This window comes from Brassica rapa, chromosome A02, assembly GCF_000309985.2.
Source record: "Brassica rapa cultivar Chiifu-401-42 chromosome A02, CAAS_Brap_v3.01, whole genome shotgun sequence".
NCBI lineage: Eukaryota > Viridiplantae > Streptophyta > Magnoliopsida > Brassicales > Brassicaceae > Brassica > Brassica rapa.
This window is the reverse complement of record NC_024796.2, coordinates 10,280,746-10,336,894: the sequence shown is the minus strand read 5'-3', so window position 1 is coordinate 10,336,894 and position 56,149 is coordinate 10,280,746. Positions and strand designations below refer to the sequence as shown.

General features: G+C 30.3%; 2 protein-coding genes, 1 non-coding gene and 1 pseudogene across 3 annotated transcripts; 1 reads left to right on the top strand and 3 right to left on the bottom strand.

Moving 5' to 3' along the window:
- Positions 1 to 6,481: 6,481 nt before the first annotated feature.
- On the bottom strand, positions 6,482 to 11,398 carry LOC103852488. The gene has a single exon (XM_033283725.1). It carries the CDS (start codon positions 7,054 to 7,056, stop codon positions 6,679 to 6,681), a length of 378 nt encoding a protein of 125 aa, XP_033139616.1. The 5' UTR covers positions 7,057 to 11,398; the 3' UTR covers positions 6,482 to 6,678.
- A 7,927-nt stretch (positions 11,399 to 19,325) lies between these two features.
- On the bottom strand, positions 19,326 to 19,432 carry LOC117132223. The gene has a single exon (XR_004455783.1). It is a non-coding gene; the product is annotated as a small nucleolar RNA R71 (small nucleolar RNA).
- An 8,867-nt stretch (positions 19,433 to 28,299) lies between these two features.
- On the bottom strand, positions 28,300 to 30,193 carry LOC103852487. Its single transcript, XM_009129388.3, has 3 exons — positions 29,940 to 30,193; positions 29,504 to 29,729; positions 28,300 to 29,061 (listed from the first exon to the last, which is right to left on the bottom strand). The coding sequence occupies exons 2-3, from the start codon at positions 29,690 to 29,692 to the stop codon at positions 28,765 to 28,767; spliced, it is 486 nt and encodes a 161-aa protein (XP_009127636.1). The 5' UTR covers positions 29,693 to 29,729; positions 29,940 to 30,193; the 3' UTR covers positions 28,300 to 28,764.
- An 8,660-nt stretch (positions 30,194 to 38,853) lies between these two features.
- Positions 38,854 to 51,792, top strand: LOC103852486 (annotated as a pseudogene).
- The last annotated feature ends 4,357 nt before the right edge of the window (positions 51,793 to 56,149 follow it).

Below are 56,149 nucleotides of genomic sequence, written 5' to 3'. Positions count from 1 at the left end.
ATTTTCTGTGTTTAGCTATTTCTTATGATTTTTAACCAATCAAAATTCAGTAAACACAATTAATGTTTTTGAAATTTACAATTTTCCATTATTACATACATTGAGAATGTAAAATATGGATCTTTTAAAAACAAAATATTTTTCTAAAACATGCATCATTTAGGAACGGAGGGAGTATTTGTTAAACGATTAAACCCGCATATGCGGGCAAGACACCTAGTTTTTATTGTAAACTACATGATTTCAAGTACTTAGTCTCGTGTTTCATTTAAAAAGTTGTGCAATATTTCTCATTATCATCCGATAATTTGACTTGATCTTTTACTTAGAAATTTTCACTTATTTTTTTCATACATCCTCGTTGTATCAATATCCAAAAATTGCTCCCCCAATTTTTCCAAAAGAAACTTAAACAACTTTCTTTTTTCTCTTAAGGAATAATTTCCTTCTTTTTTTCCTTTTCAAGTAATATCATTTATACTTAATAAAAAATTCCAAATAAATAATATAGCTATTCTCCAAGCTTAACAAATCCATGCACATCACAAAACACTAACTCTAACCCACCTCATCTTCATGACACACGCATGTACTATCTCATGTATTAATTCACGAACTGATACAAAACATCTCAGCAAACTGCATCTTCAATCTCCTCCTTTTTGAATATTCATGTGAACTCATAACCTCTAGATATAAAACCACATCATAAATCTCTCACTATGAGTCACATCATGGTCAAAAACTAATATGAAGATCCATATCTTCCAAAGTGAGAATGAAATCTCATTCCACCATCTCCGTAGTGATAAAATCTTTTACACCACGTATTCCTTAGTCCAAATCCTCCATGATTAGCTCCTTGAACATACCTCAAATAATCACATCAAATATGCGCTAAAATAACATATTGGACCATGACAGCTCATACCATAAGTTTGCTCCATCTGATTCTTCTCTGTCAACAACTTGAAACACCTTTGTCTAATGTGCCCAACAACATCATAGTGATGATAATTTGTCGAAAGTTTCGTTGAGATGTAGTCTTGAAATCAAAAACTTTACCCAAAACAGTCGCTGTAGCATTATTCGTAGCAGTCGCATTCTTCACATTAATTGCAGTCTTCACTACAATCTTTCCATTTGTGGCATACCTTTCATACACCTTCACCTTTGTCTTTGTAGCAAACATACCTATAACCTCATTTTTTTCCTGCTTATACAAAAACACCTTCAACTTTAGAAGACTTTCCTTGAAATCTAAGACCATATCTATCACTTTTCCCAATATTGAGAAGATAATATAGCTGATTCGTCCCATTATTCTGCATCTTCAAACCTTTATGGGCTTCTCTGAGTTGAGAACTAGTTTCTCATGTTTCTTCTTCTTTCTCTAAAGCATACTTAAGCGCTTCATCAACTTGAGCTTCTAGCCTTTTTTTCCTTAGCCAAATCTGAATTCGCATCAAATCATAAAGATAAAAACGAATTTTGTTTCTTTTTGTAGAAAGTACTACATTTTAATTAATAAATAAATAATATTTCATAAAGATAAAATTCTCATACAAATTTTTATACATAATATATCATTTTAAAAAATAATGTAAAATAATTTATATGTATATGTGTAAAATAAATTTATATGTGTTTCTTTTTATAGAAAGCATTGCCTTTTAATAAATTAATAAATAATATTTTCATAGAGATAAAATTCTCATACAAGTTTTTTGCATAAGATATCATTTTAAACAATAATTTATCTGTGTTTTATATCTGTAAAATAAATTTAGATATTTATATATAATATTAATTAATTGTATACAATTAGTTAATTTTTATAAATAAAAATATATTATATAAATCCTGAAAAATATAAATAAAACCATTCACGTTTAAGAAAACAAAAATAATTTATATAAGAAAACTTATAATTAGGGGGCTATAGGGTTGTTTATTAAAGATTTCAACTAATTTTTTTTTTTACAAATTTGGGAAGATATACTTATAAGTTATAACCTTGTATTCAAGAATCTTGCAGAGGTGACAGTGCCATTTGCGTTAGCATATTCGAACATTGGTTGGATGTAACATATGTTGTATATTAACCTCATAAATCTTTGGGATGAGTTTTTTTTTTAACATAACAGCTTTGGGATGATTTCTTTTGACAGATTTTAAAAATATCTCTAAATTATATACTTGAATGAAATAAAATTTGACACTAAGAAACCCTTTTACCTTTTTCAAAAAAAAAGAAAACCTTTTTACCACGCATGTGGCAGTCCAGTTGGTTTAAGCACAAACGTTGGTGCTGTTGTGCTCTTGGGTTCGATGCACCATGCGAGGGATGCTTTACGCCAAAATGGTATCAGCACCGGTCGGATCCCGGACCTGGAGGATTAAAGATCTTGACCCATAACCTCCGGATAGTAAAAAAAAAACCCTTTCTAGAACCTGATGCCCAAACATACTTCCAAATTCCAATGGCACCTAGCCATGGGTATGTCGTATGTGTATCTGCTTGAAAGGGTTAATTCAACCTAATCTTGAGAAACAGGGTTAATTAACGGGTGTGTTTGTACTTCTTAATAGGTCAAAAAAATATTATTTGTAGGTTTGTTTTACCTGTAGTTAGTTGCTTCTACTTTAGAAAAGGTTAACCTCTATTTACTGTTTTATTTTGATAAAGTAGTTGGAAAAATCAAATTTGAACATTAAGGGTCTAAATAATGACAAAAGGAATGAGTGAAAATAGTAGATTACTTATTATTATTTACAATTTATACCATTTACAAGGAATATTTGTTTTTTTATGATTCCTTAACATTCCTTAAAATTTAAGAAATAATAGATTACAATTATTCCTTATCAAATTAGGAGAAGAATAGATTTTTCTCTTGTTTTATTCCTCTTTATTCGGTTTGTTTTAGGAGAGCCTAAGGTTTTTTTTTTTTTAACGTCAAACGGCAATTCTATTACTCAAACTTGAGGTGGTCTGGATAACCAGACCGGAATAAAACAACCAATAAAAAATAAATTTCTATAGGCTAAGGAGAGCCTAAGGTTACTGTCATGGATCTTATAGGCTTTTATATAATATGAACAAGTGGCCCTTGCACTTTGAATCTTTGATTTGCTGGAGCTGTTGTGAAATTGCAACTTGTTTTCCGTTGCAATTGGGAACAAGTAGCCAATTAAATATAAAAAAATCCTTTCTCAAAAAAATAAAATAAAATAGAGACAACAATGAACTTTGGAATGGTCGGCATCATATTCCGAAGCGTTAGACAGGTCCACATTAATTACTCCATGTATTTTAGTATATCATATTAAAACGGAAAAGTTCGAAATTCTCTTGAATGAAGAAAATTCGAAGTATGACAATCCAATGAGACTAAATATGAAGATAGAAGTGACCGATTATGATATAGGTTAAAGTATCAGTTTAACTTTTTCTCAAGTTGATGAGATAAGATAACGGGTTTGTGCGACGTGGCAAAATCTATGGTCCAACAGTTTACGATAAGACTCGATGTCGACCAATAAATTCTTCTCAATGATCTTCATTTCTGTATAAAAATGTCCGGTCATGATTCATGACTCATATGGCCAGATTCCCTATTGTGAACTTATAGTCCCACTAGTATGTCGGTACTACAAACATTTATACATTAATTTGTAACCATATAGTTTAAGAGGTAACCAATCAAATTAAACAATGCGGTCACGTGATGATCAGATGTTCATAATTCAAATCCCCAAACTGATTTATAGATCTGGTTTCTCAACCGAGAAAGTTATACTTTGGCTCGAAAAGAAAAAAAAGCGGATTAGTCGATGCGGATCTAGCGGATCAGTCGATGTGGATCTAGCATATCAATCAATGCGGATCTAGTGAATCAAACATATCGAACAGAACAAATTTGAATCTAGCGTATCTGGTGGAACAAATGTGGATCTAGCGTATCTGGCGGAACATATGCGGATCAAACGATCCAAACTATAGAGTTAAATGGTAAAACAGATAAAATGTTCTAAAACATTGTACACATTAATAATTATTTTAAATAAATTGCTATATATTTTTATAATTAAAATTATTTATTTTTACAAAATTAATAAAGATGAAAACTATACTTAGTACATATTTAATCTTCAACATATAATACATATAAATTTAAATGCAATTCTGATAATAAAATAATTTAATTTTTAGAGTAATAGTCTTTAATTAATTATATTACATTTAGGTTTTGTATTTTGTCATTTTAGACATTATTCTGATTCTTTAAAATTATTATGGAATACACAAACTAAAAATGATTAAACATGCACACACTATATATATATATATGTGTGTGTGTGTGTGTGTGTGTTTTTCAAATATTTTATCATGTCAAACTGGAACTATAGTAATACATTGATTATATAAATGTTTATATACTACAAAACTAAAATTTATAATTTTAATATAATTTTGTCAAAATACATTGTTTTAAATATTAATTATAAGAAATATTTAAAATATCATAAAGTTCATCGACTTTTACTGTTGCGTTCCGGATTAGTTTTAATTTTTTTTCTTCTAGAAAACTCTTTATGTTTCATAATAAATGTGAATGGCAAATTTGTAGTGGTCCCTCCATTTAAAAGTAGAGTCTTTAGTTCATCTTCCATTCAAAACCTTTATATTGGTGAAGACTATATTCAATGATATTTTATTTTTCAAATTTTGTTTTATTTTGAAAGATATTTTGCTTCAATAATATATTGTTTCTTTTTCTTTTAATTTTGAATAACTGAACAGTATTTTCAAATTTAAAAAATACTATACATTTTACATTTTTGAAGATGACCTTTTTATTTACCAATTGGTTTTCTGAACTGCAAAGTTCTAAATTTAAATAATCCATTATATATTAGTTTAGAATCATTAGAGAAATATGTTGGTTCATCTAATTATATAATAAACTTTTAATTAAACTCACCATAAATTGATTATTAATGTTCTTTACTATTTCCTTAAATAAAAATTAAGGAATTGCCTATTTTAGTTAAAGTATATATCACAATTAATGGTTTTGAATAATAAAGATTTGATGAAAATTAGTGTATCTTCTTTCATATTTGTTTAATTTAATTTTTTCTGTATATGTTGTGTTTTAATTTTTTTAAACGACTATAAATTACTAAAATTGTTAAAAGTCTCACATTCGAATTTTGTGATCCATGGTTTAAAAATTTTGTTATGACAAAATACAAATGATTATAAAATTATATAAGTAAAAATCTAATTTAATTAATTATGAAGATTAAAAAGATATACATATATATATCATTTTAAATTGAATTATATACCATATAAATAAAAAAATATTTTCATTTCAAAATTTACTTTGAATAATTTTTTTTATAAAAGCTTTGAACAATTTTTTTTATAAAAGCTTTGAACAAACATTGAAAACTTAATTTTTTTAAAATTATAAATTACTAAAACTGTTAATCTCACAATGAAAATTTTGTTATCCGTAATTTAAACATTTTGCTATCAATGATACAAATGATTAAAAAATCATATGAATTGAAAACATCATTTAATAGACATTAATATTAAAAATATACTATGTATGTTAATATCATTTAAATTTAATTATATATCCTATCAATTAGAAAAAAATATTGTTTGTATTAATAAAGTTGATTTATATGTTTGCACAAATTTAATTATATATGCAGTAGTTGCTGATTTTTAACTATTTAATATATATTTACAATTTTATAATATGTAAAAAATATATAATACATAAAATTAGTTATATATATAATGTCGCACGGCGCAGATTTTAATCTAATCTTTTGTTATTTTTGAATGATATGCATTTCACGAAATCAAGATTCGGATGGTAATAGTGACGGGCTGTGACTTTGTACTTTTATTTTAGATAATATAATTTTATTTAGGAAACCATTTTAGACTAAATTAATTAGTACATAATTCCTAATATAGGTGAGCCGGCGATGTGTAGGTGTGGCCACCAGGTGAAGACTTTCTCGTACCTCCCTTACATGAGCGAGGTGTCTGTGGCTAAGGAGGTTAATGACCTTTTCCGCAATAAATGAATTCATTGCGTTGAGTTCGAGTTAATTAGAGGTAAATTTTTATTCATAGAATTTCTCTACTCAAATCTAAAGTTTTTTTTCAACCAAAATCATACGAACCTAAGTGAAAACTTGGTTTTCGTAGGGTGTGACTTCTGTCTAATAAGTAATAACCCAAACCAAATGGAAGCCAAATTTTAGTTGATCAAATGGGAGTTGCTCAAAAATAAAAATTTGATCAACTGGGAATTAGATTATATCATTATAGGTACGCCGTACGCAATTAGATTACAAAGTTGACTTTGACCGGGATATATCGATCCACTTTAATGAGGGTATCTTGCAATTATCGGAGGCATAATGTTTTTGAATTTGGCAAGAATCACTCTTGAAAGGCGTATATATATAAACGCGATAAACAACTTGACAATACACTATTATTATTAAGGTATAAACATAGTTTTTAAACAGACTAATTCTTAAATATATAGATAATTACTTTCATATTAACCTCATATAAGGAAAACTTATTTAGAAGGAATTATAAATAAGATTATTTATTTTCTTAAAGAAAAAGGACTATGAGAAATGAGTTAGATTCTTGAGGTTCCAAATATCATCATCCCAAGCAACATCGCTGAACAATAAACTGTAGTTTCTTCCAACAAACTCAACGTCCCAAAAGGGTAACCACACGTTGCTCCACGTCATCTCCTCCACCACTCCACTGCACCACAATTTCTCCTCCTCAGCCACCGCGGCTGCGGTTGCAACCGCCATGGCTGCGGTAGCCAATGATAAGTCAGTCTCCTCTTCCTTCATCTCCTCTCTCGGTCTCTTCATATTAAAAAGTGTTAGCGGTGATGATGTGATTGGCGTGATCTTGTTAAAGAGTGAACTCATGAGGATATTTATAAGGAGATGGAGGCAGAGGAAGTGGTTAGTGCAAGAAGACATATGGGAGTTGGAGATAGAGAGAGACGTGAGGATTTGTTGTTTAAAAAAAATGTTTTACCGACATTGTTTTTTCGTGTAACTCAGTTGCCTAATGTCACACTCATACATCTGTGCGCTTCCTTTTGCCTTACGTGTCCTACTTTTTTTTCTTCTCTTTCTCCCCGCTCAAGTATCTCTGCAGACTGCAGCGTTTAAAGTTAACAGTTTTAGACCAAAGTATCTAAAAACATATATTTTTTTTATAATTTGAAAATGTAAAAATATTAAAAAATGCAAAATTACATTGATTCATTCAAATCGGTGAAGATTTTATTAAGTTACATGATCAGGTGAAAATTGTTAGTAGAACTGTAGAAGTAATCTGAGTTTTGGAAAAAGTATAAATGTTAAAATTTCTAAATATTATTTGAAAAGTGATTTTTTATTTATTTTGATTATGTGTCATCACTATATCTCTTTTCATTATAAAAATTACATGACTTAGTGAAAATAAAAATATGTTTTAATTTCTATATGACTTGTAAAATATCATTTATGAAATTTTATATTTTTGATAAGATACTTAAAATATAAAAATAATTTATACGTATCATCATCAATAAAAAAATTAAACTAATAACACTATTATAAATATAAATTTTCACATTATCTTATAACTGAAAAACAAAAATATATAATATTTATACTTTCAAAAACAATTGTGAGTATATTTGTTAATTAAGTGTTCGAGGTATACTTTAATTCATTAATTTCTATGATAAAAAAAACTAAATACCAAATAAGTAAATTTATTTGTATGTGATCACTATCTTTGTTGAACGATTTTTAGTCAACTAATTGAATTAATTAATTAATTACTTTATATCACTTCAATATAAATATAGTCTATATTTTATTAAGTTAATTAATAAATTAGTTTAATACTTCAATATTTTTTAACTAAAATCAAAAAACTAAATTTTATATATTTAAATATATATATATATACATACTAAAATAAACATAATCACAAATACAATTTAAAAGAAAGAAAATTTATTTTTATAGCTTCAATTTTAACGAAATCCAAAAATATTATAAAAGTTAATCAGTCAAAAGAAATATAACTTATGAAAAATTATTTATATCTATATTAAAAAAGCTAAAGAAGTCTTTTAGAAATATTAAAATATGAATTTTTTACTTTTAAAAATAATGCTCTTTTAAATTTATTATCACTCTGTGTGGCACATAAAATCTCCTAATAAAACATCTGTGATGAGTTTATAAAAATAAAAATTTACGAATATATGACATAAATTTGATCGGAAAACATAGTTACAGGATTATTAGTTTGTATGGAGAATAAATGGGTTAGATATTTTAGATTTGAAAGTTTTATTAACTAAAATTTCGTAACATTTAATTAAATTTTAAATAAAATAAAATGAAGAGATAATAAACAAGGAAAAAAGTCATTGTTGTCTAAATTATTCTTACTGCTTACAAAACAATATGTTAAATGAACTAATAACTTCCTACTTAAATATGGTAGAATTAAGCGCTTAGAAAAGAAAATTAAAATTAATCAGTTCAGCATAATTTATAGTCATACTTAAATATTTAGGCGACGTTTTTATTTATAAAATGTGATGACCAATTGAAAACAAAAGTGGCGACTACAAAAAAGTCAGCGCAATGATTCAAGCTTGTTTAGTTATTTGTTTACATATTGTTTTTCATTTTTTTTATCAATATTTAATTTGACGGCATAATCTAAGCTGTTTAAACTAAAATACAAATTTAAATTAACTATTTAATTACACCTAATGCCATTGACATGCTAATTAATCATATTTTTAGCATTTATTACATAATTTAAATCGTGCTTAACTAAATTGATTTCATAAATAATTCATTTTAAATAATAAACTTCATATCTTTTTCTACAACTATATTTATTTTTAATTTCACTATTCGCTGGTTATTATTTTTTTGGTCAAAACTACTTCTTATAATCTAGCTTACCACTAAATGATATTATTAACTCACAAAAGACTGATTTATTTAAACATATGCAATATTTACTAAAAGGATCTTCCATTTACGTTCCTACATAAACGAAAATATAAAAAATATCTTTTTATACTTAAGTAATCGATTATAGAAAAATATATTTGTTTTGTCTTCATTTTCAGTAACTAAAATATTAAATATATACAAGATATAATAACAAAATCATAAAGCATCCAAATATTCATTTGGTATTAACTACACTAGATTATAATTCCACATGAAAATATATAATTAAAATAAATTAATTTGTAAATATATTAATATTATCATAAAAACAATAGTCCAATACAAATCAAATGCAATAAATTTATATGATAAGAAATATGTGTGATATAAATGAAGGTTCGAATAAAGTAAATAATTAAGGTAATAAATAAAAAATTTATTTTTAGAAATGTCATATTAAATAATCTTTCAGTAGTGTAAATTATAAATATATATATTTCCATTTACATAAAAACAATTACTTATAAATAGTGAAATAAATCTCGTGCGGACACACAAGTCAAGTTCTAGTTGTGTTTATTTCTAAAAAAATATAATGTTGCTTGCTGCATGCTTCGCTAGATTTATTTGTCTTCATTTACTTAAAAAAAAAAGAACTTGGAAATTGGAAAAACATTGAGTTTGCAAATAGAAGATAGAATCACACCAGATTTTTATTTGCAAATAAAATTTGCTTTTTTACCAAGTTGAAATGTTCCTTTTGATCCTTTACCAAGTTGAAATGTCCCTTTAGATCCTAGGAGACAAATTTATTCATGTATTTGCTATTTATATTAAAATAAAAATAAATCAAATAATAATAAAAATGACTCACAAACTATGGCGCATTTGACATTACACTCGAATTCTCTGCATCAAAAAAGTTCATTTCCGTAAAATCATTTGAATTCTGTTACATTTGGTTCAATATCTCAGGCGACGCAAAGAAATAAGAAAACAAAAACTTTTTCAAAAAAAATATGGGGCGCATTTTGACATTACACTAAACTCCACCTGAGAGAAAAAAATATTGATTCGGTGTAATCCGAGTATAGACAAATCTTATTTCTTTCTTTGATTTGTTTCAAATGGCAAATGCATCCGAGTTCTTTACTCACCCTCCAGTTGCTGCTTGCTGGATCTTGGTTTTGCGTTTTCTCTAAAAGGATTATCAGCTTGATCAAAGATGATTGAAAAGCATACTTGGTCGACGATGGTGATGATTTTACAAAAGCTTTTCACCTTCTTTCGTCAAGATGTCACATGGAAAATATGATTTTCTATAGGGAAATTGTACGCCATCCACTAGACTTTTACCCTAATTAACCAAATATCCTAAATCCCACAATGTGATACATTTCTCCATAGACACAAACTAGTCACATCATAGGTATTTTCATTTTAAAGGGTTTTAAACCAATTCACCCTTTTCTATATTGTATCACTTAGGTTTTGGTCCGATCAACTAATTACAAATGCATAATGAAATATGTAATAGTAATGCGGGATCGAATCGACAAAGATCAGTGATTACACATACAGCATTTATACAAGTTACTAGCTAATGCTGTTAAGAAAATTGTTTGTTGTTTTGAATACTTTTAAAGACATTATAAATAACCAAGAACACAGGGTTGTAAATGATTTAATAAAGCGTTGGGTACATGGATTGTCATTGTTGACAACAAGATAAATTAATAAGGAATAATGAAAACGCAACATCGTAAACTCAATGCACAATGATAGAGTTATCCACATACAACACATTTGTCTTATAGAATTATATAATTACTAACTTCCTTAAAAAATTAGCTTTTAAACATACATTCAAATAGATTTTGATAAGTTCCTAAATTGCAATAACAACAAGTCTGTTCGTTAAAGACATTACAGTTCTTTCAAATATATAATTCTTTCAAAATTTTAGAACATTTTTTTTAAAAGGCATTCAAACATTTTAAGATCATAAAGTAAATACGTCATGTGTCTAATTTTAATACTAAAACAATTATAAATAAAGAACCATAAGATAATTTATAATCTAACAAGCATTCAATAGCAGCACATTATATAGTTTACAAAAAAAAAAATAGCAGCACATTATATGCCTATTTCTGACGCCATCTCCTTTTGTGGTTGTCCATTTATGGCCTGACTGGTTCAAACGCAGCGGTTGCGGTTGTGAGAGTTTATGGATGCGGGCGGTTGCGGTTTCTAGGTTTTAAGAGATTTGTACGACTGGTACTGCGGTTAAAAATTAGTGTGTTTACAGGATGTCTTATGACTGGTTAACTATCAAATACAGTAACAGTCAAATAATAAATTAACAATATTTACATTTAATATAATTATAAAAATATCAAAAATTATAAAATTATAATAAATATAAAATTTATATTTAGAAAGTTATAATTTTAATTTTTGAAAATTTATTGAAATTGTTTTTATTGTAAAAATTTATAATATTAATTAAAATATAATAGATATATTTTAATATTTTATAATTTCAATTTTCAAAATTTTATTAAATATTTTTATTTTTGTATATATATTGTTTTAAAAAAAAAGAAAAAATTTTACCCTCCCACAACCGTCCGCAACCGCAAACGCTAGCTGGAGCCAGCTTTTAAATTTATGAGATTCAAAGCGGTTTGAAATGGTTTAGAGCGATTTGAGTGATTGTTGCAAACCGCCGACAACCGCTACTAACCGCAAAAGCTGCGTTTACGGATGGTAGCGAAAAAACCAGTCGCTCCCTTAATTGTTTTAAGCGAACAATTTAGTCGGTAAATAGTTTTTGCACAAGTTGACGAAAATAGATATAGCATATTATTATGTGACATGTTAGAGCAAACAAGATTAGTTGGTCCACGTATGTTTTCTCTTACTTTTAGAACGTATTTTACGTTTGTGACAAAAAAAAAAACATATTTCTACATCACGTGGCAACCTATATTTCATTTCGTGACCAATTTCTTTTCACCGTATATCGACATGCTGCTAGCATTTTTAGAGCATCTCCAACCCACTCTATTTTTAATATTAAAATAAAGTTTAAAGTAAAAATATTTTAATAATATTCTGTTTCTCACTCTATAATAAAGTGAAAAGTAGGTTTACTCCAAATATAAAATTATTTACTTTTTTAATTTATCACTTTATTTTTTAATATAAAATAGAGTATTAATAAAACAAACTCTATTATAAAGATACTCATTTTAGAGTAAAAAATAGTGTAAACTATTGAAAATAGTCTTAGTTTTGGATATTGGCCAATCACTCATTGGAAACCAGCTTTAATCTCATATCCTCGAGAATATAGAAGTATACAACTAATATAAAATAAATTTGATCATTTTTTAGTTTAAAATTCAGCATCAAGCTGAATTTTGAACCACGGTTTAAAAACATGTAAATATTATTTTAATAATTTTTAGTTTTTATGTTTAATTATTTTAGATAATAAATATTCACAGATATAAAAGTTTAATATGTATTGATCATTTTATTTTTATAAATGTATTGTACAATAAATATTTTTAATCTGTTTATGAAAATGGATGATCTTTAATATATTTTTAGTTTAGGAAGACTATATACGATACTAAAAAATATATTTCGTTTTTAGAATTAAAAATGATTTAATATTTGTAATATTTAATAATAATTACAATTAATTATTTAAAAAATAAGACCTGAAATAATCTTATAAGATTTTGTTATAATAAAAAAGAAGATATCCAAAACTCAAAAAATGTAATTTAATAGTAAAATATTTTATGTGACGTTATGTTTAAATAGTTTAATAGTAATTAATGATCAATTTACTTTCAATGAGCATCATATAAATATTTAAAATTAATTAATATTTTCCATAAATTACAGGGAAAATAAAATTAGTTTCAAGCAATATTTATATCTTAATAAGAAAAATTCCAGTTGATTACTTTTAGAAAATTCTCGCTACCCAAAATTAGACGTGGGGGTTGAATAATCAAAATATATGTTAGAAAACAAACATTTTCTTCACAAATATCAGTTCAAAGACTTCTAAACGTTGGACAAATATATAAATTTACTGGTTTGTGTCGATGGGTGTGTGTCGACATCTGAGTGTGTCAACATTGTTGCCAAAAAAAAAGAGTGTGTCAACATAAAAACAAAAGATATTGTACATGCCGACTTAAAAATTGTGTGTTCTGTAATGATTTGAAAAAGGAAGTTGTGGCTTTCTAGTAGGGTAATATTTAGTACTTATGTTTTTCTAGTGGAGTGTAACTACCCAAAATGGATACAGAAGAAAGAAAATTTCTAAAAGTAAATTGATATGTGAAACAAAACGACAAAAATGTGTAAGTGTATTTAAGAATTAGCCAATTAGGAAAAGGCCAAAGTGGCAAGTGGACCTTCTCTGCGTCTACCTTCATTTCCTTTCATTATCAGCGTTGCCACGTTCTTGTTTTTTTTTTTGAACTTACCACGTTCTTGTTTTGTAGAAATGTTAGTTCAACAATCATTTAATTACAAAAATATTAGGCATGGCTGGTAAAGTTTTAGGTTGGACTGTTTTGAGTTTTCTTTCAGTTTAGATTAGTTTACCTAATAAATTCTCGTAGAAATATTAGATAACCCCACAAATGGTGGCGACAAGTTCATAATTAAGAGCATAAAAGATGTAAGTTCGCAACAACAAATTTATTTAATTTTATTACTGAGTTATTAAAAAATCGGAAGGCATTCATTCATTCATCACAGTAGTGGGATTAGATTCGGGTCAATGATGTAAAACTATTGTATAAGTTATTAAAAATTTTCCATCATATGCAATGTAATAAAACCCCGTAACTTTAAAGAGTTGAATAGTAAAAAAGTGGCTTCTTCAAGTTACAAAAAAAATTGATCAACAAAATTTGTGGAAATTTTGTTATACTAACTAGTCTTGCTAAATATAAAATATAAAATTTATTTGATTTTGATACTTAGAAAACCCACGAAAAAAGCAATATATATACTCATTCATTTGTCTTTAACAACTCACACAAATGCACGTTAGCAGATTTGAATTCTGATGATAATCTATACTATTATTTGCGAAGTAAATTTTCTTAATCGAGCTCTCACGTTAAAAGTTAAAGTGGTCAAAGTCGATGATATCCTTAATGAATTCTATTATATAATTAAAAAAAATTATTAATGATATATTTTAAATAAGATAATTCTTATATATTGTGTTGTTATCTTAAAACATATTTTCAATTATAAAACTTAAAAATAAGATACTATTATTTACGAAGTAAATTTTCTTAATCGAGCTCTCACGTTAAAAGTTAAAGTGGTCAAAGTCGATGATACCCTTAATGAATTCTATTATATAATTAAAAAAAAATTTATTAATGATATATTTTTAAATAAGATAATTCTTATATATTGTGTTGTTATCTTAAAACATATTTTCAATTATAAAACTTAAAAATAAGATATAAAACAATTTATAATAAGTGGTTAAAGTCAATATTACCCTTAATAAATTTTATTTATAATTAAAAACGAATTTTTATTAATAATATTAAAAACATTTAAAATAAAATAATTCTTCTATATTGTGTTGTTATCTTAAAATTTATTTTTTCAATTGTAAAAGTTAGGAAATAACATATAAACAATATATAATTATTAAATATTAATCTATACTATTATTTGGGAAGTAAATTTTCTTAATCGAGCTCTCACGTTAAAAGTTAAAGTGGTCAAAGTCGATGATACCCTTAATGAATTCTATTATATAATTAAAAAAAAATTTATTAATGATATATTTTTAAATAAGATAATTCTTATATATTTTGTTGTTATCTTAAAACATATTTTCAATTATAAAACTTAAAGATAAGATATAAAACAATTTATAATAAGTGGTTAAAGTCAATATTACCCTTAATAAATTTTATTTATAATTAAAAACGAATTTTTATTAATAATATTTAAAAAATTTAAAATAAAATAATTCTTCTATATTGTGTTGTTATCTTAAAATTTATTTTTTCAATTGTAAAAGTTAGGAAATAACATATAAACAATATATAATTATTAAATATTAATCATCTAAAAACATTTTGTATGAAGATATTTTCTAAAATGTTTCTAATATGTTAATGTTTTCTTTTAAAATTTCAACACAATAATAAACATATATATTTTAATGAATTTTATTTATAATTAAAAACAAATTTATTTTAATAATATTAAAAAAATTCTAAATAAGATAATTCTTATATATTGTGTTGTTATCATAATTTTTTCAGTTATAAAAGTTAGAAAATAACATATAAAAAATTTATAATTAAGTATTAATCATCTAAAAACATTTTGTATAAATATATTTTCGAAAATATTTCTAATATGTGAATGTTTTCTTTTAAAGTTTCAACACAATAATAAACATATATATTTTAATGAATTTTTAGTCATATATATATATATATATATATATAATTTCATGTTTGATTTTTTTTTCTAAAAACATAAATAATAAGTTATCATATTGATTTTAATTAATAAAATATAAGCTAATAATATTTTTAAACGATTAAGTCTGCACGTGCGAGCAAAACACCTAGTACAGCAATAATATTTGTGCTAGTCAATGTTAATTGATTCAAAATTAATCTAGAATTTTTGAATAATGGGGTTCGTGGGTTAACTTAACGTGGGATTTTTCTAATTATTAGAAGTTTGTTATTTATTTATTTATTATCATGAGTAATAGAGAGTTATCTATTTCTTTATATATTTAATATTTTGTTATTGTGTTTTTTAAACTTTTTCAATCAACATAACCTTTTGTTTTCTTCCTCTACAATCTCTCAACAATTGTGATATCAAAACAAAGTAAAAAATTAGGTTTCAATCCCGTTAGAAAGAAGAAACGATGGTGAGCAACAGTTCAACATGCTTTTGTTCTGACTTTCAAAGGTGAAAAATACCATTCTATAGAGTCTGAAGATGAAGAATATATTCAGATTGTAGGAACTATATGATCTGGTGGAAACTAGTTTTCATAATGGGAATCCAGTAGAATCTGATCAACCTTCCATAAGAGAAACGAAATAAAGATGAAAAATCATTATTTTTCTTCCAATCATCAGTGGATAATGATATAATCTAAAAGATCTCTGGAGTGAACAAAGCTCATGAAGCGTAGAAGATTCTGAAGCATGAGTATATGGGAGCACAAAAGGTGATCCGGGTGAAGTTGCAAACTTTACTCAAAAGCTTAAAACTCTTTTTATGAAACAAAATGAAACTGTTCAAGAGTACTTGAATAGAGTGTCTACCATTGTGAATCAGATGAAGGCTTATGGTGAGTTTCCCACCAATGAAAGCATCGTGAGCAAGGTTCCATCATTGCGGTTTGAGTATGTTGTTCCAGTAATCACTGAGTCTAATGATCCAAACACATACACGTTTGATGAGATGATGAGTTCTTTGATGGCTCATGAAGATCGGCTTAGCAAAGCCAATGAGAAAACTGAAGAAAGAGCTTTTTAAGTGAATGAAGATTCTTTAGAAAATAGAATATCTGGATATTATAGAAGTCAAGGCAGAGAAAAAGGTGGATATCATGGTCGAGCCTGCCGTTTGGAAGAGAAAGAGGTGGATTCAATGAACTGAATCAACACCAAAATTCATACGAAGATCAAAGTTATCACCTCAATGGATACAAGGATCAAAGTCAGTTCAAGAAGAGTATTCGATGTAGGCATTGCAAGAAGTTTGGGCAAAAGGAGGATGAATGCTGGTCCAAACAAAGGAATGAGCTGAAATTAAATTTTGCTCAAGATGTTGAAGAAGTGAGCAAGCTGTTCATGACACATTCTATTTGCAAGTGCGTCTGATGTGGTCTGATTTTTGGATAGTGGTTGTTCCAATCATATAGAAGGAACAAAGTCGTTGTTCAAGGATATTGATGAGTCAAAGAAGAGTGAGTTAGGCTTGAAGATAACAAAACATTGAAAGTTAAAGGAAACTGAACTATTGCCATCAAAACAAAACAAGGTGATGTTAAACTTCTATATGATGTGCAGTGATATCTTGCATATTTGCATTGTTTTATCCATTCATCCATGAGCATTTTCATCATATAGATTAGGATTCAGACATGTTTAGGTTGCATTTTGCATACATGAGTCTCTATTAGGTACTGGAGTACCACATGAGGTTATTTGGAGCTCAAAAGAGGTGAAAAGAGTGATCTTTGGACGAGCACAGCCGGAGCGACCTCTCGGAGCGACGGCATGAGGTCGCTGTGCACCACATCCCGGAGCGACTCATCCAGAGCGACTGCACAAGGTCGCTCGCGTTTTCACGTCTGGAGACACACATTTACACCTCGGAGCGACCTTCCAGAGCGACGTGCTGAAGTCGCTCCCGAAGCTCAGAGCGACCATACCAGAGCGACAGGGAGAAGTCGCTCGCGTTTTCATCACCCGGAGACGCGAGAACGAGCCCGGAGCGACCTCTCGCAGCGACACAGCGAGGTCGCTTCCGAAGCCTGGAGCGACTTGTCGGAGCGACGGGCTGAGGTCGCTCCGTGTTTTGTTTCTGCTCGAACTTGTGATTTCTCAAGGGCATTTTGGTCATTTCATTATGCACGTTTTTATTTTCTAAACCTATGTTTTATTACTCTGTAAGCCACCAGGAGGCACATCATCTTTGTTCTTAGAAAAACCACCAAAAACCTTTGGAAAGGGATCTTTTTGAATGAATTGATCAGTTTATTATTGAGAATTCTGTGTTCTTATCTATTTCCTGTGTTTCTCTACATGATTAATCTGAAATCCAATATGGGTTTAAGAGGAATCATGGAGATTAGTGAGTAATCACCTTTGGAATTCATGGGTTAGGGAGATTAAGGGTGATTAAGTTAGAGTTAGGATGTTTTAGTGTAGATCATTCATATTTCCTTGCTAGTAGAGTAATCATAATGCATCTTCTGAGTTGGCCACTCAGTTGTTGATTCTTAGGCATTTCTCACCCGAAAGGTGTTCGATGAAATGCCCGAGACAACTCTCCTAGGCTTTTAGTATACTTTGCCAAAGACATTTGTTGTTAAAGGTACTAAGATAGCTAATAGACTTGTTAGTAATGATTGCTTTCATATTATTCAACCAAAGACATTTGATGTTTGAGATATGTTAGCAAATGAGCATTCATCTAGACATAGAGCTTGCTTAAAATTGTGTCTAGGCTTAAGGTTGATAGTTTGATTGATCATTTGCCATCCTTAGTTCGATACTTGATCACCCAAGGTCTAATCCCTATACCCATGAGTTCTCTTTTCCTTTAGTCAAGAAAGTATCATTCTGTTATTGCTTTCTAGTTTTAGTCATAGTTTAAAACCCATCTAAATCATTGGTTGCACTTAGATTAAGTGAGTACTTGCATTCTCAGTGCTTTGATATCCCTCAGAACTGGTTCGACAATCTTCTATACTACAACATTTGTCTTAGGAGCCTTGAAAACTCCTAACATCAAATTGGCGCCGTTGCCAAATTCTGAGTAGATTTGAACATTGAGATTTAGTCACTTGCTTGAGACTAAGTCATTTTTATTTTCTTTTGTTACTGACTCTTCTTCACCTCCCTTTAATCTACAGGTGTATGAACTTGAGGAGCAGGGGTCCATCAAACCTAGTTCCAAGAGCAGCAGACATCAGGGCTTTAGAGAGAGAGTGTACTAGAAAGAGAAGAGAAGAAGAACATCAGGCTCAATTGCAGAGACTGAACACTGACATGGGAGACGTCCATCAAGAAGATGCAGGCGTCAATGGCGCTAACAACAATGGCCCACCTAACCAACAGCGAGCAGCTCGCCCCATTGGCACTTACGACCGTCCCAACATTCATGGTCATAGATTGGGAATCCGAGCACCCGCCGTGGCAGCCAACAACTTTGAGATCAAGTCAGGACTCCTCAACGTGATTGAGAACAACAAGTATCATGGCTTGGCTCTAGAGGATCCATTTGATCACTTGGACAGGTTCGACAGCTACTGTGGGTTGTCAAAAACCAATGGTGTGTCCGAAGATGCCTTAAAGCTCAAGCTATTCCCTTTCTCTTTGGGGGATAAGGCACGTCAGTGGGAGAAGTCTCTACCCAGCGACTCCATTACCACTTGGGATGACTGCAAGAAAGCATTCTTGGAGAAGTTCTTCTCTACTTCAAGAACTGCTAAGCTGAGAAACGAGATCTCGAGCTTTCAACAGAAGGGCTTGGAAGGTTTCAGTGAAGCCTGGGAGAGATTCAAGGGCTATCAAGCTCAATGCCCACACCATGGTTTCTCTAAGGAGAGCTTGCTGAGCACATTCTACCGTGGTGCTCTCCCTAAGTACAGAGCCAGACTGGATACAGCTAGTAATGGGTTCTTCTTGGGGAGAACTGAGGAGGATGCAGAGGAGCTGGTTGACAACATGGTTAAGAGTGATGCAGTCTACAGTGGAGACCACGACAGAAGCAGTAGAACTGAGGATAAGCAAACGAGGAAGGAGTTGAAAGCTCTACAGGATAAGATAGACATCCTCCTTGCTGATAAAGCTACCCAAGAGCAGCTGCACTTTGTCGGCAACCCAAGCCAAGAGACACCAGCTGTTGTCCATGAAGTTGAGGGGTTGGAAGGTCAAGAGGAGTTGTGTTTCATCAACAACAATGGTAGCTGGTACAAAAAGGAGCCCAACTTTCAGTACAACAACTACCAACAGAAATCCTACCCAACAACCAACAGAGTGGCTATCCGCCAAGAAACAACCAGCAAGGCAGCTATCAGCCTCAGCAAAACCCCTCGTCTGGTTCCTCTGCTCCTCAAGAGAGCAGCACTGATACCTTACTGAAACAAATCTTGGAGTCTCAGACTAGAAGTGAGAAGCATATTGGTTATGAGTTGAAGAACCTTCATACCAAGATTGATGGGAGCTACAATGAGCTCAACAACAAATTCTCACACCTTGCTTCTACAGTCAGGAATTTAGAGAATCAATTTGCTTCCATGAACACTCACCAGAATCGCCAGCAAGGATCTCTACCTGGAAAGTCTGACCAAAATCCCAAGGAGGCCAAAGCTATCACCCTTAGGAGTGGTAAGCAGTTACCTCCTAGAACCCTCACCAAGGATGCTGAGAAATTAGGTGAGGGGGTTGCCATCAACATAGATGATGAAGTGGTGATTGTTGATGAGAAGATCAATGACGAGATCTTGGAGAAGATAGTGGAAGCCAAAGGTAAAGGAAAGGTTGGAGAGGAGAAGAAGACAGTAAAGGATGGTGAAGTTGTTACTCCAGCAAGTGAAAGTTCTTTTGTTCCTCCTCCCTATGAACCCAAACTTCCATTCCCTGGTAGATTCAAGAAGCAGCTGCTAGAGAAATACAAAGCTCTGTTTGAGAAGCAAATGAGTGAAGCTCAGGTTGCAATGCCCATCATCGATGCTTTCATGTTGATTCCTCAATACAACAATTTCCTGAAAGATGTTGTAGCTGCAAAGAAGAAGGAGATGGAAAGCATGATGACTCTTACCCATGAGTGCAATGCCATCATCCAGAGGCTTGATGTTCCAGAGAAATTAGAGGATCCAGGAAGCTTCACACTACCTTGTGCTCTTGGACCTATGGTATTTGAGAAAAGTCTCTGCGATTTGGGAGCTAGTGTCAGCTTGATGCCTTTGTCTGTTGCAAAGAAGCTTGGATTCACTCAGTACAAGAAGTGTAGACTCTCTCTGGTGTTAGCTGATCGTTCAGTGAAGTATCCTGTGGGCATCTTAGAGGACCTCCCTGTGAAGATTGGAAGGTATGAGATCCCTACAGATTTTGTGGTGCTTGAGATGGGTGAGGAGGCTCAAGACCCATTGATTCTAGGAAGGCCATTCTTAGCTACAGCAGGAGCTATTGTTAATGTGAAGGAAGGCACGATTGATCTCCATTTGGGTAAAGAGAACATCCTCCACTTTGACATCAAGAGGAAAATGAGGAAACCAACTGTGTTCGGGCAAGCCTTCTACATTGAAGAGATGGACACCCCTGCTGATGAGCACCTTGAAGAGTTACCACCTGAGGACGACGAGGAGGGAGCATCTCCCTCTACTCATTCCTTATAGAAGGTAACCCACCACACTCCCTTGTATATACCATTTCATTTTTGCATATTAGTCTTCTTTTCGGTATCTCTCTCTCTACTTGACGACACAGAGACTGTGTCACTCAAGTTTGGGGGAGGTACCAAGTATTTGATCATGTTTGCTTTGATGTTGTTTCATTGAGTCATGCATGGCATACCTATTTGCATAGACAAAAAAAAAAAAAAAAAATCAATCATTTAGTTTGCATCATTTGCATTTTTAGGAGAGTCTAGAGCATATAGGTTGCATTCACTTGCATTGGGAGCAATGATTTGAATGCCTTGTAAAGAACACTACGTTGCACTTGACTAGCTTTTGCACCTCTCAAAAAGACTTGTATGTTTCGAGCCTTGAAAACTCTTCCTGAAACTTGTTGATTGCTGAAACTCAGTCTTTGAAGCCAACTACAACCTTATTAGAAATGAATGAACTTAATGCTTCTTGCTTAGGGTCCCTTGTGTACTGAGTCATGGCTATACACACTGGAGTTGTCACATCTTTTATGCCAATCTTTTTGACAAACTCTAGTGGTAGACCACTCCCAAAACCTTTCCTTCCTTTTAAGCTTTCATTGTTTGATGAGTGAGGCCTTCTTCGGAAAGTCTTACATGCGCATAATGTTGAGAGTATCGGGAACGACAATGCTTGATCTTCATTTTTGCTAGATTGGACACTCTTTTGTCTAGCTATAGGTGGGAGGGTGAGTGTTGTGATCATGATTTGGGAGAAATGAAAAATAAAAAGGATAGACTCTTTGTGCTTAAGTGAATTGATTTTCTGGGATAAGTAGAGAACCTCTAGCTCTAGTTTTGAAAAGTCTTGGCCCCCAACCTAAAAAAAAAAAAATATATAAAAAAAAAAGAAATCGAAAAAAAAAAAAAAAAAGAAAGAAAAGGGGGCTAGCAAAGTTGTTAGGAGCTAAGAAATGTTTTGAGGTTGTAGAAAAATCCCTTGTAGATTTCAAAAAGAAAGAGTTAAAGTTCTTAAGATCTTTTGGTGAGAGATGTGAGTTGGGTTTGACATTTGGGAATGATTGTGTAATGATATGTTTGGGAAAAGGGTAGAACAATGGAGATTGAGCATTGTATGCATGAGTTGGTCCCTTTCTTAGATATATTATGTGCAATGTCAAGGCTACTTGTTTTGAGAGTAAACCACCTTAAAGATCATATGTTTTGAACCTCTTGAATCACTTGAATAAAAGCCTTCCCTTACCCAACCAAATGACTTGGACCAACTGACCATTTGCAAGAATTCACCTGATGTTTTGTGCTTAATGAATGTGAGAGTTGGTTGATTTGAATGTGTGGATGCTTGATGATGAGTGTAAGAACAAAAAGAGTTAAGATAGGCCTAGAGAAGCTAGAGTGTAATAAGAGAGTGTGCTAGTTGTGTTTCTTTTGGCTATGTGCTCCCACCTTCAACCTCTCTTCCTATGAGTTCTAGAAAGTTCACTTGTGGACAAGTAAAAGAACAAGTTTGGGGGAGTTGATATCTTGCATATTTGCATTGTTTTATCCATTCATCCATGAGCATTTTCATCATATAGATTAGGATTCAGACATGTTTAGGTTGCATTTTGCATACATGAGTCTCTATTAGGTACTGGAGTACCACATGAGGTTATTTGGAGCTCAAAAGAGGTGAAAAGAGTGATCTTTGGACGAGCACAGCCGGAGCGACCTCTCGGAGCGACGGCATGAGGTCGCTGTGCACCACATCCCGGAGCGACTCATCCAGAGCGACTGCACAAGGTCGCTCGCGTTTTCACGTCTGGAGACACACATTTACACCTCGGAGCGACCTTCCAGAGCGACGTGCTGAAGTCGCTCCCGAAGCTCAGAGCGACCATACCAGAGCGACAGGGAGAAGTCGCTCGCGTTTTCATCACCCGGAGACGCGAGAACGAGCCCGGAGCGACCTCTCGCAGCGACACAGCGAGGTCGCTTCCGAAGCCTGGAGCGACTTGTCGGAGCGACGGGCTGAGGTCGCTCCGTGTTTTGTTTCTGCTCGAACTTGTGATTTCTCAAGGGCATTTTGGTCATTTCATTATGCACGTTTTTATTTTCTAAACCTATGTTTTATTACTCTGTAAGCCACCAGGAGGCACATCATCTTTGTTCTTAGAAAAACCACCAAAAACCTTTGGAAAGGGATCTTTTTGAATGAATTGATCAGTTTATTATTGAGAATTCTGTGTTCTTATCTATTTCCTGTGTTTCTCTACATGATTAATCTGAAATCCAATATGGATTTAAGAGGAATCATGGAGATTAGTGAGTAATCACCTTTGGAATTCATGGGTTAGGGAGATTAAGGGTGATTAAGTTAGAGTTAGGATGTTTTAGTGTAGATCATTCATATTTCCTTGCTAGTAGAGTAATCATAATGCATCTTCTGAGTTGGCCACTCAGTTGTTGATTCTTAGGCATTTCTCACCCGAAAGGTGTTCGATGAAATGCCCGAGACAACTCTCCTAGGCTTTTAGTATACTTTGCCAAAGACATTTGTTGTTAAAGGTACTAAGATAGCTAATAGACTTGTTAGTAATGATTGCTTTCATATTATTCAACCAAAGACATTTGATGTTTGAGATATGTTAGCAAATGAGCATTCATCTAGACATAGAGCTTGCTTAAAATTGTGTCTAGGCTTAAGGTTGATTGTTTGATTGATCATTTGCCATCCTTAGTTCGATACTTGATCACCCAAGGTCTAATCCCTATACCCATGAGTTCTCTTTTCCTTTAGTCAAGAAAGTATCATTCTGTTATTGCTTTCTAGTTTTAGTCATAGTTTAAAACCCATCTAAATCATTGGTTGCACTTAGATTAAGTGAGTACTTGCATTCTCAGTGCTTTGATATCCCTCAGAACTGGTTCGACAATCTTCTATACTACAACATTTGTCTTAGGAGCCTTGAAAACTCCTAACATCATGCAGTATGCTCCTAGTCTTGTTCATAAATTTTCTAAGTGTTGGACAACTTCACACAAGTGGTTACAAGGTTGTGTTTGATAATGATATGTGTGCAATAATTGATAAAACGACATGACAAGTTTTAGTACTTATTCACATGACAAGTAACAAGATGTTTCCTCTTGACGTATTAACTGTGCAAGGAAAATATTTGGTTGCACATGTTAAAAGCGATGCAGAAAAAAACATGTGGCATTTGCACCAAGGTAGCGTGAATGGGTTGAAGTTGCTGAAGAATGAAGAAAAGGTGTATGCTTTTGACCCTCTGTATTTTGAAGAAGCAAAGAATTTGATTGAATGGCAAATTGCGATAAAAAAGGAGATGCAATCGATAGAAAAGAATCCTACATGGTAGTTTCTTGATGCAGCAGAAGGAAAGAATGTAACTGGTTTGAAGTGGGTGTATTAACCGAAATACAACTCTAATGGAAGTACAATTAGTTATGGTAGATTTTATTCGAACTTGTTCAATTTCAAGTTTGTTGATTGGACAAGTATCGACTTGCCAGGAAGTTTGGATGATAGGAAAAATGCTTCAGGGATTTGCTTTAGTTTTGAGTCTGGAACTATTACTTGGATCTCAGAGAATCAAGATTTTGTGGCATTATCATCATTAGAAGCAGAGTATGTTCCAAGAGGTGAAACAACAAGGAAAGTTTTATGGTTAAGGAAGATGTTAGCTAATTTCTTTTTTGAACAGGTTGAAGCTACAAAAATTTAATGTGACAACAGATCTGTAATTGCAATGGCCATGAATCCATCAATTCATGGCAGGACCAAGCACATTGATGTTCAACATCATTTCATTCGCCATCTTGTAGCAGAAAGAAGAGTTACAATGAAGTGTTGTGGAACAAATGTGTAAGTAGCTGACATCCTGACTAAGTCACTTCCTCAAACAAAGCATGAGTTTTTCGGAGCTAAGTTGGGAGTGTGCAACTTTGAATAAGGAGGACTGTTTGTTGATTCAAAGTCATTTTAGAATTTATGAATAATTAGGTTTTTTGTTTGACTTAATGTGGGTTATTTCGTATTTATTAAAAGTTTATTATTTATCTTTTATTATTATGGGTAATGGTAGTTATCTATTTCTTTATATATTCAGTATTTTGTAATTGTGTTTTTTAAACCATTTCAGTCAAAATAAATTTTTGCTTACTTTCTTTGAAATCTCCAGCAATCACTCGTTACATTCTTTTGATCCTTCTCATTCATTCAAAACTAAATTATACTTTCTTAAATAGTATAAATCTGCTGAGTTGTTAAAATAACATATATTAAAATTTAAAGCAAAATTTTTTTTTGATAACCAAGTGTCATGGCCCCACCGAGATGGTCCAGGCTAGAGACCGAAATGGTCAAAGACCTAGTATGCGCTGGTCACTATGTGTGTCACCGTGAACGATCTTCGGTTTCAGGCGATGGGGTTCCTCATGTGAATTCTCCAATGGCTGGAATTCAAACCCGAATGACGAAATTCACAGCCGTAAACCCTTTACCACCAGATCTAGAATTTAAAGTAATTTTAAAAATGATATCATGGCTGTGTATAACATTTTAATTGTAGTGACACTGTTCCTTGACAATAACAAAAATTACTAGTATGCTTTGTTTTTCGTGGTTTACAAACTTCACATAAATCAAGTCTATAAAATTTGTCAAATATGTTATGTTAGATTTTATTCAGTAAAGTTAAAATATTTACTGCATAGTTCTAGAAGTTTACATTAAAATATACTTAAAGGCAACACATATCCGAATTCTAGTCAAATATATATATATATATTTGGTAAAATATGATTCTAGTCATATATAAATGTCGACGGACACATTCAACACTCCAATTAACATGGTTGTATTGCATGCATTGTAGATATTAAAGTCAACATAATTCTATATGCAGTTATAGAGGAAATTCAGAATACTAGATGATGCCAACTTAGCATTTTATCCCCCATTTCGCCTACAAGATTATCATCTCTAACGTTATCCATGTTTTTTTTTGTGCAACGTTATCCAACCCTTTAAGCAAAGAAATATCATTTCGTCCACGGTATACGTGAAATAATATCACAAAAGTTAAAATTAGAACTTGTGTATGGCTGACATAGAGAATGGTATCATTGTGAGTACCTTTTACTTTTCCTCTTGATTTCATATGAAAGCCATTAATTTTGTTTCATATTTTTACTCCTACCTCACATTTTATGCATATCTTTTGCTGAGTTTATGCAAATCTATAATATCAATTAACATTTGCATGCATGAAGCCAAAAATGTGCTGAATTTCACATACATGTTAAAAGAAAAATGATTTTCGTTTTCCAAACCATCATCTCAAATCTCAATCGATTTGTAAATTGGCTATAACAGTACTAATAAACATCAACGGGGCGTTGGATAAATCTACTGAAGTGGCTGAATGATTTGGAATCTCATTGGATAGCCCATAAAACTGTAGAGCCCATATACAAGAAGTTGAGACTCGAACTCTTCATCTAGAAACCTATAGAAATGAACAATGGCTACAACACTTTCTACTGGAATAAGATATGTAGGAAATTATGGCCATCAAAATTAAATGTAGTCTCACACGAATAGAACATAGACTCTTCTCGAAAACCCACACCAACTTATAGAATTTTCACAAAAGTTACATGAACCTATTAAGTTTTTTTTCCTTAAAAAAATAGGATAACAAATATTTATCAAAAATACAATTTTGATGTACCATATAATTTGTTGTAAGTAAATCGCCATTTTGTAATCTTATAAGAGACCATTCAGAAGAAAACAACAAAAACTGAAAGTTTAACACATTTTTTTCTTTTGAAAAAACATTTGACACAATTATGTTAAAGGTGTAACTATTTTTCAAATATATAAATTAGTAGTAGGAACAAGCTATTGTCCACAAACAAAAAATGATGTACTGGCGAACAATTGTAAATTATGCACGAGAATGTGTTTGATTATCTGAATCTAGAATTATAGGACAATTGAGAGGCACGAGAATGCAATTGATGAATGGAACCCGAACCATGAATGGATCAGATACCTAGGCGCATACGAACATTGGTCTAGGATTTATTTGAACATTATCGATTGAGCGTTAATGCTTGTCTAAAGAAGTATCGATCGACATCCTTCCTGAATTCGCATACATAGTTGGAATCACATGATAGGCATCCGCTTAGTAATTACATGTGAAAGCTGGTTACTTGCTTATTAAATTTGAGTTCTAGAATTGAACATGTAAACCCCTTAGCATCCCTAATCGTAGTTTTGAATCTTTTGACTGATACATCTCGAGATCTAACGTTTTTTTCTTATAACTTACAAACTGTTCTATCTACTTACTGCTTTGTTTACTGATTTTATATTGTTTGCCTAACTTGATTTGAAACTCAAGTCTATTGTGTGAAAGATATAATCCATGTGGATTCGATTCTCAATCACTACATCGAACTTCATATTTGAGAAAGTAGGTTGAAGGTTAATTTGAACATATCATATAGCTTTGTGGTGTTTATGAGTGAAGCAAAGTTTAAAAGATATATGGGTGAAAGATGTGACAATTGCTTCAGAGTACCTTGAGATAGTAGAAGCTATAGCGAAGCCAGACCTCTGAGCTTTGTTGGAACAAATTTCTGCGTTTAAAAGTAGCTTCACAAGCATATTCTTTTGATGTGGAGAAACTAACAGCAAACTGAATTGCAAGACATTGTCAAAATGTGTTACGAAATGGGCGTCTCAATTCCAACTTGTCCCTTAGAGGTGCTGCTTGGTTGCCTGATCGGATTCAAAGAGGAACAACCAAAAACGACGTTTGATACTTATTTAGAATGCCGTCCGTTTTGCTCTCTCGTATCCTTAGTTTTCTAAGGTTCTTGGTTTGTAGTTGAGGTTTATGTCTTCCCCATGATTTGAATCAATTCAGACGTTAAAAAAAAACCCCCAGATATTTTGAATTAGTCTTCAACGTTACTGTAACATATGGCACTTTATAGTTCACAGCTTTTTCACTTATTTCATCAAAACACCATATATTCTGAGAAATAAAATTCGGAATTCAAAAGTAAAATTTATATCATTTAAATTTCTTTCCTTTTGTACAAATTCTTCTTTCTTTCTCATTTTCATAACCAACACATAAAAGAAACAAAAACAAAAGTAGAAAATACCCAAAATGCACTTTTCTATCTCGCTTTTCTCTTTACACAAGAAAACCTGACCTTCAAATATTATTCTTCCTTCTCCTCAACGATTCATCCTTAGCCTTGATACTTATACTTACAAAATGACCACGAATACTAAAAACTTAACCCAGAAAACTGGTTTTACTCCGTCACCTATTTACACTCTTTAAAAACAAAACAGCCAAACTCCAAAAGATTGATCTCACTTCCCTCAAAGATTATATCCCACACATCTCCATATCCTTAAACTCATATATGTACGGACGCACTAAATTGGTTTTCATGAGATAATTCAACAGAGTAGATGCGTTTTCGAGGTTGGTTTGGTTTCTAAGCCAAGGCAGGGATGCTGCAGTTTCTACTGTCCCTGTCAAGGCAATCAAACCCTTCGATCCTAACCGCTGGGCTGTTACCAAAATTGCCTCTAACACATCCTCCTTTCCTCCCAGAGGAAGAAGGGGACGACGGAGGATGGCCCAGCGGAGTCGTGATCGGGGAAGAAGAGACCAGCTTGATTTCATCTCTGAAACGAGCATCCTGTGTTAATGGGTTAGCGACTCTACTCGGCGGCGACCCACATAAAAACGGGGACGGCGAGTCTAATACCTGCGAATGATTAACTTGTTCCTGTAACCACCACACAACAAAGACATCATCAGTTTAAACAGCTTTGATGACGCGTGAGAGAGAGAGTGATTGATTAACTAAAACTAAAAGCATCATCATGTGGCTAAATGGTTTCAAGAAAAGACGCATATTATATATATTTATAAAAAAGGTCAGAAACAGGCCCACGTATGTGCTGTAAGGATTTAACACGAGACGTCTTATTTTATTATGAAAAGAAAAGAAACTTTCGACAAGGCTCAACGCGCAACATGTGTGTTCTTTAAATCAAGATCCGTACACGATTACTCTCTATATATATTTTTCCGTTTCTGAAATATTATAATAATAATTAATATAGAGAAAGAGAGAAACCGACTTTCAACTGATTTGTTGGTTAAGATGAACCAAGACGTAACCGGTTTGATAATCAAATTTGAACTACCAAAAAAATAGATTATACCGTGGTGAGTATGATATCTAAGATATCATCAGTCTCTGCCTTGGATTCAACTTGCTGGCTGAAGTAACATCGCAGAGAGCGGGAGGAGGGATGGTTACGGAGACCAATACGACGTGGTTTTGGGCAAACTACAACACTCTGTTCTCCTCCCGCAGCGAAAGCCTTTGGCTGAATCGCCCACTGATTCATCGTTTCTTCCCAACAATTAAATGATAATTTTGAATACCTGTTCAACAAAATTTGAATAGATCAGATCTAACTAAATCTTCCAATAGCAATCACCTAGAATCAAAATGATTACAGAGATTCGATTCGATTCAGTTCCACGAACACGAGACCAAATCCGAAACGAAACTCACAGATCTATAGATCAAACCGAAACAGATTCGCTGATCTAAGAGAATCTATGGCAGAGAACAGAGAGAGAGAAGGTTACCTTAAGGTTAACTGTACAGCAGCGCTAGAACATGGATTTGATAATTGTAGAGAGGAGAGGAGAGGAGAGGAAGAAATTAATAAAGGGTAGAGAGAAATGAAGATGAGAGTGTGTGAGTGGGGTAAGTGTTAGGCGAGCGAGACAATGTGAATCAGTCCCCCCTTGTTTTTTTTATAGGGCCATTGCTACCTTATTATTATTAAAAAAAAAACATTTCTCCAATCATTTTTTTTTTATGGGCAACAAGTGTGTGTGTGGTTAAATATCAACCCAAAAAAGTGCGATTAGGTCTTCGGCCGCATGAGCCATCTCCTAGGTCTTGGATATGCATTGGAAAAAAGCATTTTTATTAATATGGTTGTGCTTTAGTTTTAACTTGGAAAGAATATATTATTTTATATATCTCCAGGGATTTTAGTTCTGAGAATGGCTAGATTAGTGTGGTACGGATTTCCTTTTTCGGGGTCTTTTTGTTTCTCCATCTGGAGTTCTGGACAAGTCATCTGAATAAAAATGAAAGTTTTATTTATTTAAGCACTAAAAGTACAACTCATTCAGATGGATCATCTGGATGACTTTTGAAAATTTAGGTTTAATTTTAAAGTTCATTCAGCTGAACCAATTTGGATCATTTGAATGAAAATGGTTCATTCAAAATAGTATAATGTCCATTATATCTCTAATATAATTCACAAATTACAAAAATAATCGTAATATCATTTTGTCACACACGAGAAATGACAAAACTACAAAAACAGCGAAAACCTAAAAACTATTTCTTTTCCGCCAAAACTTCAAAAACGCATTCCCCCCCCCCTCAATTGCAAAAATGTGTGTTTTCCGTCAAAATTGCAAAAACGTGTTTTTCCGTGAAAACCGAAAAACGTGTTTTCCCGCGAAAACCAAAAAACGTGTTTTCATGCCAAAATCACAAAAAAAAAACATGTCTTCACGCCAACACCCTAAAACACATTTTTCCGCCAAAACCAAAAAAACATGTTTTTCCGCTAAAACCAAAAATCTCGTTTTCCCGCCAAAACCGAAAAATAAATTTTATCGCCAAAACTGAAAATCCCATTTTTCCGCCAAAACCGAAAATCCCGTTTTTTCCGCCAAAACCAAAAAATTTCGATTTTCCGCGAAAACCTCAAAAATGTGTTCCCGCCAAAAACGAAAAAAAAAACGTGTTTTCCCGCCAATAACAAAAGATCTCATTTTCTCGCTAAAACCAAAAAAATTGTTTTCCTACGAAAATCGCAAAAACGTGTTTCCCTCCAAAACTTTAAAAAACGTGTTTTCCCGCCAAAACTGCTAAAACGTGTTTTCTCGCCAAAACCGAAAATTTGTATTTTTCCGCCAAAACAGAAAACTCTCGTTTTCTCGCCAGAACCGGAAAATCTTGTTTTCCGCCAAAACCGAAAAATGTGTTTTCTCGCTAAACTGAAAATCTTGTTTTCCGCCCAAACCGCAAAAAGAAAACTCGTTAATTTTGAAATAATTCTAATGTAAATATATTAAACTAAATAATTAAATGTAATATAGTTAAAATTAATATCAAACATATGATTAAATCAACACAAGGGTAATTTGGTAATTTGTTTACTAAACTCATTTGAATGGAAATGAAAATAAAGAAACAAACATAAGATCCATTTAGATGATTCATCTAGATGAACTATACGGATGAATAAAAAAACAATCACAAAAATCTGAATAGATCATCTGAATAGATCATCTGAATAGATCATACAAATGAATAATTTGGATGGAGATGACAATTGGTGAAACAAACAGCCCCTTCATCTGTTGAAAGTGGGTTTCTACACCCTCATTGTAAGTGGCCTAAAACATCAAGTCATCATTTTGATCACGGCCTTGTGTCAATCATGCCTCCATGCTGATTTCCTCAACATGTTGACCGCATCACCACAGTGATCACGTCAATACTGAACTTGTCATACATGTTGACTCGTGATGGTTTGTTTATGATGGTTCGTCCATGAAAGTATGTCTATGGCAACTTGTCCTTAATATTAGTCAATGGAAGTTTCATCCATGGCGGCTTATCCAGACAGCTCATTCAGACTATAGGAAGGAAAAATATACCCACATAGACTGTTTGAGCAGCCATTTATAGAGTAAGAAGTTTGATAGAAAAAGAAGCACGTCCACGACAGCTCGTCCGCAACAATCTGCGCGCGACATCTCTTTGACATCCCATTCATGACTTGTCTATACATGAATAAGATAGAATACCTCGCAATAAAAGATCATCTACTCCAACATTGCGGCGAGTCACGCATAAAATTGGCCGATCAATTCATGCTGAACTAGTTTCTTGCAAGTTCATTGATCTCGCAAAATGCTCGATCAACGAACTGAGGGGGAACTTGTTGTTTGATACGGATTTGGCACCACTATCAACATGCTTCCTAATTTCAAACCTGCCAAATTAATAAATTGAAGTCGAAAAGAATAAGAAGTAAACAAAGAAAAGAAATTCACGAGAAAAAGAAAGACCTAGAAAGAAAAAAAAAAGACAATGAGATTACATAGAAGGAAAAAGAGAAATTCTGTATGATAGTCTTTTTCAAGTTTTTGTCACAAAAATAGCTTTCAAAAGAGAACCTGACCAAAATAAATTTTATTAAAGGGTCAAAATGTATTTTTACCATAGGATTAACTAATCCAGACTTAAGGTTTAGAATTAAGGGGTGGGGTTTTGGGGAAAATATTCAAATTTTAAAAAATAAAAAATAAATATTAAAATTTTCAAAATAAAAAAAAAAAGATTATTTTAATCATTTTATTTTTTGAATGCTATTTTGTGATAAAAACTTTAAAATTGCTATTTAAAAAAATTGCCAAAGGAAATATAAACAAAGAAAAACCTAGAAGGAGGCTCCTCGAAGTCTAAAGGATAATCTCAAATCATTTACAAACATCCCGGTACTTTTCTTCGATAAGTCGTGAACTCATTAAAACGGTTTTGATGACTTAAACACCTTTTTAATGAACTATGATTTGGTTTGATCCCCTATTCAAACAGTTTCTATGCAGTGTTTAACCGGGTTCTTGTATAACATAATAAAATATCTTTTATGTTCATTCATCGAATTATGGTCTCAATATGAAAACTTCTCCTAAACTTTAAATCAAAAGTCGTGCTTTTATGAAGTATGCCGATTTAATATTTAACTTTACTTAAGTGTATTTATGTGTTTCCTATTTTATAGAAAAAAGTTGATGTGCAGCATTATATACATTACTTAAAAACATTAAACAAAATATGATTAAAATTTTATAAATAGGCACGTTTCTTTAGCTTTCTTGCAAAAAAAAAAAAAAAAACCTTTTGGAAAACTGGACCCTTTGCCTATGTTTTATGTTTTATTTGCGTCGATCACGATTAGTCTATGAAGTCACCTTTTCTCTTTGTGATACACAAAAATCGTTGACATAATATTAACCATAGACACACACAGCTTTGGATGGATCTTATACGGTGTTTTATGTATATTAAAAAATTGTGAATCCGCGGGAACATATAATTTTTGGATAAATGAATATATGCGTACAAGAAATGATGCAAAACAAAAATTAACTCTTTGTAAATACTTTTAGACTAGGTGATTATCCACCAATTTTCGGTTATAAATATTGTATGAAAATATATATTATGTACATAATACAATCAATTTTGAATAATAATTAAAAATGTTTTTAATCTTTTCTACTCTAATTAGTTTGAAAATCAAAAGTCTCAGTAATATATTTCAGAAACGTGAGATTTAGTGATAATAATTATATTAATCTAAATCACTAAAATTTATACATGATGTTAATTAAATAATTAATAAACTAATGATCATTGAGCCAAAAGTCTATTTTAAAACATTTTAGAATCATCTCATTGTTTTATTTATCACCTAATTTAACTTTGATGCAAAATGATTCTCAGTTGCAATTTGCAAAGTTTTCATAAATTTGATGTAAAATAAATGATGAATATTTAATAATAATAACTACCGATGAAATTACAAATCCAATTATCACATTAACTTCTCCAACACAACACATATTATGCATCATCTCGTATTTGTCTTCTTCTGTCTCTTCTTTCTCTCATTATCTTTTTTTTTCTTTTTATCACATTTCACATGCATTGTTAATATCTTTATAATTTGCTTACATCGTTTTCTTTTGCCAAATATCTCTATTTTTCTAAATAGTAACACAAACCATATAAACAGTGAATCAAAAAATCCATCTTAAATTTTCTTTCAATCATCGCATTACATTGCATATTATATTATGGTTTTTTAACTTAGATGCAAAACATTTTATAATTGCAAAATTCTTACATGTTTTGTTGAATATAATCCGTCAAATCTAAGCTTTATATTGAACAACTAACATATATATTGTTGTGTGTAAATTGAAATAATCAAACATTTATATGGATATGTAATTACACATTACTTTTAATTCTTTTTGAATCAAATATATTAACATATTTCTATTGCAAATTTTTCATTACTCTCCAAATTTTCTAGTTTTCTATTATAAATGATTTATATACTCTTAAAAATAATTCTAAAATACTAATAAATTATTTTGTAAGCCATGATAAAAATTTATAAAACATGTATGAACTTAGAAGAAATTAACTGTTATACTTTTTTTTTGAAACACTTTTTAAAAGGGGTGTAACACGAGGAGCTTTAACTGTTATACTTATACACGAATATATTTTAATGTAAAATATAAATCATTATACTTATTTTTATATAAAAATTGTGTTCATTATATTATATATGTTACAAATATAAAAAAGAATTGATCAAAGTAAGTAAGTAAGTAAGATTTTTATGTATATATAGTGTGGTAGTGGATAACATTATGAGAATAATGAATATGATAATCGAACCTTTGATCTTCCTTCTTTCAGGCAATGGGTCCTCGCCGATTGTCTTTTTTTTTCCTCTTATTGATAGAACAGCAACTGAAATAGATTGTAATAAGGCTTGGAGATCGTACCCAACACCTTTCAAAATATTCAGACCATGTAATGAAATAGATCGAAGGGACATCAGAACCTCACAAAGATATTCAGGTTCGAGATCCGATTATAGAAAAAAAAAGGGTAAACGACTTATTTCCCCACCAGAAGTATCATATAGTAATAGTTCCACACGATATTTCACCCTCGTCCTAATTCCCCATGTATTGAATTTAAAGACGTATATCCCCACCCTTCGAAAGTTAGAAACATATTTACACATGATATTTAAGTTTTAAACTCAATCCCACATAAACCGTAATTTAATTTGGTTTAGTGTTTACCAAATTACTTATAACCAATTATAAATGAAGTTAACCAAATTATGATTCATTTAAAATGGGTAAATCAAAATTACATAAAACCAAAATCTAAACCAAAATTAAAAATTAAAAATCCCAAATCTTTATCTTCATCTTCCCTGATTACTCTATTCTTCAACTAACAGTCATCATCATCACATCAATTTCTCAACTCTCTCACTTCAATTTCTTTTGAAGATGACCCCAATGACCCTGACGAAGAGGATTCTTTGTGAAGACGGCACCGGTAATGCCAACACAGTGGGATTCTTGTCTGGTATCTCCATTAACGCCACGGCGAGAGGCGGAAGAAGAGAGAGAGAGAGAGAGAGAGAGAGAGAGAGAGAGAGAGAGAGAGAAACCTTTGAACTTGAAGCTATAAGGGATGATGAAGGATATTCATAATTAAGTTTGTTATGTGTGTTTCTCCATCAGATTCTTCTAAAGACCAGAGATTACAGTTTTTAGTAAATACTTATTAGTTTTGCTTCATCAGATTCTTCTAAATATTTGTCCGACTGGTGACCATTCTGGAAACAAAAGGAACGAATATGAAAGTAATGTAGAGGAATAGAATTGCAGGAACGAAAAGGAATGGTTGTTCCATCCCATATTTAACAAGGAATTAATTTGTTCTTTATTTCTCTACAAAAAAAAGGAATGGTAGGGAATGAGAAGGAAAAATTATTTCTTATGAATGGTGATTTTTTTAAGGAATGTTAGGGAATGCATTTGTCCACCGTCGTTCCTCGGTCACCATTCATACCCTTATTAGTTTTGCTTTTCTCTCTGAAGTAAAAAAAAAAGTTATTAACACCTTTAACAGTTATTGATATATGTCAAAATGCAGTCAGCCTTATATTTCTACAAATTGGATTTATGCTTGGGGTCAGATCAACAAATGAAGATTATTTTCAGCCCAACCAGTTGTTCACAATCCATAAATTGGGCATCAAACTTCTTGCACTTTACATAAGGTTAGTATCGTGAGATTGAAGAAATTGTGTTAATCTTTGTACTGTTAGCAGTTTAGATCGTTTTGGTGGTTAATAAACTTAAGAATAGAAAATAATTATAAATATATGAAAGCAACAAAATATTAGAACTAGCTCATCCTATAAAAAAATAACAAAATAAGTGAGCATAAATGTAAAGTCAAGTTAGTTCTCTATCCAGTAATCAAATTGTATTACCCTCATTCTGAAAGACTGAATCTCTTAAACATCAATAGGCTCAAAGAATTTATTTTGAAAAATAACGTGCTTGATTCCACCTTATCATGATACAGAAAACATATGTTAAAATCACCTAATACTGTTTTTAAGAATTAAAACTTTAGTTACTAACACCCCAATCAATTTGCCAAAACTGTAAACACACATAGAACAACAGTTGCATCAGTTGAGTTCCAGAAATTATGTAAAAAAACTTGAGCAGATAAGTTTGTAGTCTTGTCTATTATATTATGGTTTTCTTTATGTCTCATTTGTGAGTTTACAGTTAAGGAGTGGAGTTTTGGGGATAAGAATTCATCAGATAAGACACTTACCAATAGTAGACCTTGATAATGTCTCCTTTGTGAGTCTGAACATCACATTTCCGAGGCTTGAATTGTAAAAATGAATATTTCATTACTGAGTCACCTTCCAATCACGCAGATTGAGAGATCAAGTTAACCATGGAAGTTGATACCAGTTGCCTCCAAAATTTAACGACACAAAAGAGCTTTTTTAGCATACCGTGTCACCAATCTTCAATTCTATCATATCAGCTGACTTCTTGCATAAACTCTGAAGATGAGAAACAACAACATAAAGAAAAGGAGATCAGATCGATTGATGGCAAAGGTATGGGTTTCTGGAAAACAGAGAAGACCAATGAGATTAAATCAGAATGCCTATACCTGAGGTTAGAACAGCAAGCAGAACTAAAAACTCCACAGATTTCATGGCGGCTGCAAGGGCTAATCATCTCTTCGTTCTTTCATTGATTATACGGTACATTTGCGGTAAGTTTTGGTTCAACAACTGTGAAAAGAAAGGATTCAACAAACAAGTTTAAAATATCTCATTCAAAAGATCTTTTAATGAAAGTCTATACGTGACACTCATGTAAATATAATACCCTTTGAAGGGTTACTCTGATATTTTGTTTCTCTTTTAACTAGATTTTTCAACCGCGCTACGCGCGGATAAGATATTATATGTATTTCTCAATTCTAAAAAATAAAATATAATATTGTATTACATTATTTAAAGAATATAAAATAAGACTACATAACATAAATATATTTTTAAAATTTGTTTTGTGGAAATCATTATGTTGTTTGATTGTTGTACTTGATTCACATATTTGCATAGTTATTTGTGATAGATGAATAACTATATTTTTATTATCAGTAAATAATATATATTTATTATATAATATAAGAAAAATAATATTATTAACTTTTAAAACAAACTTGTCTTATGTGGGGACTCAGTTATAGACATATCATATTCGAATGAGACATTTTTACAGTTATCAATCTTCTTAACAGTCAAGAAACAAATTTGAATATCAAAACAATATCTCATACGATCTCTTTGTGGAATAACTGCTCTGAAGAAATTGAATTTAGGCATCAAAAAGGACTGGAAATGGATGTGCAGATGTGTTATCTAAGTCAGCTTTACAAAGTCCTATTCATAGTTCATATATTATTTATGTCCATCCTATTTTTTTGTCCATCCTTTCTAAACATCTTAAAATAACTGATGCTAATTAATAATAAATTTTTGGCTGGCAAAAAAAAAATTAAATTTGTCTAATTATCGCTTAATTTGTCTAACTAATATATATGTATTTCTAAATTCTAAAAAATAATGTATAATATTGTATTATATTATTTAAAGAATATAAAATAAGATTACATAACATAAATATATTTTTTAAATTTTCTTTGTGGAAATCATTATGTTGTTTGATTGTTGTACTTGATTCACATATTTGCATATATATTTGTGATAGATTAATAACTATATTTTTATATCAGTAAATAATATATATTTATTATATAATATAAGAAAAATTAAATTATTTACTTTTTAAACAAAGTTGTCTCATGTCGGGGATTCGGTTATAGACATATAATATTCGAAGGAGACATTTTTACAGTTATCAATCTTCTTAACAGTCAAGAAAAAAATCTGAATATCAAAACAATATCTTATACGATCTCTTTGTGGAATAACTGTTCTGAAGAAATTTAATTTAGGCATAAAAATGATTGGAAATGATGTGCAGATGTGTTATCTAAGTCAACTTTACAAAGTACTACTATTCGTAGTTCATATATCATTTAATTCCATTCTTTTTTAAACATCTTGAAATAACTGATGTTAATTAATAATAAACTTTTGGCTGGCAAAAAAAATAAAATTTGTCTAATTATCGGTTACTATTTTATTAATATTATCTAAGAAGCTTTCAATTGATATATCATAGTTTAATTTTTATTAGTTTTTTTGTTAATTTTACGAAAAAATAAATGAGATGACGTGGCAACAAAGTTTGTGATTATATATTTAGTGATTCTTGTATATGTGTTCAAGAAAGTTTCAATGGCTTAGTGGTTTCTGCACTATATTTATGTCATACTAACCCGGGTTCGATCCTTGCCTTTGCATTGTTTTTTCATTTTTTACGAAAAAATAAATGAGATGACGTGGCAACTTCGGACTCTCTGATTGGACAATTTTTTGTGCCTACGTGGACACTCTAAGAGGAGCTTATATTCTCCTTTTAGTATAATATAGATAATAAGAAGATAACCTGGCTTGATTTTATATTTGCTTCCCTATGAAAAGTTCACTTGAGAGTGTATCATGCATGTAGCATCAATATGAGTAATTAGTTAGGTTTTATCTCATTTCTTTATTTTTATTTATTTTTAAATCATCAAATCTTATCAATTATGATGTAGCTTTAGTTTCAAAAGTAAAGAATACATCAAAATACTACTAATTTTATCAGTCATTATTTAACTTTATTTCTAAAGAATTTGAAAAAATAACGAAAACAATTTTATACATAAGAATAAAATTCTATATTTTTACTATTTATGGCATAGAATCTGTAAAATGAAAAATATTTATAATATCAAATAAACTAGATAATTATAGGTACAATTTATTACTATTTAGGTATTAATTTTTACAATAATTAAAAAAATTATACATAAATTTTATTCATTTTTGATTTTTATAAACTATTAAATTTTTAAAATAACACAATGTCATTTATATATTATATTAAATACTATTAAAGTTTTGATAATTTATATTTTCTTATGATTATAGAGTATTTTAATTGACATAATCATCAACATACCACAATTATTTGCAACCCCTATTTACGGGTTGATTCATGGTGAATGTGGAGGAGATAGTTATACTCTCCTAGTCTGAGAATGAAAATTTTATTCTTGAGTTCTTCCAAAATCCTAGTTACTACAGCCTGAATTTGACCATGCATGTTATTATTGCTATTATATTTATTGATTCACAAATTCGTTGATTATGCTCATATTATTTGGAGTTGTACTAAGCAAATTTGTGTAATTAACCATCTAAAATACAGAAGGAAACTGTAAAAAAGAACAAAAATGAAAAAAGGAAGGGGAGGACCACGTAAGAAAAAGGAGTGAAAAAGTATGATTGTCCGAAAGAGAGTTGCAGGTGTTACATGAAGAGGGTGAGACTGCAAGTCCTAGCTTACTAGCTGTGACAGTCTTGGAGTAGTAGTGTGGTCCTTCTCTCACCTGATCCCTTCTCTCTCTCCTCATCACTCACTCACTTACTCTACTTTTTTGGGTGTTCTGTTCTCACTCATAAGTAGTATGCAAATCCTAAATATGAAAAAAAATCCTCGATATCTTTGGTGCCCCATCATAAAAACTTAAATTAATCAGTCCCCGATTCAAATTTGTACTCTATACTTTCATGTATTTTATGCGGATGAAACATTTTTCGTTTGAAACGAAAGGGAAATCCTCCTCCACAGGAATCTTTAACAATTTTCGAATTACTTATCATGATTTAGAACCCTGATTTCAAACAAGGTCACGTTTATTTATTGTACAATTGTTTTTGATGTGAATAAATTTTGACATTCATGATTCATAAAAAGAAATCCTCAGCGTTGGTGCAAAACTCGGATATTCTTGGCTTCTTGCTTATTTAATACGGTTACGATGGCCAATCGTAAGTACAATATAGTGGAAAGATTCAAATTCCTGTCTCTTAATTCCGGTATGAATCATCCATCCACAAGATTATTATGGACTGCAGTATTGTTATATGGTTGCATATCTCATGATTAAATTTAAGTGGGATCATAATCCACAGTAGTTGTGCCAACCGGTCCAAAATCACGACAAAACAAATATGTTGGTGGCTAGTGTCGACTATGATTAGTTTTGATTCGGAATGACCAATTCTCCGTTTCATGATGTATTAGATAAACATAGGTGATAGTCAGCACTCTGTGCGGAGTTAAATACTTAAAATAAAGAAATGTTTGCAATTTAAAACAACTATGTATTTTCAATTTCTTTTTTTTCTTCTACGTGTGAAAACATGTTTCAAATTTAATAAAGTATAGACATGACACAAAAAGTTAAATATTTTTTTTTTTTTTTTTTTTTTTAGTAATTTGATGGTGGTAATCGTTTAAAATTTGAGTTTACATTTTCGTTAACCTCATCATAATTGATTTTACGTATATAAAAACATAATATAATTTTACATTCAATTTTATATAGAAAATTTTATATATTCTTAAAACTATGCTAAGCCAAAAATGAATTCAAATGGGCTGAACTAAACATATAACCTTCTCTTTCGGATCTTCAATGGAGATAATCAAAATAATTCTCTCGCGGCAAAACGAAGAAAAAAGGAGAAATAGAATTATGCAGCCAAATTTAGCTCAAACTATTCTGTAAAATTATATATACATATATGTATATAATTTGTTGAAATCCCTCTGGCTTCATATTTCTTTTCCAATCTTCATTTCAATAAATATAATTATGTATTAAGATCTCATTAATTAAGATCTTAATAATATTTCAATGCAAATTTTGAAACTAACATATTTTATATTTTTGTATGGTATATAATTTAATTAAATGATATTAAAAATATATAATATAAATATCTATTAAATGAAATTTTATATTCATACGATTTATGATTATTTGTATTTTGTTTAAACAAAAAAGTTAAATCACTGATCACAAAATTTTTAATGTGAGACTTTTACCATTTTAGTATTTATAGTCGTTTTAAAAATTTCAAAATCAGAAAAAATCATTTTTTTAATTATATGGTTAATGAGATTGTTTAATTTCTTTTAATGGTATAATTTAAAAAAAAAGAAACGAAGATGCAAAAATTGTTATCAAATATGTATTATTCTTAATCATTAATTGACATTTATATGTTAATCACACTAGGTAATTTCATAGCTTTTATTTAAGTAAAAATGAAGGATATTATTTTTTATACTACTAATTAAATTGATAGTTAGTTTAATAAAATGTATAATCAATATTTAGATGTACCAACTTTTTTGTCTAATGATTTTAAGAATGTTTTGTTGTAATGCTTCTTAGTTCATATATAAAAGATATATGTATGTATATATTTATATATATAATTTATTTATTTTGTATAGGTCGGCGCGAACATACCTTTATATCAAGCTTACAACTTACGATAACTCTGTAAGATATATTAACAATATAGATAACGGTTGGAGTGGAGGGACCTTTGTTAGAATTATAATGTTCTACATAAATGATGATATGGTTAACAAGGAAGAGTTTTTCTGTTAAAAAATTAACAAGGAAGATTAAGCATGTAATATTTAGGAACTGAAAAAGAGATGAAAAAGTAGAAGACATGCATATCCAACTTAGATCACAAAGGACCCTAATAATTATTTATGTGATAGCAACACTTGCATGTCCCATTTGCAAAACCCTAGGGTAGAAAAAACAATTTGTGGAAGCCTCAGGAGAGGCCTATCGCCATTACATTTCATCTATAAATGGGGGACCAATACCAGCTATCTATCAATTTTCTTACATTTATATTCAAACAATTAGTGTAAAACTTCTCAAAACCTAATGTCCAAAGCAGCTGGACCATAGAACTAGCAATGTCTCCGATTGTCCTTAAAAGTATAAAATCTATTCTCTTTTTAGTTACTTGTTGTTTCCTCTGTGCGTTTAAGTGAGGATCACAAGTCCATCAAGGACCATCTTGAAACTGCAAACTATTCAGGAAAGATTCTTTATCAAGAGACAATGATTCGCTAGATGTGTCTTTCCACATTTAATTCATTGTTGACAAAGTACTACCCTTGTTTCTTTTAAGACGCTACATATATGTTAGATTATGAGAACCTAATCAAATACAACCGTTTCATCATATTATTCGAACAGACGCTACATATATGTACACAGTGCTTTTTTGGTCAAAAGAGTAAAACATAATTTACACTTAACACGTTACACGTCCTACCATTATGTGTGTTATTTCCAGGTTATTAATTCAAGAGATGAAGTCATAACTTCTCTTTGAAATACTTCTAAAGATTTACGATAAGTTTGTCAATTTTCAAGCAGCGAGAAAATGACAAAATAATTTGTTGACAAAAAAAAAAAGACAAAATAATTTTCTATCTCTTCCACCTATGGGTTGTATTTAGTGGTTAATTTTACGAATGTAATGACTAACTTTACAGATTTATGTCTATTTTTATTTTCAGTATTTAGATATACACAGAAAAGCTCCAAAATTCATTGATTTCTTAAAATATTAGGAGTTTGTCTTTTCTAACATGAATTAATTTCACAGTAATAGGGTTCTAGGCTAGTAGTGTTTCAAAAAAGAAAAAAAAAGGTTCTAGGCTAGTAGCCCTAGCCTCTCCTTTCACTCAGGAAATGTCCCTCTCATCTCTCTCTTTTATCACACACACACACACAAACACAAACCACAAACCACAAACCAGAACACTTTTTCTCTGGTTTAATTAAAAGTTTAAAACCCCTTAATAAGCCCACACTATCTTTTTAAGGTCACGAGACCCACTTTGTTCATTTAGTTTCAACACGCAGAGAGAGATTTGGGAGGATTTGTGGCAGATAAACTGATAGAAAACTTTCGAACCTCTCTTTCTTTATTTTTTATTACTCTCTACGTTTTTATCTTCCTTTTGTGGTGCAGCCTCCAACTGAAAGTCCTCTATAATATATACTGTCAACTATTATAGCTCTTCGAGAGAAGTCTTATCTCACGCAAATCTCTTATTTCCCACTATGTATATGTCCCACAAGACACAAGACCACTTTCTTCATTATATCTTCCAATTTCCTAATCTTTAAACTCATACTTATCTTTATTGATTTTTTTTGGCAGGAGGCATGAGGAGAACTACTTAGACCTCAACAATCTGCCAGATGATTTTACTAAAGATAGCAATAAGCAAGCGCTGGAGGAAGGTTCTTCCTCTGGTATGCTTACCATTGAAAACCCTAATTGCTTTTTCGTTATATGTAGCATGGAGATCCTATCATTAAAAAGGAAAAAAGTGGATATATACTTATATAATCGTATTGGTATTGTTGTGTGTTTATGGTAAAGTTTTGATTCCAAATGACTAATTTGATGGGGAAGTTGTTAATGTGTGGGATTTTTTTATATTGATAATTAGGTCAAAGAAAGAAGAAAGGAAGTAAAGAAGGGGAAGATGAGAGCGGGAAGGTGTACGAATGTCGATTTTGTTCACTCAAGTTCTGCAAATCCCAAGCCCTTGGTGGCCACATGAATCGCCACCGACAAGGCATGTTTACTTAACTTTGTTATAATCCACATTTCATATTCACACTTTATAGTTCGTGCAAATAAACCCATATTTCAAAATCTTGTCTTTAATAAATGATGATTGATGTCACATCCATGTTTCAACTACAACTTAGTTCCAATAGATAGTAGCTAATTGCATTTAAGACTTAACTAGATCCTGACCCGTGCCTCCGCACGGATATTTATTTTTAATTTTTGTAAACGTTTAAAAACTAAATACATACATTATTATACTAATTAAATTAGAAGATGCTAATTAAATAAATATAACTGAGTTAGTTTTATTATTCTGAAAAATTTAAACCATGTTGATCAATTTTATTTTTAATAAACCAATAAATTAATCTGACTATTATATAGTTTTTTATGGATTGCAAAATTAACTTTTTGATTTTTTTAATAAATGAATGATTGCATATCTTATAAATTTATTAGGTAGTTAAATATTAGGCAATTTCTTAACAATTTTTATGGAAGTTGCTATTTATAAGGTAGTGGCATAGGTAAGTAATATTTGTGGAAAACTAAGAATTAAGATTTATTTGTACTTCAGTTTTAATAGTTTAGATTTGATGTCCTTTTGGTTGAATAAACTTTAAGAGAGGGAGACCGAGACATTAAATCAAGCTCGTCAATTGGTCTACCGTAACGATACCTTAGCCCCACCTGGAATTACACCTTTCGGGTACGCTTATTTATCTTAAAACTTCAAATAATAATATAACAGTTACGAAAGTTTCTTGTTATAATGATCAATCATATGAATGAAGTGATAAAAAATGGATTTATTGGCAGATATCATACCGCAGATCCAACAATATACCGGTCGGTTTACTCATCACCAATGGTATATGCCGAAAGCTCCTCAACAACCTTGGTTCCCCAACCACTTCAACCGCCATATCCATACTCTTCAAACCAATACTCTCACAACCAGACCAACGATTACTACTTAAGCAGAACATTTCGAGGCAGCAAAAGCATCTCTCCAAACCCTAATCTCTCTATCACTACAAACGTTAATAACATGTCCGATTGTCCCCTGAAATCGAGCTACACTTGCGTTGGTGCACCCATTGGTCAGACAGGCCATTGCCCTAGCCGTGGCTCTTTAACATCCGTACGCCCCCGCTTGAACCGCCACTAACTCGTGATGGTGATGCTTCACGGCAGCGTTTGGATCACTCTCTTCAGCGGTTTCAAGATCATCACTCACTCTGAACTTTAACATATTTTCTTTGCTTTTCTTGTCATCTTCCTTTTTACTTTTTTGGGTATTTTCTTGTTCTCTTATTTTGTTTGGTCGTCGAGAAAGTAGGGGATCTTGAAATGTCTAAACACCATGGATCAGACATGTGTTAACCAAATGGCCCGCTTGTTGTGTTTATTTTTGTTATTTTCGACGTTCTAGTTGAAATATTACTATGATCTAATTAATGATATGTTGTGCTCGATAGTAACGGGGGTGAGGATAAATACAAATTATGAAAAGTCGGAGATACCAAATGATGTTAAAACACAATTCATTTAAAGAGTAAGTTAACAATAAGAGGAACCCTCGTTTGGGGTGTGTGCTATTGAATATAAATTAAAATGTTTAACACTGTTTCCATTTATGGATACACAAGGGAAGTGATGAGAGAGAGAGAGAGAGAGAGAGAGAGAGAGAGAGAGAGAGAGAGAGAGAGAGAGAGAGAGAGAGAGAGAGAGAGAGAGAGAGAGAGAGAGAGAGGATACAATGTGTACTGATATTGGAACAGCCTTTATCTGAGCTCAGCTACAACTCTTCAGCTACTGTAGCCTGAAGCTAGCTATGAGGCTTGGGGATTGGAGGGAATTGGTTTGTGGGTTTTGGTTGGTTTGTTCCAAATAAAAATGATGAAGGAAGTTCTAAATATATGTATATAACATTTTATTATATATAGTAATAAACGTAACTATATACAATGGTTTCAAGATTCAACACCCTCCACTTCATCTTTTAACACTCAATGTCATATTCTCTTTCTTACACATCATCATTTAACACACATTCAATTTTTATTTACTACAATAGTCTTGTTGTATAAAATTCAACACTCTATTTTATTAATTAATAATTTTTTTTCTATATCCAAATTAAATAAACCTAATATCTATTTATAGATAATTTAAAAAGATAAATTTTAATATAAGAAATAAAAATAAATTATTTAATATATAATGAAATTAATTAGTTTTAAATAAGTAAGAGAATATCAAAATATCAAAAATCTTTAGAAAGTGACATGTGTCGTCGGTGGTCTCCACTTTCTTCTTATTCAACATGTTGAATCTTTTCAATACCAATTAATCGACATCATCAAATTTTATTTTTCAACATCCTCATTGTAAGGATTCAACTGTTGAATTTTTTATTCAACACCCACATTGTAGCAGAAAGTAACTAGATCCAGGTGAAGACCGTTAGATTCCCGCTAAATTCCCCTAACTAGTAGAAGTTTCCCTTTACGTTTTCTAGTGCATTCTAGTTTCTCTCAACTACTACTTCCATCTTTTTATCTTTTAATATCTGTTAAGTTAAAATAATAAATGTATTTTCAATACAGCTCAGAATTTTTTATTTTCATCTTAAAAATCTCCAATTTTGCAGAATCTTACGTTTATTATTAGTATTTATTTATGCAATTGCAATAAAAGAAGACATTTTACAAACCATGAAGGAACAGATACAGACGATATATAGTAAAGTATGTGCAAATTGTATAACAAAAGAATTATGTATTCATCACATCGATCGTGTACGTGTCCTTGTTTGAAGAAATTATATGATTATTTACCAAGTTGATGATTTGATTTCTAAAAGTAACATGAATTAACTAATACGAAAATGCTTATATTTTGAGACATTTTATACGTAGTCAGTGGGCTATATGCTTACACTGGAGAGATAAATGGCGTCGACCATATCTATCGCTTCTTCTTTAATTATTGGGACAATTAGCTAGATATCCTAAAATGAGGTCATAAAATGATTTCGATCTATTGAGTGACATAAAAGATTCAAGTTGTATCTCTTTGGTTTGAAATAGACGAAAATGTCTTCGATGCTACTTGCGACTTTCTTTCCCATCTGACACTAAACTCTGCGACTTGCAGTCTTTGTCTTCTGACAAAAGTTTCTGACGCACGACAGGTGAAACATAATAGTGTCAAAGCTATAGAGATGTAATTAGGATAGATTTGTAGTTAGTCTTTTTCTCTACATTTTTTCTTTTATTTGTGAGTTAATTTTATGGTTTTTTATCATATTAATAGAAATCTAGTTTTCTTTCTCATCTCTTTCATTTATCATTCAAGCTTATAGAAAAAAAAAATCAGACTAATTTTACAGTTTTATATAAAGATCAAAAAAACATTGATGATTTTTTTACGAAGATTCCAAAAGATTCATTGTTTTTGTAAAAAACCATAAAAAATAAAACGAAGATCGTAGATTTAAAGTAGTAATTTTATGGAAAAAAATATGTTAATTGATAAATGGTTTTCAAGATTACAAAATAGTTGTCATTAGCTGATACATGAATTGTTAACCAGTACATGATTGTTAACAAATAAAATATTTGATACATAATTTGTTAGCTATTACATAGTTTGTTATATGATACATTGCTTTCTACCAAATGAGTGACCACTACTTTGTAGCCAAGTTTGTAGCAACTAACAAACCATATATTCGTTAACAAATCATGTATCAGTTAACAAACCAAACCATATATCAGTTAACAAACCATGTATCGGTTAACAAATAATGTATTGGTTAACATCACTTATTTAATAACATTTTGTAATATTTTGTTGCAGTTAACAAACTTGTATCATTTAATAACACTTTCGTAGCAGCTAACCAGAAATATATCTCGATCAGCAATTTTCTAACCATAACCACCAAGATGGAGAATTTGAAAGCCTTTGTTGTGTTCCAGGAACTCATCTGAGACAATGATTCACTCATCTGGAACTCATCAGCTAACACTGCATATATCAATTAAAAAATCATTTATCAATTAGTAATTCATTTATAAAAAAATATATTAACTTACAAATCATGTATCCACTCATTTATCAGTTAACAAATCATGTATCAATACAATGTATAAACTGACAAACAATTTATCAAATAATTTATTAATTAACAAATCATATATCAGTTAATGAAAAGTTTATTTGTATATTCTCAATTATTTATTTTATTAAGTAACAATGTCTTATTATAATAATAACTTACGAAATATGCTTTTCAAAGAGTAGAAAATGAAAAAAATTGATAAAACTAAACATAAAATGGTATCAGATAACTAAGTAAAAACTTGGTTAACATAATTGTTATCAAAATACATATAAGCTAACAAACAATGTATCATCTAACAAAACATGTATTCGCTACTTACGGCTTATTTTGGGACGGGTTCGTCCGCCGGATGAACAAGAAAAAAATCAAACAAACCATGATGACGTTCTCTTCTAACTTAGAAATCAAAGTCAGTAAAGAGAAATATGATTAACAACAATGTTCTCTTTTTTGTTCCTATGAGATACAGTATTAAAGAGAGAGAGAGAGAGAAAGAGAGCTAGAGCTTACTATAAGAGGAAAGAGAGATAGCTAGAATCTAGTAGACTGATACACTGACACACTGACTGACACACTGATACAACCGTCTGTGAGTGGGTTGATAGGATTGCAGGGGAAGTAGACTCGTAGGTTTGTAGGGCCAAAACGGGAATATATAATTATCTTCTTCGGTTGAGGTAGGAGTTTAATATGGTGGTCTAAAAGGGATACAATCACATATTATCTCTTAATTTTTTGGGGCTGTAAAAGCTAAACTATTGCTACACATAGACCTATATATATAGAGAGTGAGAAAGAGATAGGTGAGCTATGTGCGAATCTCTAACGTGATCTGCCGAACTAAAAAAAGGGTGAAGCCTCGAGATAGAAAAATATTCCTTAAAAGTACAAAACTATTTTTCATTTGCTAATAAAATACACAAATTATTATGAATTTCAGTTTAATATACGAATTAATTTTTATTGCCTATTAAATATACAAACTTTTGAAATACGTAGATTTTACACATCGTTATAGATGGCATCAACTATGTTTAACGGTAGTGGTGAGTGTTTAGTTAAACATGTGGTTAAACTATGAAAGGCAAATTCTTTAAAAATACACGTACTAATTTTCATTCGCTGATAAACTACACGAACTATTTTGGATCCCCGTTTAATACACGAACTAAATTTTGTATTCCATTAAATATACAAACTTTTGAAATTTACAGATTTTACACATTGATTTAGACGACTTCAACTATGTTTTAACATGAATTACAGAGTTTAGAATTTTTCCAACCTCTCTTATTCTTCAAACTTGGTTCTTTTTCTTGTTCTTCTTATTCGCTTTGATTTCCCTATATATCGTTTTGAAATGGAAACTATTTTCATGACGAGAAAAAAGATGAAGAAAACTAGATAATTTTAAACGAGTATCAGATTTTAGAATTATATTAGTGTTATGTGTTTCTGATTCTTATATTTGTTTTGGTTGCAGCGATAATGAGTCAGCCAAGGTTAATTTACATTATGGAAGCGTAATGAAGAAAAAAACTAACAACATAATCTATCGGGGAGTTTTTAAGAAATTTTTTTCTTCACAGTTTAAAAACGTTTTTAATAAAATACTAACATAGTCTTTACTTTTGTTAAACATAGTTGACGTCTTATAGATCTTATTAAACATAGTTGACCTCGTATAAATAGATAGACGCTTAGATACAAAATTTGTAATAATTGATTTTTTTGATAGGCACTTAGTGCAAAAAATGAAGTTATTAAACTCTTAAAACGTGGTGTGAATTCATTGTAGTTTGGTTGACAAGTTCAATTGGCTAATAATTTAACCAATATTTTATAATTCAATGTAGATTTGTTATTCAAATAATGATATTGACAATCATTTGGAAGACAGCTTTATTAGCTGAATGTTAATCTAACCATATGAATATTTATTTGTTTTAGGTAATTTAATTTAACACAACGATGAGAAAAAGTTAAATAAGGACATCTATACTATTAAAGCAGGATTCTATTGTCTTTTTTACTTTAGCATGCCCTTTTCTTTACTAACATTACATGTTTCATTAAGGACAATCAAGTAATATTAATAACAATTTTATATTAGATCATTTTTTTCGGATCCAGCCCACATCAGATATCTCTTGGGTCATTTGGGCCGATTAAGAAATCAGATCCAATTCTCACATTTTTTTTCCATTTGGGCCATTGAGTCCAAGTTCAAAGAATTGTTTTTCAACTATTCTTAATTATTATTTTTTTCTTTTCTTAATATAATTTAAGCATTCATAAAAAATTAATTTTTTTCATTGAAAAGTATAAATCTTTATTAAAAGTATATAATTTTTTATTAAAATATTAACCACATAATAAAATTAATTTATCAAAGTTATACCAACTTAATTCATTACATAAATAAAGTTTAAGTTTTTAAACATAAATAGTCATATAAAATAAAATATGATAAATAAAAATAAAAAGTTTAAGTCTTTTATAAAATAAAACACAAATATATGAAAATATGATATTTACTAAATATTTGTCAATTAAATAAATCCGCGCTTTGAAAGCGCGGATCAAAATCTAGTAGTAAAGTTAGATAAAGAAACAGTTACTTTTATGTCATTACTTTTGTGTCATACACAAAGGTATAGTATAAACGCTATATTAATTGGGCTGTCCTAGAGAGTTCAATGTCATATTATGTAAATTTTCTAGTAATTAAAGGTTGTTAACATATTGAACTTGAGAGTACTTAATAGAGTGACACGTCGGCTGGTTTCTTTGTAATTACTTACAAAACAAAGGTTACTCTTATTTGAATGTATTAGGAGTTAGCAGGCGCTACGCGCAGGGCTATTTTTATTTTTAAATGTTAACTATATAGCTATTTTGATTATGGATTGACTTTGGGTTCAAGGTTAAATAAAACCAGATTAAACCGAACTAAAACCAAACCAAACCAAATTAATTTTTGGATTGACTTTGGTTCAAGTTTTCTTAGACCCAAATAATCCAAACCAAACCAAACCCGTAACTAAACCTAATGCCCTACAAAATGTTGACTCAGCCTTGTTTTCTTTTTCAAGGCTGACTTGACTAAGTTCTAAAAAAATTAAAATTTACAAACTCGTATAATACTAATATGAAATTTGCATTTGGCAATAATTTGTGTCTAAGTTCTTGAGTGTCTTTGAGATTAGTTGTTTCCAGCTATTTAACCTAAATATCATAATTCAAACTACTAATGTATTCTGGTGTTTTTAGAATAATGGGGAAAATCTAGAGACATGTAATATGGATTCTCAGTATTATTAACTCGAAATCAAATCAATTTGTTTTGAACAAATGGAGAGCAAAGCAAAAAAAAAACTAGGAAAATATGGGGAAAGACAACATTTGCAATAGTCTTATACTCCAAATTTGTAAGATATGAAAGATTCAAACCCTCTATCAAGTTCTTATATATTAACTAATACATTTATATTTATTATTTAAAATAATTCCAAAATTATTGTACAACAATATTTTTACTTCTTAAGTTTGGCTATACTATATCATTGTGTAGTTGATTCATTGATTTCATAAGATTTAGCATGAAATATTCTCTAATTTCACTGTGCCTGCTTTCAGTTAAAAAAATTCACCATAAAACAATTAAGAAAAAAATAATATTTTCCATAGAAATTTCCACCCGTCACAAATGAACAAGAACCAGAGAAGAATTTCTTTTCATATATCAATTTTCTGTGTATTTCAACTTTTAACTAAAAAAGCTAAAACCTAAAAAAGAGTTAAAATCTCTTACTTCTATATTTGCCAAGAATTAAAATCCTAGTAAAGTATAAAAGAATCTATATATTTGGCAAATAAAGAAACAGAATCAAAAGGATATATGAAATCCAACTTAGATAGAATTTTCTAAAATATTACATCCTTTCACAAAAGCCATCAAATAAAGGATTCGCCTCACATAGTCGGCGCCACCAGCTCGGCTTGGGAGCTCGGCTTACCAGTCCAAATGCTCGGCCTAGGTGCTTGGCCCATAAAGCACGGCTCAGCCCATTAGGTCAAACAAACTTAGGGCGAACATATGAAAATGTTTATCTATAAAAGGAGGACAAGAGCAACTAAGGAGGAGATCTAAATCTTATTTTTTCTTGTGACATATTCTGATGACTATAAATTTTTTATCAGTTTCAGTTTTGAAAAACTCTTTTCCGCAAAATGCTAATAGTTTCGTATGAGAACATATTGTTGCTTTTATCCACAATTTTCTTATTTTTTGTCCTTAGAAAGCTTTTCTTGTTTTATAACTTTTCTTTGGCTGTTGTTGCTGCATTGAGATGAATATATAAGATGGTCGAATAAAAATTCAGAGATGGACACTCTAGAATGTTTCTCCTTCTTCAATGTGATTTTTGTAGTTTTTCTTCCTGGTTATTATAATTTGATGGTTGTGAGATTAAAAAAAAAAGCCACTTGATGGTCAAACTCTTTAATTGAGTAGAAAAGATCCAAAGATATCATAGATATAATGAAATTTTTTTCTAGATTTTTATATATCTTTAGATGATTCTATTATTTAGAATTTAGGTTCCATAAGTGTATGTATTTCAACCTTTATGATTACTAGGTGAACCCCTGCATATACATGTGGGTTTTCAATAAATTTTATATCTCCATCTCAATGCAGTACAACAACAAAAGAAAAGTTTTAAAACAACAATAGCTTTCTAAGGACAAACAAAATAAGAAAATTGTGGATAAAAGCAACAATATATTCTCATACGAAACTGTTAGCATTTTGTGGAAAAGAGTTTTTCAAAACTGAAACTGATAAAAAATTTATAGTCATCAGAATATGTCACAAGAAAAAATAAGATTTGGATCTCCTCCTTAGTTGCTCTTGTCCTCCTTTTATAGATAAACATTTTCATATGTTCGCCCTAAGTTTGTTTGACCTAATGGGCTGAGCCGTGCTTTATGGGCCAAGCACCTAGGCCGAGAATTTGGACACTCTAGAATGTTTCTAAAACTTTTCTTTTGTTATTGTACTGCATTGGGATGGAGATATAAGATGGTTGATTAAAAATTCAGAGATGGACACTCTAGAATGTTTCTCATTCTTCAATGTGATTTTTGTGGTTATTCTTCCTGGTTATTATAATTTGATGGTTGTTAGATTTAAAAAAAAGCCACTTGATGGTCAAACTCTTTAATTGAGTAGAAAAGATCCCAAGATATCATAGATATAATGAAATTTTCTCTAGATTTGTATATATCTTTAGAAGATTCTATTATTTAGAATTAGGTTACATAAGTGTATGTATTCCAAACCAGATTAATATGTGAACCCCTGCATATACATGTGGGTTTTCAATAAATATTCTCTAATTTAATGTATTTTTTTAATATTTCTTTTTTTTGTATATTTACTTATTATTTATTTTTCTTTATATTGTGTATTTCTATTTCTTATACTTTCTATTTACTAATAATTTTATATTTTAAGAAAGATTTACATTTTAAGATAGATATTTAAATACTAATATACTTTTTCTATTTTTTTAAATTGTGTATTTCCTTTTCTTATACTTTCTATTTGCGTAATATCTATATTACATTTTAAGATAGATGTATAAATCTTAATAAACTTTTTCCATTGTTTTTAAGTTGTGTATTTCTTTTTCTTATACTTTCTATTTACTTAATATCCAAATTTTACATTTTAAGATAAATGTTTAATATTTAATGTACTCTTTCCATTTTTTAAAAATTGTGCATTTACTTATTATTGTATATATAATTCGTATATTTATATATTTATAATATTTACTTATTATTTATTTTTGTATATATTTAGTATTTCTCTTTCTTATACTTTATATTTAGTTAGTATCTATATTTTATATTTTAAGATAGATGTTTAAATTTTAATGTATTTTTTCATTTTTAATGTAAAATGGCAATGTTTAATATAAGAACTTGGACAAATAGCCAAATAGTTATATTTATGTTTTTTTCTATTTTTATAAAATGGTAATGTTACATTATGGAGATAAGCCGTTTTTTTAGTGAAAAATGGTAATCTTATATATGTTTAATGTATTTCCATTTTTATGTTGTATGTTTACATATTATTTATTATTTTCGAAATTATATATAATATTTTTTTTACAAAATAGTAATGGTACATTATGGAGATAAGCCGTCTTTTTTTAAGTGAAAAATGGTAATCTTACATATGTTTAATGTAGTTTTTCCATTTTTATGTTGTATGTTTACATATTATTATTTTTAAATAAAAATGTAAAATGGTAATCTTACATAAGTTTAATGTAGTATTTCTATTTTTTATTTTGTATGTTTACATATATTTATTATTTTTGAAATTATATATAATGTTTTTTGTTTTTTTATAAAACGGTAATGTTACATTATGGAGATAAACCGTCTTTTTTTAAGTTAAAAATGGTAATCTTACATATGTTTAATGTAGTTTTTTCATATTTTATGTTGTATGTTTCCATATTATTTATAATTTTCGAAAATTAATAATATTAAAATGTAAAACTATATGTTATGCCACATGTCATCTTTCGGGAGAAGCTTTTTTTGCTGATGTGGACGTTTTATGGAGTTTCAAAAGATCCATTTTATTAGTATAAATTAATATAAAGAATTGACTTTTTGATAGGCGCTTACTGCAAAAAAAGAAGTTATTAAAATCATAAAATGTGGTGTGAATTCGTTGTAGTTTGATTGACAAGTTCAATTGACTAATAATGTAACTAATATTCTATAATTCAATGTAGTTCTCCTAGTCTATATTTGTGAAGTGATTTTGCCATATGTTCTTTTTACAATCATTTTTACAAAAAAAATGATGACATGACTAACAAGATTGATGACATGGCTTATAGTTAATATGACATAGATAATCACATTTATTACTGACATATTGTTTTGGTAAACTTTATAGAATATAGCAATAACTAATACATTACATTTAATGTTGATTTATATATTTGGTAAACTTCTTAAAATATGGTAATAATTCATAAATCATCACTAAAATAAATATATTGAAATATGCATTACAAATTTTGAAATACATTATTTAAGTTTATTTTTATAATTATAAAATTTTTATTACTAATATTTTCAAATTTTTTTACATCTTTTTAAAAAAAATAATAAATTGTTAATCGTAATTTCATTAGTTTCTTTTAGATATCTAAAATTTTATAAATATTGTTTAGCTATAGTTTTTAATAACTATACAATTTTTATATGAACTTTTTAGTAATTTTATACAAGTTGATTTAGTACATTTATCCAAAATAAATAGATAAAAAATTTATCTGAGATTTGAATTTTAAATATATTATATATATTATTAAATGTAATTTAAAATAAACAAAATTATTTTTTCTTAATTTTATGATTAAATAATCAACTTTATATTAAATATTAGTTAAAAATGATAAAATATATAATATTAATAAATTTTATTTTAAATATAAGAGAATATATTTTAACTGTTAAAAATTTATCACTGCACATGGTGCATGAAAATACCTAGTTCGTTATTCAAAAATAAGTTCTTTTTTCTTATTCATCTAATTAATAAAGTTTATTCTCTAAATATGTGTTGGACCAGAAGACATGTTAACTAATACAATCGAGTACTCACTGACCTAAGGGTTTTTGAAAACTATATAAAGACCACGTTTAGCTCAACTCCATTCGAAAATACCATCTCCCTAGAAATCGATGGGTGCTTTTTATCAAGTTTCACAATTAAACCT

Excerpts from the sequence above, each read along its gene's own strand:
- LOC103852488 (XM_033283725.1), bottom strand. The coding sequence starts at position 7,056 with ATGTCTTCTTGCACTAACCACTTCCTCTGCCTCCATCTCCTTATAAAT.
- LOC103852487 (XM_009129388.3), bottom strand. The coding sequence starts at position 29,692 with ATGAATCAGTGGGCGATTCAGCCAAAGGCTTTCGCTGCGGGAGGAGAA. Across the intron at positions 29,062-29,503 it reads TAGATATCATACTCACCACG|GAACAAGTTAATCATTCGCA; the intron begins GTATAATCTATT and ends TGGTGGTTACAG.